General features: G+C 35.8%; 2 protein-coding genes and 1 pseudogene across 2 annotated transcripts; 1 reads left to right on the plus strand and 2 right to left on the minus strand.

The window, feature by feature from the left end:
* Positions 1-26,069: 26,069 nt before the first annotated feature.
* On the minus strand, positions 26,070-28,583 carry LOC142635347 (putative LRR receptor-like serine/threonine-protein kinase At1g53440; annotated as a pseudogene).
* A 269-nt stretch (positions 28,584-28,852) lies between these two features.
* LOC142635348 (uncharacterized) lies at positions 28,853-29,449 on the minus strand. The gene is made up of 2 exons (XM_075809524.1): positions 29,031-29,449; positions 28,853-28,940 (listed from the first exon to the last, which is right to left on the minus strand). The coding sequence occupies exons 1-2, from the start codon at positions 29,447-29,449 to the stop codon at positions 28,853-28,855; spliced, it is 507 nt and encodes a 168-aa protein (XP_075665639.1).
* A 35,954-nt stretch (positions 29,450-65,403) lies between these two features.
* LOC142637296 (uncharacterized) lies at positions 65,404-71,689 on the plus strand. Its single transcript, XM_075811571.1, has 9 exons — positions 65,404-67,646; positions 67,735-67,790; positions 68,058-68,123; positions 68,230-68,301; positions 68,387-68,458; positions 69,522-69,584; positions 70,102-70,510; positions 70,577-70,771; positions 70,938-71,689. Exons 3-7 carry the CDS (start codon positions 68,062-68,064, stop codon positions 70,328-70,330), a joined length of 498 nt encoding a protein of 165 aa, XP_075667686.1. The 5' UTR covers positions 65,404-67,646; positions 67,735-67,790; positions 68,058-68,061; the 3' UTR covers positions 70,331-70,510; positions 70,577-70,771; positions 70,938-71,689.
* Positions 71,690-72,089: the final 400 nt, after the last annotated feature.

Raw genomic sequence — 72,089 nt, forward strand, 5'->3', positions numbered from 1 at the left:
AATATCATCCACAGAAGTTGCCAAGGAAGCATGGACCATTCTTGAAACCACCTATGAAGGTACCATAGTAGTAAAGACTGTAGAGCTTCAAAGACTTACTAGTAGTTTTGAAGAAATAAGGATGGAGGAGGATGAGACATTTGATGAGTTCTATGCTAAACTCATGGATATTGTGAATTCTACCTTCAATCTTGGAGAATCTATTATGGAATCCAAAATTGTTAGGAAAATCCTTAGGTCCTTACCTGAAAGATTCCATGCCAAGATCACTGCCATTGAAGAAGCAAAGGACATTGATCAAATTCCTTTAATTGAGCTTGTAGGGAACCTTCAAACCTATGAGATAGGATTAGGCTCAATGGGAAAAAGTGTAAAGAGTAAAAACTTGGCTTTTAATGGTATAAAGGAAGAGATTGAAGACTCTGAAGATGAAGATGAAGATAAGGATGAGGATGAGGATCTAACCTTCATAACTGATGAGATTATCAAGCTTCTTCAGTTTAGGAAAAAGGATAAGGGCAAACCTCCTAAGAAATCTAAATCCTCTAGGAATGGTAAGAATGAGAAACCCCTCATCAAATGCCATGAGTGCGAGGGTTTTGATCATATGAGGATAGAGTGCCCAAACTACCTTATGAGGGAAAAGGCCAAAAAGTCAAAAGATAAATGGTTGATTGCTACTTGGAGTGACACTGAGAATGACTCTTCTGATGAGTATGTGGATGGATGTAGTCATGTTATAGCCTTTGCTGCCTCAACCGATATGGTGGTTGTGGAGAGTGCTAGTGACATTGATGATTCTTCTGATGATGAAGTGTTCAAGAAGTTGACCTTTCAGAAAGCCTATGATAAGCTATGCACTGAATTCATAAAATCTGAAAAGACTTCTCATCTTTGTAGAAAAGAGCTTAATGAGGTAAAAACTGAAAAAACTGAATTGTTAGTCAAATTAGATGAGACTACAAGGTTAGTTGAGACTCTCATTGTGGAGAACACCTCATTAGAAGAGAAGGTCAAGAATCTCGAGGTTGAGCTTAGTCATGCTAGAACACAAATGGAGAGAATGTCTAGTGCAAAACTTGATGAGGTTTTGAGTGCTCAAAAGCCTAGTTTTGATAAAACTGGCTTAGGATATGCTGTCTCCTCCGGCCCCTCCTCTTCCACGGCTTCTGGATCAAGGATTGTCATTGTGCCTTAGTTTGAGAAAGGTAATAAAGGTATGAAATCCAAAAAAAATTTGGCTAATTCTAAATCCTTTGCTAGATCTCACGTTTGTCACCATTGTGGTGTTTCTAGACACATTCGTCCTAATTGTTTTAAGTTGTATCCTAAAAAACAAGTGTCCAAAAGGTCACAGGTTTCCTCTCAAGGACCTACACCTTTGTTTGGTGAGTTATTAAAAGCTTTGAGCTTTTTGACTCAATTTCAAGAGAATCTTAATTCTTCTATGTCCTTTAGTAGACATACTAGGACACGTGTCTTTTTATCTTCACGGCCAAAGACTCGTGCTTTGTGGGTGAGAAAAGAGCCTAAGACTTAATTGTCTTTTCTATTTTTCCTCTGCTTTAATTCTTTCTATATATAGTAGGACTCTCTTTACTTGATTTCTTATCTGCTTTTGAAATCATGCTTTCATGCATTTGCACCATTCTATCATGCTTTCATGCATCTGCATTCTTCTATCATGCCTTCATGCATTTGCATTTTTTTTTTTCATGCTTTCATGATTGTTTTTCTGTTTTTGTGTGGTTGTTTAGTTTTTAATTTATTTCGTTTTCAAAATAAAATTGAAAAATACAAAAACAGTGTGTGTTTGTGTACATCGGTTCTTGTGAACTTTAAAATAGTCATTGAAACAGAGTTTTCTAAACTTTGTATCTCTTGCAACTTAGATGAGCACCTCTATGCACAACTAAGCAAGTGAGCTTTGTGGCTCTTTGTTTGTGATGAGTAAGGTTAAGTGATCTCTTGTACTTAACACTCGTATCACTCTTTTTGACGGGTAACCCTAGAAAATCCTAAGAGAAAGGCATAAATAACCATCTCACCACTGTTACTCGCCAATCATGCAATGACATCTGTATGCTTCAGCATAGCAAAAGTGCAATGTCAAAAAGCTTAACATAATTTGGTATTTCTTCTCTCTCCTTTGTACCCATGCATGATTTTCTTATTAAAAAGAAAATATGCAAAGAAAATAAAAGCAAAAAGATCAAAAATGCTTTAAATATGATTGCAAGCATGTTTTTTAGGAGATGTGGGAGTTATAGGATGTACCTCAAAAGTGATAGTCTCTATCAAGCAGTTATGATTGTATGTGAGTTATAGTGATTTTCTCATATCTCAAATCGTCATAACATAGAGACACTTATACAATCTTACGATGTTTTCACACACAACACGCAATATCCTTTGCTACTTTTGATACATGTGCAGGTACAATGTGATTTGGCCATCACAAGGTTTACATGTGTTGATGTATACTCACTAAACTGTCTTGACTTGTTTTTGAAATGTAAAATTGGTTAGACTTGTTTAGTGTGTGTGTGTGTGTGTGTTTTTGGGAGCTAAATGCTTAACTCTTTGTTGGTTAAGAGATGTTTTGAGAGGTTAAAATATTGGTTGGATCGTTGGCTGAGTTGCATGTTTGATTGCATTCATATTTATATTTTTCTCCTCTTTGAAAAACTGGTTTTTAGCCATCTCGACACCTCTCGATACCTGGCTTATTTGTCGAGATCTTCTGTTGTATCTTATCGCAATCTCGATACCTCTTGATAGTTAGATGGATCGATCAAGAAACTTCATATCCCCTCGATAGCTTCTTGATAGCTGTTCGATCCATCGAGGTATGCTCGATAGCTCCTCGATACCTCTCGATCCATCGAAATTATCTGCATGCATTGTTTCTCACATATTTTGCATGTTTCGTTTATCTTGTCATCCATAGCATCTTGTTTCATTACATTCATGCATTTTTATGGATTCTTTGTACCCCCTTGATCATCCTTGATCATCTTTATGTTTCTCAAGTAAAGCTTTCTAGCTTCTTGTACCCATTGTCAATCGTGACAAAAAGGAGGAGAAATTGGAGAATTTGTGATTTCTTTCTTTAAGATTTTACAAGTTAAGGGGAGAAATACATGCCTTTGTAAGGGGGAGATGTGTTTCATTTTGTTAGGGGGGAGTGTTTACCTCCTTGTTGTTTTAGGAGCTACTTTTAGCTTCTTGCTCTTGTACCTTAGGTCTTGTGACCATTTTTACATACATTGTGCTTATCTGTGGTATATGTGATGATGTATGTTTTCTTCACCTATCTCTACATGTGTTGTTTCTTTTCTTTCTTTATACACATGTTTCTTTATTTTGTATGCAATCTATTATTTTTGTCTCACACTAAGATGCCTTGATGAGTTTTGTTTAAAGTGTTTCAGAAATACAGGTTGTTAAAGTCTTCCATGCCATGAACTCTCTTCTTGCAAAGTTTTTTAAGAGTTTGTGTTAGGGTTGATTTTATTGTATTTAACAAGTGAATATGAGTTGAGTGGTTTATGACTTCTCTCATATGTTCATTTGTTAGTTGTGGTTTTATCATGAATTGCCAAAGGAGGAGATTGTTAGGACATATGTGTTTCACTTGTTAAGAACATATGTTATTCATTTATGCAATTGGCTAATCATTTGACAAAACGCACTTTACTTGTATTTGGGTAGATCTAGGATATGTTTAATACTTCAAAGAACATATTGTTCAAGTCTAGTATTAAAGCCATGAAGATTGGACCAAGAAACAAGTGAAGAAAATGTATTTACTAAAGCTGGACACCTACTAGACACTTGCGGACAGCTGCTTGACAGCTGCTCGACAAATAGCTATCTATCGAGATTTAATGAGGCTCGACAGATACTATCTATCGAGGTTACGGAAATCAAAATTTTCAGATCTGATTTTTGGGCCAGACTTTTGTATTTGTGTAGGGTTTCTTTTCTCACAACCCTAGGCATATATAAGGCTTATTTTAGAGGCTGCCACATAAGAGAATACAAGAAGAACATATGCAAAAGGTGACCGAACCCTTATTCTCTCTAGAAGAAGCTACTGCGTCTTTGCGCCTTAGGGTTTTGTAACCAAATGTTTCTTGATCTTCATTGTTGATGAAGTGAAGAACTTTGCAGCCAACATTCTTCTTTCTTAAGTTGGTGAGTGAGTCACGTATTGGGATTCCTACAAAGGAGTTAGTCACGAACTAGGATCCGTGCATTAAAGGTTGGTGTTCATATATTGAAGAGTTCAGAGGTTCTGAAGCGATAGAAGGTTTCTGCTGTGAGTTCATCTACGGGAATTGTAGAGTCTAGGGATAAAGGTTTTGTACTAGATCTGAAACTTCTCTTTACTATAGTGGATTGCTTTTTGAGAAGGTTTCCCTCCAGGTTTTTTACTGTGAAACTGGTTGGTTTCATTGGTTTTCTTGGGTCATCATATCTTGTCTTATTTATTTTTCCATTGCACTTAGTTTTGACATGATATTGACGTTTGTTTGTTTTAACAAGTTTTATGCATAATAAATCTTATTAACAACTTGGGTTTAAAACTTGTTAATTCTATCAACCGGGGTCTAAATTTCCCAACAGTATTATCTTGTTAATTCAAGGTACCCTATGAAGAAAGGGTTCCTAGCACCATATAAGGGGGAGAGGTACCACATCTCCGATTTTCAATAAGGTCAAGAGCTGCATCGTCCAGAGGAGAAATTTAATTATCTCTATTCATCACTTCATTTGGTCATAGAACAAACTTTTAGAGTTTGGAAGAATAGATGGAAAATTTTGAGAAGTATGCCACCCTTTCATATATGCACTCAAAATCGTATCATTGTTGCTACAATGGTTCTTCATAATTTTATTAGAGTACATGAAAACAATAACTTTGAACGTGGACATTCTACACGAGGCACATATGGAAGTAGTGAGGGAGGTCATTACGATGGAATGACACATGTGATCTCTTCCTTGGATTAACCTGAGATGAAAGAGGTTTGGAACAATATCACAACATTGATATGTAGGATGCGTCCATCGTAGGACTTAAGTTGTTACGGAAGTTATATTCCCCTTAATTGATTATGGTGACTATTATTTTTGTCACAATAGAAATTAGTGTGGTTGAAAATACCATTAACATTATGGTAATTTTTTTTGTGGGGACCATAACTAATGGTTCACAAACTTTTTTGTAATACCATTTTGTTTTATGGTGATTTTTTGTTGGAAAGAAGAACTGATGGCATACAAAACTTGATTGTAATACCATTGATTTATGAATTTGTATATATCGTTATTTGTCAAACTCATCAGTATTGCAACAATAGATTTCAAGCTTACAGGAAACTTCTGAATAGAATCCAATCTTATCTGAACAAGAGATAAACTCAATGGATTTTAAGATTGCAATAGTAATTTGCCAAGAATTTAAAAAAAAAAAATAAAGAAAACAAAATCTCCCCTGAATTTGTTTTAAAGACACCAAGAGATTTCATATTGTGATCAAGACAATAATATTGTATAAATCGTTTTAGAATGCTGATAACTTTTGATTAAAATAAGTGGCAACCACAAGTATGGTGGAAATAGGGATATTCAAAAAAGTCTTTAGTCCAATCCAAGTTGAGTTTCAAGCCCAAAAAATAAGGCCCATTATTTTGAACAAATTTCCCTCCAATTCAAATGAAATTTGAAGATCGATGAGTCATTTTCTACACAAAGTCAAAATATATTTATTTTGGGTTTCCTAAGAAATATTCAGCCTTTATGTTTTATCCTAAGCATATAGGTTTTTTATTTTGATTCTAGTTTCTTTGAGTCTATTATGACTTTAATCTTAAAAAAGTAAGAAACTAAATCGTAATTTCGTTCTCCTGTGCTTATAAGGCTATTCTAAGCACTATATAAGCTAGTTGACTAGAATGAATAAAGCAGAAAGTGTATTTCAAAAAAATAGTCTTTGTGCTTTCTAGAAGATGAATTTCTTTAGGGCAAAAATACCTTTTTGATCCCCACATTTTGACCATAGTCCCATTTTGGCCTCTACATTTTAATTTTTTTGCATTTAGACCCTAAAATAAAATATATAAAAAAGATCTCGCTTTGGTCCCTACCGTTATCTCACTAACGAAAACAGTCTATGTGGCAAACGAAGTGCACCATTGGCACACTAAATGCTGATGTGACCATTAAAACAATAATAAAATTTTTTATTTAGCAACTTAAAAATGCCACATCATCTTTTAAATATAAGAAATTAATTTATCAATTTTAATTAAATAAAAAATATAGGAAAAAAAGAACTAAGAACCAAAAATCATATAAATTGAGATCTAGTTTTATCTTGAAGAAGAACAGACAAGAATACAAACCAAGAAAATTCAAAACCCAAAAACATCTAGCTTTATCAATTTTATCATGACGTTAATTTTTTTTAAAAAAAGAAACTGACTAGATGTTTTTTATTTTTTATTTTTTTTAGGTTTGTGTTCAAATAAAGCTAGATCTCAATGTATATGATTTTTGGTTTTTATTTCAATTTTTTCCTTTTTTTATTTAGTTAAAATTGATAAATTTAATTTTTTATATTTAAAAGATGATGTGGCATCTTTAAAATGATAAATAAATAAAAATTATTAGTATTTTAATACTCATGTCAACATTTAGTGTGCCAACAGTGTACTCCAGTTGTCACGTAGACTATTTCTATTTGTGAAATAACAGTAGGGACCAAAATGAGTTCGCATTTTTATTTTAGGAACTAAATATGGTCAAATTAAAAAGTAGGAATTAAAATGAGAATAGGGTAAAAATGTAGGGACCAAAAAAGTATTTCCGCCTTTCTTTTATTAAACGCTAATGCCTTGGGTGGATTCCTTTCATTGGTAATATTTGTATCCCTTTGAATTTTTCTTTGGTAATGAACTTATTTATCCCTTTTAATACTTGCGTGTTGTTCCATATATATATATATATATATATATATATATATAAAAGAAAAAAAATAAAAATATATGTGAAGTCACCCCTTTTGTCATATCAGATTAGTTTAGTGTCTCCCTCTTTTTTGGTATTAGTATTAGAGGAACTTACGAGAATAAGCTTGCACACAGGTCCAAACTACATGTACCAATAGGCAAAACCTAACAGTGCAACACATTAGCCTTTTTTAGGCAATACACAAACATTTTTTTAATGTACAACTTATTTGAGTACATAAGCCACAAGAGAGAGTATGTCTATTTTCTATCTTATCTATACTACTGTACAAGAGGCTTCCACTGTTTGGGATCCTCATTTTCATAGTTCAAAAATATCCCTATACCTTACATTTAAGTAAAGACAAAATTTAGGAACAACCTTGTAAAATTACATCTCTAACTCAACCCAAAACACTACCTGCAAATAAAACAACTATTAAGTTGTTAACCTGCTCAAACTTATCAACTAATAAACAGTTACAACAATTTACTATCCTTTGCATAAATAAAAAATAAACTAGCCTTATCACAAGTGCTTCGTGCATGCAATGAGACTTTTTATTTTTTATTTTTTGGGTTACACGTTTTACTCATGATAGTTTTATTTTATTTTTTTATTTTAAGAAGTTGTATTAGTTCTTGACTACTAATGTGAGAGAGAAATGTGAAGGTGGAAAACAAACAGTTTAGTAATAATAAAAAATTGCACATTTGTGGAAAAAAAAAAGTTTTATTTTTTATATTTTTCTAAAAAGAAGAAATTGTATTAGTACTTAACAACTAACGTGAAAGAGAAATGTAGAGGTATGAGCAAAAACTGTTTTTTTTATTTTATTTTAAATTTAGCTAAAGATTAGGAGTTTTTAAATTACTGATTTTACGTGTCTAATAACCCTATGATTTTACATCATCATAATGTGCATCACATCAAGGATACATCACAGTGAACCAAACACATCCTTAATGTAATACCACGATATTTATATTTATACATACATAGTAAAATTTCCTCTTGTTTTAACGTATAAATCATTCAATAATAATTGTTACAATATAACAAAATAATAAGATTAGTAACACACACAAAAATCATCTTAATTTGGTTACATGTTGTGATTGATGTTTAATAAAATTGGTATTAGTGATAGAGTTATATATATGTAAGATATATTGTACAAATTACAATTCGTCACATCAACAATTTCTTCTTCTTTCCACTTACTACAAGTTGGTAGTGGAATTCAAATCCAAGTTCTCTTCCAGAACTAAACAACATATATTGAATCACAAATTTCTTTCCTTATCATGTCAACAAGTTGTGAAAGTTTTTTTAACTTGAACAAGTTTGTAACCAAATGGGTAGCAACAAAATTACGCTACTTTATTTGAAAAAAAAAAAAAAAGAAGACTAAATTTAATTGAAAAAATCATTAAATTTTATTCTCACCCACCTTGAAATTCGTAATCTGCATATTGGGACCATTTTTAACCCCTTGGTTATTATGATCTCTCTCTCTCTCTCTCTCTCTCTCTCTCTCTCTCTCTCTTTCATAGTGTGCTAATTTTAGTAGAAAATGAAGACAGTATTATTAGTTTTATTAAACATTATTTTTAAATCTCTATTAGATGTTAGGAGTTCGAATTTTATTATTCACTCAATTTTATGTAATGAAATCATTGCCATATACACCGACATGGTTGCTTCAACAATTAATAATCTTATTCGTATTAAATTTTAATTTCATCATTTATATAAACTTGGTCGATTAACAAACTAAAAAAGACTCAATTGCTTTGGTATTGCTTTTGAAAAAAAGACTTAATTTAATAAAATTCTTTACATTTTCACTTTTATGTGTATAGCATGGTACCAAAAAAAATTGAACATGGATGAACATAATATTTTTTTCAATAGCTTGCATGTGTTACAAGTTTATGTTTAGATAAATGTTTGTTGTAAAAATTTGGTCAATTTCTATAAGTTGAACATTATCATTATTTATACTAGTTTTGGCGGCTATAGCCAACATAAGTGGCTTGTCTATACTCGTCATAACCTCTGAAATCTAGTTGAAGGGGAAGTCTGGAAATGAACAGCACAAGGATGCTATTACCTTCATGAATTTATAACTCCTCTCCACATTTGCAAGCACCCTTTTAATGGGTGTGCTTTTTGAAAAGATGGGACGCACATGCTCAACCCTTTTAATAGATCTCATATTCATAGTTGGGTACATAGGCGAACTACAAATTCCAGTTAGCTTTGGAATCGGCATGGGGAGCACATTGATCCCCCTCTTTGTTGCTACTAGCTGCCCCCCAAAGATTAAGGGAATAATCATCAAAAAGTAATCAAAAGTCTTTACATTTGGTCGATTAACAAAGTAAAAAGAGACTCAATTGCATTGGTATTGGTTTTGAAAAAAATGAAAAGTTTTTACATTTTCTCTTTTATGTGTATAGGTTGGTACCAAAAAAAAGAATATGAATAAACATAATTTCTTTTTTCAATAGCTTGCATGTGTTTCAAGTTTATGTTTAGATAAATGTTTGTTGCAATATTTGTGTCAATTTCTATAAGGTGAACATTATTTTTTTTACTCAATTTTAAGTGTGATTTGTTCCCCATAAACAATCAACATAAAAATATTTTCAAAATTTTTAATATAGGATCAAAATTAATCCGATCAAATAGTCAGGTTTTAGTTAAAACTCACCCAAATTTGAGAAATCCAATAAAAAAAAATTATCAAAATCAACACACACAAAAGTTTGGCCGTTCAAACCAAACAAATGCTTAATTTAAGACTCGAATCTCCATCAAAATCAAAGGGCAAACAAAAATTCAGTATCTAAACCCCTTAATCCCTAATTGGTACTAAATACAAGACTTTATTTGAAAAAAAAAAAAAATCAATGTTTGTTGTAATATTTTTGTCAATTTTTATAAGTTGAACATTATCATTATTTATAGTAGTTCTAGGGGCTCTAGTTAGAGTGAGTGGCTTAGCCAAGCCATCATTACTGCTGAAATCCTAACGAAGAGGAATTTAGAAAAATTAGTCCAGAAATGCTACTTAAACTCCTCTCCACATTTGCAAGCACCATTCTGACAGGAATGCTTTTTCAAAAAACGGAACGCACGTGCTCAACCCTTATAATGGATATCATATTCATAGTTTATGTTTATATGAATGCTTGTTGTAATATTTGCGTCAATTTTTATAAGTTTAACATTATTTGTTTTACTCAATTTTAAATCTATATATGGATTTGCAAATTAATATATATATATATATATATATATATATATATAGTTTTGCAAAAAAGTCTAATAAATTCAAATATTAATAAAATAATTTTTATTTTAATTTTTTCTACAACTTAGATTTATACAAAGAAAAAAAAAGGCTTATGATTAGGAAATCATTATCTTGTATGTATATATGTTTATGGTTATGGTTATGTTACTACATTAAAATATTATCTTAACAAAATAATTCAAAAGTCGATATAGCTATAACATTTTAATTTTTTTATATTATTATATATGAAAAGAACACTAGTTATGATATAGCATGAGCAAGATTAATTTTGCCAATTACAATTAATACACTTTTTAGTAGCTAGAAAGTAAATAAATATAAATTATTTTAGACCTACTTATATGTAGCTAAATTGCTAACTAATATTTAATTAAGTCAACTATGTAACATAAGTCTAAGTTTTTTAAATGCCAAATTATAAAAAATCAAGACCATCAAGCCAACAATTTGTGACAAGGCGGATTCAGTCATCTTAATCTCGGAATTTCACAACTTATTGTAATGGAATTCCTAAGAAACCTATACTATACCCAAAAAAAAAAAAAATTCTTAATACAAATATAATCCCCATTGATCAATATAATCTCAGGGAGAGCACAATAATTATCTCCCACAATTATTATTATCACTATTATTATTATTATTATTATTATTATTATTATTATTATTATTATTATTATTATTATGAAAATGAAATTATTAATACCAATGTTAATAACATAAAAAAAAGATTTTAAAAATAAAAACTATGCTTATTATATTTCTTTGTCAACAAACTTATTTTAATTGATTTTTATGAGAATAAAAGTATTAATTGCTATGTGGAAACTGTAAGTGCACAATTGCACCTGGCCCCAAGAACAGTTACGGGCTCAGGCCCAACGAGCCTTAAACAATGTAATTTGTAGAGTGTGGGCTTGAAACCCAGGTTAGAAGTGTTTGAGGATTAAATGGCAAGCCCAAAGATTATAAACACTTAAAAACAACAAAGAATACTATAAGTCAATCTGCTCGGACATAAGCCGAGAACTGTTCTTATATTATTTCTCTCTCTCTTTTTCTCTTTCCTTTAGGTTACAAAGAGGGGGATCCCCTTTACTGTCTTAGATTGCTCCTTAAATACTACTCTTTTGAATAATTTGTACACGTGTTGCCTCACCTCCCCTTTAGCCTAGATATTTCTTTTCTCAGTGCCTTTGAATAGTAACCAGAAGTTTCCCTTCCACTGTTCAGGTGTCACTTCCCCATCAATGCGGCCAGGGTGGTAGGTGCAAGGTCTTTAATGTGGAGGTGACAGCCTTAATCTTCGGTGTTTCTATCACATCGGTGCTTCTAGGACATTCAAGGGTCTACCCCTTTTATCCACTGGTTTTAACCATGTCATTGTCTAACGTTTATCATGAAGTCCCGGTTCTGCCCGTGTCCGTCCGAAGAGAAATTCACCCTCGGCTGGATCCTCGGATCCTAGGCGTATGGGCCGACCCGTGATACTAACAAGTTCTAAACTCAAGAGCAGGTCAGCCTTCTTTGGCACGGCCCAAAGGCCCATATCTCCATCAGGGTGCTTTTACTCCCCACAATAGCCCCTCAAAACTCTAATTTTCAACGTCCGAGGAGAAAAATAGGGTTTTGATCCGACAAGAACCTATTCCACACACTTTGTGAGTGACGGCACGTGTGGAAGTCGTTTCGCGTCCCAGAAGATGCCACTTGGCGGTTTTATTTTTCAACAACGCGCGTATTTATTACCGTAAGTTACATTTTGTCTCCCACGTTCAACGGTGAGATAGGCATCCAACGGTCCTCGTTACTCCGCAAAATTTTAGGCGGGACAAATATAATTTCGAGGCCGCCTTTTCGCACGTCGTGACGCTTCGGGAACTTTGCGCCTTCATTTAATTCATCGGGGACTAATCCCATCAAAACACCAACAATCATACTTTACTGAAAACCGTGGAAACCTTTGTACCTTCAATTTTGTAAGTTCTTGCTCTCTCTACTCTTAACCTTTTCTCCTCGGATACGGTCCTCGTTTTGTCTTCGTGAATATTTTCCCTTTTATAGTTTAGCCTTTCGTTCCTTTCTAATGGGTAGGTTTAAGTGTTTAGTTGATACCGCTGGAATGGAAGGCTTTAGAGCCAAGTATCACATTCCCGGCGATGTAGGTTTGAAATACTGTCCGGCAGAAGCCGTGGCCGATTCTAGAAAGGAGGGAGAGGTTATCATCCCAATGATAGCCTTCATAGAGAGTGGGATGACCCTCCCAATGAGGCTGTAACTAGGGAGTACCTTCGCAACCACCGTTTGTGCCACGATCAATGCCTCCCAAACGTTTTTAGAGTTTTGGGTAGTGTCGATGCTCTAAACGAGCAGATGGGTTTAAACCTCACGGCACGATGTGGTCTTTACGTACGAGTCCCAATAAACTTTCCAAAGTAGGTTATTACATTAAGTCTTGCTCCGAGTGTCGTTAGGCTAATCTCTGTCTGCCCAAATCCAACAAAGGCATGAAGGATGACTACTGATCGTTTCGGGAGCTGGCACCGACGCCTCGCACGCCCGGTTGAGTGGGGGAGATCGAGTGCGACACCTTAGGAATAGCCTCCCTTCCCCGCACAAACTCCTCTAATATTGACAAAAACTCGCACTTACATGCATTCACGTTTATTTAGGTTCATCATGTATTGTATGAATCGACCATATTAGTCGATTTGGTATTTTCCTTTGCGAGATAAAGCGACACGTGCGCCCACGCCTAAGTCAGCGCAACGTTGCGGATCTTAACCAGTCTGCGCTCCGAGGTGTTCGTCAGCGAGGACCTACAACTCAGAGCGGCTCATCTGATCAATTGAAACACTCCCATCTCCTCGGACTTCCAGGAGATAGAAAACGCATAGTAGCCGTGACCGAAGGCGAAGGAAGATAAACGTAGCCCGGCCCCATTTTTTGGACGACCACAATCTCCCCGACGCCCCCGACACCGTTCGCATGCGGACGACCCATTGCGGCAACCCCCTCGCCGTGCATTCTCGGGCGGCCGTTGTTCCGGAGGAGCAGGTGTCTTCTTCACACACGCTAGACGAAGAGATAGATCAATTCCAACTCGAAGACACGGGAGACCTCGAGGACTCGGTTCGTCGTACTCGACGAGGAGGAAGAAGCCACGAGGCCTCGGGAATTGCGGGGGTTAATAGTTGCCCGAGCCAGAGACGCATCCGAGGAAGATATGGATAGGATGCAGGATCTCCTAACCAAGAGAGGTGCGAAGGTCGCCGGGAAGAAGACGGGGGCGTCCCAAGTTCCTCCATCTTTGCCACCTCCCCCTTCTCCAGCTGAGCCAAAACTTCTAGCCGAGGATCCTAAGAAGAAGAGAAAGGGGGATATTGAGGGGACGATCAGCAAGGACCCCAAAAAACCACGACAACAACCCCCACCGGTTCAGCAGCAGAAGCTGGACAAAGGCAAGGGTAGGGCCCGCTCAGTTGAGAGTGGGGAGATCAGGGATGAGGCCGAAGTGCGCCGAGCACGGTTACACTGTCTCCGACTTAAGGTGGACGGTGCTCCCATCTCACCGCCAATCTAGTATAAGGGCGGTTCAACAAGGCCATGCCCACCACTGCCGGCCGAAGTGTTGGAGCGCCCTTTTCCGCGCCCAAGGATATGGAGACCTTGGAAAAAATGAGCCAGCCACAACTATTCCTTTCTCTAAAAAGGGACCTAGCGCGGGTAAGTTTCCTCCTTTTTAGGGATATTCCACTTCTAACAATACTCATAAGTTTTTTATTATTTCTAACTCCCTCACATTTTGTTATAGGTCATTCAGGAGGTCTTCGTAGCCGAAAAGGTCATAGAAGATACTCGGGAAAAAGGCCGGGCGGCGGAGATCGGGATGGAGCGAGAAGTCCTTGGGCACGACCCTCGGCGAGAACGAGAAGCTCGTCGCGGAGGTGGCTGATGCGAAGAGAGAAAAGAATGGGGTGGAGTCTAATTTGAAAACCATGAAGACCCGAGATAGAAGGGTAGCGCAGGCTCAGCTTCGCGAAAAGATGACGAGCTTTCCCGAGGCCAAAGGGAACGCTCGGATTTGGAAAAGGAGCTTGCGCTAATGAAAGAAGAAGCCCGCTCATTCCAACACTCTCTGAGGCCAAGCGAGACGAGCTACGAGGAAGGGGTAGCAAATACCGAGGAGCAGCTGACAGAGGCTTTCGCGGCTTTGTGCCGGGAGTACTGTCAGAAAGTCTAGGGGGAAGCCCTAAACGTGGCTGGAGTTCCTCTGTCCTCGGATCTGAGGAAGTCCGAGAACGTTTGGCTTCCTCTGGAGATACAGGAGATTGAAGAGCCTCCTGCTGCTACTCCTACCCCTGAGTCAGCTCTCCCTGCTCTGCCTTCGATAGTCCCACAGCTGACTCCAGAACCTTCAGGTTCCAACAAAGAGAAGGAAAGAGGAGGGGATGCAGAGAAGGATTTGAGCCAGACAGTGGAACTCGGCGTCCTTCCAACGAAGACAGTAGACAAAGGAAAGCAAGTCCTGACTTCCTTTGAGCTGGAGTTGAAAGAGACGGAGGGAACCAGCACTTCTCAGCAAGATCCTCCTCCAACAACTTAGGACCTAGTTTAGGGCTTCTCTTTTTCCTTGTTCAATCTTTATATGTAATGCATGTCCAAATGATTAATGAAGAACGACTTTACTTGATTTTTACTTGTGTTGCATCTGTTTTTACTTTATTCTTTTTATATTTATCGCAAAAGTTTCCCATTAATACATAACAAAAGTTTCTCAAAGTAAACAAATCTAACTCCAAGAACTGCATAACCATAATTTCCACATAATCATGCGCACATTATTAAAGATCTGCCAGAAGGTGATATGGTTGAAATACTTAAACAATGCATTGATTAAAAAGAAAAAAAAAAAAAAAAGATCTCAAATAACGATCAAACCCTCATAATGTATAGCACCATTCTTAGTGAGATACAAGGTCCGAGGACCATTCCTTACACAAATTTACTTAACACTTAAAGATACAAGACTTAAGATCCGAATTAATGACCAGTAAGGCATTAATTTCCAGGCGCAATAAACAATCAATTTTAATTAAATTTGTGATCTGAGGACAAGACTTAAACAATTTCACATTAGTTCTTAAGATTAATAAGCTTAAATGTCAACTTTGTCCAAAGTAGGTGGTCCAAGGACCCGGCATAACTAAGGTTCTGTTTAACAAGTGACAAGACATCAATTTCCACAAGGTTTGTGGTCCGAAGACCGCACTTAACCAAGTTTCTGTTTGATTCTTAAAATCAGTAACTTCAAATGTTAATTTCCCCAAAGTAGGAGGTCCGAAGGCAGGCATAGAACTAAGGTTGTTTAACAAGTGACAAGACATCAATTTCCACAAGGTTTGTGGTCCGAAGATCGCACTTAACCAAGTTTCTGTTTGATTCTTAAAATCGGTAACTTCAAATGTTAATTTCCCCAAAGTAGGAGGTCGAAGACCCGGCATAACTAAGGTTCTGTTTTAACAAGTGACAAGACATCAATTTCCACAAGGTTTGTGGTCCGAAGCTACTTAACCAAGTTTGTTTGATTCTTAAGAACGGTAACTTCAAATGTTAATTTCCCCAAAGTAGGAGGTCCGAAGACCCGGCATAACTAAGGTTGTTTAACAAGTGACAAGACATCAATTTCCACAAGGTTTGTGGTCCGAAGGCTGCGCACTTAACCAAGTTTACGTTTGATTCTTAAGAACGGTAACTTCAAATGTTAATTTCCCCAAAGTAGGAGGTCCGAAGACCCGGCATAACTAAGGTTACGTTTAACAAGTGACAAGACATCAATTTCCACAAGGTTTGTGGTCCGAAGGCACTTAACAGCAAGTTTCTGTTTGATTCTTAAAATCAGTAACTTCAAATGTTAATTTCCCCAAAGTAGGAGGTCCGAAGACCCGGCATAACTAAGGTTCTGTTTAACAAGTGACAAGACATCAATTTCCACAAGGTTTGTGGTCCGAAGACTGCACTTAACCAAGTTTCTGTTTGATTCTTAAGAACGGTAACTTCATGCATCAGAGGTAGTCATAACTTTAAAATATTCACCGATAAAAGCACACTTTATTAATAATAATATCTTCTAAGATTGTTTACATTCCATGGGCGTGGTACAATTCTTTCATCTAGGTCAGCTAGCCGATATTACCCTATGCACACTGCCTTGATACAATGCGGTAGGGGCCTTCCCGATTGGGTCCTAACTTACCCCAAGCTGGGTTCTTAGAGGTACCTGACTTTTCTTAGCACGAGATCACCAGTGCAAGTGGCCTTAGCCTCACGTGGGCGTCGTAACCCCGTTTTAGCTTCGTTGATAATAAGCTATTTGGACCATCGCTGCCCTCGCGCCGTTCCTCAAAGCAAATCTAGGCCTTTTTCCAGAGTCCATTGTTACTCTCGGGGCTAAAGGAGCTGGTCTTTAAGGTGGGAAAACCGGATTCCGGAGGTATCACCGCCTCGGCTCCATAAGTCATAGAGAATGGAGTTTCTCCGGTGGACCTGCGCGGTGTGGTCGATACGTCCACGAACATGGGGGAGCTCTTCGACCCATCCGCCTTTCGCATCATCCAACCTTTTCTTTAGCCCACAATGACTTTGTTAACGGCCTCGGCCTGCCCGTTTACTCGAGGATAAGCTGGGGTGGAATACCTATTTATAATACCCATGTCACCACAATACTTCCTAAAAGCCTTACTGTCGAACTAGACACCATTGTCCGAGATGAGTGTGTGTGGTATACCGAATGCGCGGTAACGATGTTTTTCCGGACAAACTTCTTGGAGTCAATATCTCTTATATTTTCTAAGGGCTCGGCCTCAACCCATTTAGTGAAATAGTCTGTTCCCACGAAAGCCATCTTTTATTGCCGGCGGCTCTCGGAAATGGCCCTACAATATCCAAGCCCCATTGTGCGAAAGCCAAATTTGGAGAGAGGGTTAAGAACCCCTCGGGTTGGTGAATATTAGGAGCAAACCTCGACGCGATCACATTCTGGCATAGTCTTGGGCCTCTCTTTGCATATTGGGCCACCAATAACCCTGAGTCAGAGCTCTGTGGGCCAAGGATCTTCCCCCAGTGTGGCTGCCACAAATCCCTTCATGCAGTTCTTCTAGAAGCCCCTCCGTTAAATCAGGGTGTACACACAACAAGTACGGTCCTGAAAATGATTGTTTGTACAGTTTTTGATCCTCGGACAGCCAGAAACGTGGCGCCTTTCGGCGTATCTTATCTGCTTCGGATTTGTCCTTAGGAAGGACATCATCCCTAAGAAAAGATACGACCAGGTCGATCCAACTAGGTCCAGGCCTTATTAGATGGATACGAGGCGCGTTGGTAATGACAAGAGAGGGCTCTAGCAAATCTTCAACGAGGATAACCCTAGGTAAACCTTGAGCCGAGGACGTTGCCAGCGTGGCTAAGGAGTCTGCATGGGTGTTTCCGCTCCGAGAGATATGAGTTAAGGCGAATGAGCCAAATTGAGTTTGCTGACGCTTAACCTGGGCCAAATATTCCTGCATCCTTGGATCTCTAGCCTCCATGGTCCCCGTGACCTGGCCGACCACCAGTTGAGAATCCGAGAAGATGTGGATTTCTCTTCCCCCCATCCTATGCACCATTTTCATGCCTACCAAGACCGCTTCGTATTCGGCCTCATTGTTAGTAGCCGAGAACGCCAATCTCAAAGATTTTTCAAAGACAATTCCCTCTGGGGACATAAGGACAAGTCCAACACCAGATCCTCTCTGATTAGCCGCCCCATCCACATACACTTTCCAAATCGGAGGCATGGCAGCTGTAATTACACCAACTAATTTTTCATCCATGTGTGCTTCTTTTAGAGTTTCTTCTAGTAATGGCTCGGCAAATTCCGCCACCAAGTCAGCGAGGACCTGGTCCTTCATCGAGGTGAGAGGCTTATACCTTACATCAAAAGCCCCCAGGATGGTCCCCCACTTTGCTATCCTTCCTGAGTAGTCGGCGCTGCGCAGAACTGCCTTGAGGGGCAATTGGGTCAGAACAACCACTGTGTGGGACTGAAAATAATGGGGAAGCTTTCGCGTGGCATGAACCACGGCTAGAAGCGCTTTCTCTAAGGGTTGATAACGCACCTCGGCATCACCCAAAGACTTGCTAACATAATATACCGGTCTTTGCACCCCGCTATCATCTCTTATCAGGACCAGGCTGACCGCGTGGACGGCCACTGCCAGATAAGCAAACAAAATCTCATGTGCGTCTGGACGAGAAAGAATGGGTGGCCGAGATAGATATTGCTTAAGCTGTTGAAAGGCTAACTCGCAGTCCTCGGTCCATTGAAACCCTTTCCACTTATTCAGCAGTTGAAAGAAAGGACGACACCGGTCATCTGACCGAGATATGAACCTGTTCAAAGCGGCAATCATTCCCGTCAACTTTTGAATTTCTTTTGGGTTCCGAGGAGGCTGCAAGTCCTGAATAGCCTTGACCTGCACCGGGTTTACTTCTATGCCTCTATGAGTAATCATGTATCCCAAGAACTTCCCAGACCCCACGCCGAAAGAACATTTTGAGGCGTTGAGGCGCAACTTGTACCTTCTCAGTATCTGAAAAGTGTCGGCCAAATCTTTCACATGTGAGGGGATTGTTTTGCTTTTCACCACCATATCGTCAACGTATACCTCAATGGTTTTCCCCATTTGCTGTTCGAACATTCTGGTCATCATCCTTTGATAAGTAGCCCCAGCATTCTTCAGACCGAACGGCATGACCTTATAATGGTAATTCCCCGTCGGTGTAATGAATGCAGTCTTCTCCTGATCCTCTAGTGCCAAGGGAATCTGGAGATAACCCTGGAAGGCGTCTAAGAAACTCATCCGAGGATGTCCGACAGTGGCATCCACCAGTTGATCAATACGTGGCATTGGGAACGAATCTTTGGGACAGGCCTTGTTCAGATCAGTAAAGTCCACACATACCTTCCACGTTCCATTTTTCTTTTTAACGACGACTGTATGGGCTAACCACTCAGGGTAGAAAACTTCTTTGATAGCCCCAGCTCTTTTGAGTTGAAGCACCTCTTCCTTCACAGCCTCGGAATGTTCCCTGGAAGATCGCCGAGGTGGCTGCCTTCTCGGAATGATAGCCCGGTTGACATTTAGGTGATGATAGATGAAACCCGGATCCAGGCCTGGAGCTTCATAAGGATCCCACGCAAAAACATCAACGTTATCCTTCAAGAACTCTAACAACTCCATTTTCTCTGGGTGTGGTAAAAGTATACCGACTTGGAAGAATCTCTCCGGGTCATCGGCCACCGGAAACTTCTCTAATCCCTCGCACTTGTGTCTTATCTCTGTCACCACTCGGATGAATCGGGAGCCGTTAAGCTGCTATAAATCCTTGTTGATCAAAGCCGAAGATTCGGCTTCGTATGCGGCCTGCCCAGTGATATACCCACTCAGCTCGGCGATTGGTACCCGAGGATTTCCTCAACACATTCCCCCGAGGGGAATTTAACTTTAACATGTAAGGTAGAGGAGACGGCTCCAAGCGCATGCAGCCAAGGCCTGGCAAGGATGGTCGTGTATGGAGAGTACGCATCAACCACGATGAAGTCCACCTCAACCGTTTCTGAGCCGGATTGAACGGGCAAACGGATCTGTCCCTTCGGTACAACGGCTCTCCCTTCGAAGCTTATAAGTGGTGAGTCATAAGGAGTAAGGTCTTCCAACTTCAATCTTAACCCCTTAAATAGATCAGGGTACATGATATCTGCACCGCTGCCCTGATCTATCATCACCCTTCTCACGTCATAGTTCCCAATTCTGAGGGTAACCACAAGAGCATCGTCATAGGGTTGGATAGTCCCTACCTTATCCTCCTCCGAGAAATCTAGGACGGGCAAAGTGCCCTTCAACCTCTTCGGCCTGTGACCCATGTTCTCGGTCTGTTGATGGGAAACCGCCATCACCCTAGTGGGACCTGAGCCGGTCCTGCCAGGGGCGGCGAAGATAACATTAATTGTTCCCAAGGCTGGCCGAGATGTATTGTTCCTCTGGTTGTTTGAGCCTACTTGGCTGGCCTGCCCAGTGGGCTGACACAAGTGCTGCTTTAACTTTCCCTCACTGACGAGCTGCTCCAGATGGTTCCACAGGGTCCGACAGTTCTCGGTAGTGTGACCCACATCCCGATGGTACTGGCAAAAGAGGTTGTGATTCCTCTTCGCAGGGTCTCCTGCCATCTTATCGAGCCATTTAAGAAGGGTTCCTTGCGAACTTTCTCCAACAGTGATGTATTGGTTCCCGAGGAATACGGTGTTTACGGCCGAGGTACCGCCAGGCGGGCGTCCAATCCAACGTAATCTCTCCTCGGCTTGTTATTGTGATATCGTCGACACGAAATCCCTTCTCTCTGCGGGATAACCTTCTCCTTTCCCTTTCCCTTGCTTTGTTGGTCTTCCTCCACTCTCTTATACTCGTCAATACGGTCCATGAGGCGACGTACACTTTGCGACAGGCTTTTTAGTCAAAGACTTTCTCGGGTCGTGATCGGTAGGGAGGCCCACCTTAAAGGTATTAAGTGCCACCTCATCAAAGTCACCATCTATTTCATTAAACATCTCCCAGTAACGATCGGAGTATGCTTTCAACGTCTCCCCCTCCCTCATAGTCATGGATAACAACGAGTCCAATGGCCGAGGTACTTTGCTACACGTGATGAACCGTGAAGCGAATGCCCTAGTAAGCTCCCCAAACGAACTTATAGACCCCGACTTAAGGCCGTTGAACCACCTCATAGCAACAGGTCCCAGGCTGGAGGGGAAAACTTTGCACATCAGGGTCTCGTTGTGAAAGTGCACCGCCATCCTGCGGTTGAAGTGACTCACGTGCTCCTTGGGATCAGTCCGGCCATTATAGATGGTGAAAGTGGGCTGGGTAAACCTTACGGGAAGCCTTCCTTTCTCAATCCTCCGTGCAAATGGAGATTTGGAGAGCGGGTGCAACGCCCTACTCATAGCATCGTTGCCTAAGCCCCTAGAACGAGGCTTCTTACGTCTGCCGAGTTGGTTGGCTGCCCTCGGCTTGGAGGATGTTGCAGTGGGAGAGCGCGACCTTGAGCTATGGCCGGCTCCTATCCTCCGCGAGGAAGAGTTAGATGAGGATGATGAAAACCTACGCTTAGCCGCGGCGTAGCTTTCTCTTTAGACGGTTGATTTCCTTCTGCATGGATTTAGAACCCTCATCGTGGGTGGTGCTACCCCTTCATGAATATGGCCGGCACCTGGATATTCTGTATGGACACTCCCCTCACGATCTCTTTGATGTTCAAGACGTTCAAAATGATATTCCAAATTTGTGATCACGGTGACTCGGCATGGTGAGCACCTAAGCACTGCCATAGTACCCACTGTCGCTTCTAGACTAGATTTCCCACGAGACGGCGCCAATTGTAAGTGCACAATTGCACTGGCCCCAAGAACGATTACGGGCTCGGGCCAACGAGCCTTAAACAATGTAATTTGTAGAGTGTGGGCTTGAAACCCGGGTTAGAAGTGTTTGACGATTAAATGGCAATCCAAAAGAAAATAAACACATAAAAAAAACAAACAATACTATAAGTCAATGTTGCTCGGACATAAGCCGAAGCTGTTCTTATATTATTTCTCTCTCTTTCTTTTCTCTTTCCTTTAGGTTACAAAAGAGGGGGATCCCCTTCGTCTTGAGTTGCTCCTTAAATACTACTCTTTTGAATAATTTGTACACGTGTTGCCTCACCTCCCCTTTAGCCTAGATATTTCTTTTCTCGGTGCCTTTGAATAGTAACCGAAGTTTCCCACTTCCCTTTGTTCGAGTGTCGCTTCTTCCCATCAATGCGGCCAGGGTGGTAGGTGCAAGGTCTTTAATGTGGAGGTGACAGCCTTAATCTTCGGTGTTTCTATCACATTGGTGCTTCCAGGACATTCAAGGGTCTACCCCTTTTATCCACTGGTTTTAACCATGTCATTGCCTAACGTTTATCATGAAGTCCCGAGGTTCTGCGTGTCCGTCCAGAAGAAATTCACCCTCGGCTGGATCCTCGGATCCTAGGCGTATGGGCCGACCCGTGATACTAACAAGTTCTAAACTCAAGAGCAGGTCGGCCTTCTTTGGCACGGCCCAAAGGCCCATATCTCCATCAGGGTGCTTTTACTCGCCACAGAAACATATACATAAACCTAAACCTGTGTATTTTGAAAAACAAATCATAACGATTACTTAAAAAATAAATAATAAACATATATGTATATAAACTTGCATATTTTCAAGAGATTTTATATTCTGATTTAAGAAATAATATTTCTCTAAAAAAAGAAATAATATTGTATAAATATTTTTTTAGAATGCCAATAACCTTTGATTAAAATAAGTGGCAACCACTTAAAATAAGTGGCAACCACAAGTGCGGTGGAAAGAGGATATTCAAAAAAGTCTGTAACCCAATCCAAGTTGAGTTTCAAGCCCAAAAAATAAGGCCCATTATTTTGAACAAATTTCCCGCCAATTCAGATGAAATTTGAAGATTGGTAAGTCATTTTCTAAGCGAAGTCAAAAAATATTTATTTTGGGTTTCCTAAGCGATATTCAGCCTTTATGTTTTAGCTATCCTAAGTAGACAAGTTTTTTATTTATTTATTTATTTATTATTATTATAGTTTCTATGAGTCTATTATGACTTTAGTCTTGAAAATGTTTGGAATTAAATTGTAATGTTATTCTCTTGTGCTTATAAGGGTATTCTAAGCACTATATAAGCTAGTTGACTAGAATGAATAAAACAGAAAGTGTATTTCAAAAACTAGCCTTTGTGCTTTTTAGAAGATGAATTTCTTTTAATAAACTCTTATGCCTTGGGTAGATTCCTTTCTATAGTGGTATTTGTATCCCTTTGGATTTTTCTTTGGTAATGAACTTATTTTTATACTTGCTTGTTGTTCCATATAACCAAATATATATATATATATATATATATATATATATATATATAAGGAAAGAAAAAATACATGTCAAGTCACCCCCTTTTGTCATATCAGCTTGGTTTGGTGTCACCCCCTTTTTCGGAATTAGTATTTGAGGGAATTACGGGAATAAGGTTACACGCAGGTCCAAACTACACGTACCAATAGGCAAAATCTAACAATACAATACATTAGCCTTTTTTAGGCAATACATTAACATTGTTTTTAATGTACAACTTATTTGAGTACATAAGCTTATTTAGGGTCTGTTTGGATAACTTATTTTGCTGAAACTGAAACTGAAAACACTGTACCAAAATAAATTTTAAATGTGTATATAGTGTTACGGGACTCATTTTTAATGAAAAAGTACATAAATAGTGTCGTGAACAGTGTTGTAAACAGTGCTCGTCTATGGTGAACAGTGTTTTTTGTCCCTTAAAAGCTGAAAAGCTGCCCCAAAAAAAAAAAAAAAGTTGAAACATGAACAGCCAAAATGTAGACGCAAATAATCTGGATCCAAACACATTCTTATACTACTATATAAGAGGCTATCACTATTTGGGGTCCTCATTCTCATAATTCAAAAATATCCCTACACCTTACGTTTAAGTAAAAACAAAATTTAGGAACAACCTTGTAATAATACATCTCTAACTCAACCCAAAACACTACCTGCAAAATAGAACCACTATTAAATTGTTAACTAACTCAAACTTCCCCCTCCAAAAACAAAAAAAAACAAAAAAAACCAACTCAAACTTATCCACTAATAAACTGTTACAACAATTTACTAATCTTTGTATACATAAATAAATAAATAAATAACAATTTATTACTCTTAAGAATACCAAGAGAGTAAGCACGCAACCTAAAAATATTTGGTTCTCTCTCCCAGACTCCCTACAAGGAACAAGAAGATGAGGCGGTTGGTCCCTTATGTGTTTTAGTAGGTCATTTTATTGGGCTATTTTTTATTTTATTCCCGCTTTTTAATTCTTTTATCAGTTTCATATTGAATTAGTATTTATATCTCTAATAAAAAAATATATTGAATTTGTATTTATTGGATTTTTTTAATGCTTTTTCAATCTATGCCGGAAAAATAACTACTAAAATGACATTGCATTTCAGATTGGAAAGATACAAGAGAATATTTTTGGGCAATGAAATTTGGAAATGGGAAATGTGGCAGATGAACAATTCAAGTAAGAGTGTAAAAATTCTCAAGGTTTAGTATTATGTAATTTTTTTTTTTTAATGAACTGAAAAACGTAATTATTTGTTATCTAGGAATAGCAACCACTAGATATCCATAAGCAAGAAAAGTTGCCTATGGGACTACTGTTGGTTTCCATGGCTATCTCAAGCGTTGCACCGATCCACTGAATGGCACCATCTGCAATGAAATTGTAATCAATCCCACCATAAGCTTCTTTTGTATGAGACTGTGCGAGACCCTTTGCTAATGACCCATAATTTAATCAACCATTAAGTTATAAACTCAAGAGGTTGACAAATACTTATGCACAGGTCACAAATGAGATATATTCAATCATTGAACCATTGCAATACATAAGGATCTACGATTTCTACGCCTCGCACTTGTTTTGTTTCAAATCCAAAAAGACCCACACATCTTCCAAGTATCAAGTATAGGTAGTTCTTCAAGTCCCAAGCTGAAGTAGGGAGCTATGCAATATCATCACTAGGTGAGCTTAAATATATCATTCTAAAAGTATATGCTTGATTTGTGTTGAAGTAGGCCATTTCACATACATAAGGCTAGGCCATTTCACATACATAGAGTTATGCAATATCATCACTAGGTAAGTTTAAATATATCATTCTAAAAGTATATGCTTGATTTGTATTGTAATTATCATTATTGTGCACATTTTAAAATGTCTATTAATGACACAAAAGTGACACATTTTGTATAAAGCACTTAGAATGGGGAACAAAAAAGCATTGCTCCACCAGCTTCTCTACCATAGGTTGCATGTTTATAATAAGATGACCTATTCCATGTTTCTAATGTAGTGAATTATTTTACAATTTTACCTGATGTAAATATTTCAAGTTTCTACATTAAAACAGATGATGATTACTATATACTAGCCTCTCTAAACACGGGCTCAGTGGCTCTTCTATTTTTGGGGTAAAGATTAATAATTTGTATTTATTATAATTTAGGATTACTATATTTTCCAATCACAAAAAAAAACCTAGGGGGTGATGAAAAATGTAGTAATCATAAATTATAATGGATGCAAATTATTAATCTTTATCCAAAAAAATAGAAAAATCTCTGAGTACGCACATGAACATATGCTCAAAGGTTAGTTTTCTATTAGGTATATATGCATGGATGATGTGACTAGTGAAGCTAGATTAAGATTAATGTAATTACAGTTTTGTTGAATGATTGGCAAGGGTAAAACAATTGATGGGAAGATCTAAGAGATTACCTAATAGAGATAACTAACATTAAATCTTCGCTTGCCTCAAAACTTGGTTGAAGCACTCTTAGACTCTGGATGATCAGATTAAAGGGCAGCTCAATTAATGCAAAATATCTTTCAGCTTCATCTTAGAGCAAAATTTAGTCCACAAGTTGACAATGGGTTACTAAATAATTGAGTGCGCCCGCGCCCTTGGCATAGCCATATCACTTGAACTTGCTCCTATGGTATGACATTAGCATAAATACTTGCTCCTAGGGTCTGTTTGTCCTTCAGGCATGCTCACTATGGCAGTCATGGTGAGCCTAAGCGCTGGTGATGGACTAGTGCATAATAAAGCAACTTTAAACTTCGAAGTACCTCTTCTTTACGGAACTCAGACCCCAGTTCTGGATCCACCAACTCCATCAAATTCCCTTGATGTCGTGAAACAAAAAAGAAGAAAGTTTTGGTCCTTTCGGAAGTGAATAAGAACCAAAAAGAAGAAAAACAAAAAATTCTGCTATCTTTTTCCTTTAATGTTGTTTCTCAACTCCCAAGTGAGCACTAGCAAACAGTAGTAGGCTACCAATTTAAATGATGAAAAAAAAAATCAATTTAAGAGTAAGTAAATTAATAAAAGAATAGTTTTTTTTTCAATTGAAATATTGATAAAGCAATTAGTTAACAACAATTTCTGTAATTTCATTTTTTTCATATACTTACCAAAAGAAATTCTTTTCCAGTGTCAAAAAATCATCTTAACAAGATATCATCCACATGTAACTTTGATTTCAATGAAGACATATTAGTTATGCAACTTGAACGTTGAACATGCCAGCAAAAATATACTACTTATTTGGCCAAACTCTTGCCTCCCATGACTAGGTCAAACAATCTTCAACTGAAATATGTTTCCAAGAGGCTTGAGCCTAGTAGATTGACCTAATCAAACGAAGAAGTTCCAAAAGGAGCAATCTAGGTTCCAAAATGTGCTTTAACCACAAGTTTCAAAAGAACATGAGAAGGATGTAACTTCACAATCTAGAAGACACCCAATTCTTGTTTGGTCTATATTTCATATTGTTCTTCACTGTAATAATTTCCAATGCAACAACTCCAAAACTGTAAACATATGCTTTATAGGTTAAAAACCCCCCATAATGCGTATTCTGGATCCAAATAACCTCTGCAAGACATACTTTTAAGTTAAGCTATGGTAATTGGTTCACTAGTACAAATCGTACAATCCTATGAACTTCTTAATCAACAAGTGCAATATTTGTCAAGTTTCCAAGCACCAGATTATCCAATTTATGGTTATGCATGCAATCATGCAATTAAGAAAGCCACCATAACTGAGTTTAACTTCATTGTACTACAAATTATGACAAGACAACAAAAGCAACAATAACTAGTAAATTAAAATAAAGAAATTATGTTTCTAAACTTGGTAAAGTAAATCAGAGTGCTTGAGTTACATGGACTAGGAGCCATGCAATTGAGCAAATAGCAAAGAAAGGTTGTATCTGGTGAAGCAGCTCCCACTTTTGTGAGGTTTGGGAGAGATGGTTGATAGGCAGCCTTACTCCCCATTTTGGAAAATGATTTCCCGAGAAGCATATACAATACATAGTATGGGTGTTTTTTTTTTTTTTTAAAGTACTTCGTTAAGATTTTAGCTTACTCAAGGAATGTTGTAACTAGGTCAGCATGTTAAAAAAAAAGAAGGAATGTTGTAAAATAGTTTTTCCTTCTTGCATACAGAGGGGAGTAGGGAAACAATTTAGGGGGTAACTTTATATATTTTCTTCACGCTTCATTGCAACCTGGAAATTTTATCTTCTACAAGAAACTTCACATGAATTTATATTGCATGAGTAATGTGGTATAGAAAATCTTCAACACTATAATTAAAGGGTGTCACTTTGTCTTATAGATAAAAAATAACTAAAAAAAAAAAAGCATGAACCCTATTTGATCAATGTGAAACCATGCTGCAAAGAATTTCTATGTGCATGGTTATGTATCACATGTAGATACCAAACACATACAAATTAAAGTGTCACTGTACTTTGGCCAATACATATCTCAAAGTACTTTGCATACTTTTCTTTGTGCAAAGACTTCATTTAAGGAATTACTACCTTATTCTTTGCAGCAACACAACACTAGAGACCATAACCGATATATATTCACATGAACTCAATCAAGATCTACAGGGGTGACGAAACAGAAAAGAATAGCAAAAAAAAAAACTCAAAAGATAGTAAATAGGGAGCAAAAGAAAGGAAGGTAGCTCACATGGTTCCAGCAATTTTGGTGCTCATGTTGGTGTTCTCCTCTTCATAAAGCTTGGTCAAACCAAAGTTAGAGATCTTAGGGTTAAGGTCTACCATCACGTAATATAATAGTAGATTTGATGTCTCTATGAACAATTTTCAGTGTTGATTCCTCATGCAAGAAAGCTAGACCTCTTGCTATGCCAACACATATTTTCTGCCTTGCAGGCCAGTCCAATTTTAATTGGCCACCTACAAGACCTGAAAGATGTTTAGAACCCAATCAATAAAATTCATCAAAAGCATTTTCTCCTCATTCTTCTATTATGAACATAAAATGCATTGTAGGTATAAAATATTAGCTAACCAAACAAGACACAAGCAAGGCTATTGTTTTCCATAAACTCATACACCAACGATAATTGTTCTCTTTTAGTACAACATCCAGACAATCTAACAAGATTCAGATGTTGTAAACCAGATACCATGCCTATTTTGAACCACATATTGTTGAACCATGTAAAATTCTGTGTCTATTTTTCTTCACTCTTCTTTAATCTTGCATAAATGGATAATTTCCACAACATGATTCTTTCCATGTTAAGAGCTTGGATAAGAATTGGGTGTTTTAGTAGGTCACTTCAAGGGGACCTGACCTCCATAATAGAGAAGAAGAGAAAATAGAGAGGAATAGAGAGAAGTAGAGAGAGATAGAGTTCAATCACAAGATTATTCACATATTTTCAATTACAACTACCTAATCCCTATTATATCTATCTCTATAACTAACAACTTCAGGATTATCAGCTAATTTATGCTGACTAAACCAACTGCCACTTATCTGCCTGTTATACATGTCAAGTATAATGAAAATATTACCCCAAGTCAACCATAAGCCAATAGCAAAGGTGCCTAACATTACCCTCCCCAATTACAACACCTTGCCTACAAGGTGAGGGAAAATGAGTTGAAGCTGCTGCAACGATTCCCAAGTAGCATCTTCTGGAGGAGAACCCAGCCACTGTACCAGAACTTCACTGATAACCCGAGTCCTTAACTGTAAAACAACAATAGCGTTTGTAGTCTCCTGGTCATCCTCATCCACAGGTGGTAAAGTTGAAAAAGGGATTACATGCTGACCAAGCTTCAGCTTCAAGCAAGAAACGTGAAAAATAGGATGCACCTTGGACTTGGGAGGTAAATCCAATCTGTAAGCCACAGCCCCAATCTTCTGCAGTACATGAAATGGATCAAAATACCTTGGGGACAACTTCCACTTCCGCTTATTAGCCAAAGTCTTCTGCCTATAGGGCTTCAACCTCAAGTGTTGCCTGTGTTTATTAGCTTGAGACATGAGCCGCAGTCAAATGACCCTTCAGAGTAGACAACACTTCCTCTCTCTATCTTAAAAGAGAATCTAAGGCATCCACTATAGCAGTACCAGGAATATAAGTGTGCAGCTTGGGAGGAGAAAATCCATACAAGGCTTCAAAGGGAGTCAGCTTCAAACCAGTATGGAAATTAGAGTTGAACCAAAACTCGGCTAATGGGAGCCAGTCTGCCCATTTGTGTGGTCTATCACTAGTGAAAGCCCTTAAGTACTACTCCAAGCTAAAAAATCTCAGTTTGGTCATCTGACTGAGGGTGATAGGCTGTAAGCATAGCCAACTCATACCTTGCAGCCTAAACAACTCAAACCAAAGTAGTGAAGCAAATGTTGCATCCCTATCACTGACTATAGAAGCAAGCATTCCATAGAGCTTGAAAATGTAATGCATGTACATATTTTATCAACCTATCTACCACTACCAAAACCACTTCAAACCCTTAAGACTTGGGAAGACCCTCAACAAAATCAAGACTTACATCAGTCTAAGGAGCAGTTAGAATGGACAATGGTTAAGTAACCCATCTGGAACAGATGTATCAGACTTGATTCTTTGACACACGTCACATTCTCCATCAAAGCTCTTGAGATCAGCTTTCGTGCCTTGCCAATAAAAATCTCTTTTAGCCCTGTGATAAGATTTCAGAAAACAAGAATGGGCAGCCAAAGGGCTGCTATGAATAAAATGTAATATTTTTGATTTCAAGGACAATGAAGCTCCAACTAGCTATGATGCACCGACACAGACATGGACACCGCAATACGGCAATTTTTGAAAAATATGGATACGACACGGCGTGGACACGACAATTAAACAATTAATTAAAAATTTTATTTAGGCATATTTTTTAATATCTTCAGACATAAAATACGTTTATGTCTAAAATTTGAATTATGTAAGAACTACAAATAAATAAACTAACACCCAAAGTAGTACAATAATACACATAAAATGTTTAGAGTACAAACCAAAAGTTTAAATAGGCTACATTCAACATCAAACTAAAAACATAAAAGGAAACCAAGCTGAGTAAATAGGCTACATTCACTAAATTCATAATAAACATTATAATTTATAAGGCAAAACACAAAAGGTTGAGTAAAGAAACAAAAAAAATATAAGTTATAACTTATAACTTATGTGGCAGTAACAACATTATAATTTTTAATCTCACTCTCACACAGTGACAGTAAGAGTGGGATTATAAAAAAAACAAAAAAAGAACAAAACGCGTTATAACCCCTTCACCCAAATGGCCAAAACAAAACAAAACAAACAAACAAACAAAGAGAGAAGCTTAGAGAAGATCGGACCTGTTGTCCACGCCAAGAGAGAGAGAGAGATCAGAAGGGACAGGGCACAGCGTCAACGTCTATGGAGCTCGCCGATCGGCCCGATCTAGCTCCGGCGAGGGACAGAGGGCAGCGATAGCTGCAACAGGCGGAGGTCAGAGGGAGGGTGGGTTAAGAACTTGAGATGTGGTTTCAATCTAATGACTTCTAAGATTCTAAGCTTGCTTTGTTGTTTTAGGGTATATCACAAAATCAATGGTATTGGTAAGTCAATCTATCAAAATCTATGATTTTTTTTTCACTGCTGGCATGTCGGACGTGTCGGAGCCGCATCGAGGCCATGTCGGCGCTGCGTCGGCACCGTGTCGGAGAAGCGAAAAAAGAAAAAAAGAGACTGCTCGGACACCAGAGTCCGGCAAATCGTACCGGTTCTGGTGTTTGACACGTTGCCAAAAATGGCGTGTCGGTGCAACCCAGCCAAATAGAACCTGCCCATGTAGAAGAACAAACCATTCTGAAAAATAAACCTTTGGGAGGAACACCAGCTTGAATGGAGTGGAGAATTTGTTGGATAAACTGATCCAGAGCAAAGCTGTCCTTAAGAATAATAGCTAACCAAGTGGGACCAAGAACTAAGAGAAGAAACAAGCAATTAATTCCTCCATTTGATGTAGTGCAGGATCAAGATCAACAAGAGTAGGCCTTCTAGAAAGTGCATCAACTGCTCTGTTGTCAACACCCTTCTTGTACTCAACTATAAAGTCATATCCCAAAAGCTTGGCAAGCCATTTCTGCCGTGCAGGTGTAGCAATCCTTTACTCCAGCAAAACTTTCAAGCTTTAGAGGTCAGTCCTAACAATGAAGCCCCTACCCAGTAAATAGGGTCTCCACTTTTTTACAGCAGTGGCTAAGGCTAATAGCTCAATCTCATAAGTAGACAAATGCAGATGTTTATCTTTCAAGACTTGGCTGTGGAAAGCAACGGGCATATTGTCATGCATCAAAACAGCCCCCATGCCAACCCCAGAGGCATCACACTCAATAACAAAGGGTTTTCAGAAAATTGGGAAAGCCAACACTGGAGATTAAGCAACCGCAGCTTTAAGATTATTGACAGCTACTACAGCCTTGTCAAACCACTAGAAGCTATCTTTCTTAAGAAGATCAATTGAAGGTTGTGCAATGGCACCATAACCCTGAATGAAGTTCCTATGATACCTTGTAAGACCCAAAAAACCCCTCAAAAGCAGTCTCTTTAGGGTCTGATTTAAGTCCTTCACCAAAGATGATATGACCAAGGTACTCAACTTCAGCACAACCAAACACACACTTGGACCTTTTGGCATAAAGCTGATGAGATAGTAGCACATCCAAGACAATTCTCAAGTGTTCCAAATGATCAACCAAACATTGACTGAAAACCAGAATGTCATCAAAGGCTACCAAAACAAATTTTCACAAATAGGATCTAAAAATTGAATTCATAGGAGCTTGAAATGTAGAGGGGGCATTAGTTAAACCAAAGGGCATCACAAAAAACTCATAATGACTCTCCTGAGTTTTGAAGGCTGTCTTAGGAATGTCTTCACCTTCATACGGAGTTGAAGCTAGCCTGATCTTAAATCAAGCTTTAAAGAAATAGTAGCCCCTGAAATTTCATTCAACAACTCATCTACTATAGGAATTGGAAATTTATCCTTAACAATAGACCTATTCACAGCACTATAGTCTATGCAAGCCCTATAATCTATGCACATCCTCCAACTCCCATCACCCTTTCTAACAAGCAAAACAAGTGAAGGAAAAGGGCTTTGACTAGGCTAAATAGAACTGACTTCAAGCAATTCATGAATAATTTTCATTCTCAAGACTTTTGGAAACAGGTGGCCGTGTTTTTCATGGTGGTGGTTGAACTAGTGGTCGTGGTTTCATGAAGTGTGACCATTGTGGTGCTCTTAATCATACTGAACCTTATTGTTGGGTGAAGTATGGGAAGCCAAATTATGTGAATCAGGTCGTTGATGGTGATGCTCAGCCACAACCTAGTTCTACTCCACTTAGGCATATAACTTCTAGGTCTGATTCTCATGATGCACTTACTAAGCTTAGTGAGCTTGTTCAACAATTGCGCGCTACTTCTTTTGTTCTACAGTAGCTAATTTAGGTAATGTTGCATGTGTGGCTAGTTCCTCTCCATCTTGGGCCATTGACTCTGGTGCTAATAAACATATATATATATATATATGGTATATCATCTCTCTTCTCTGATTTACTTCCCGTCAAACATCATATTGTTTTAGCTGATGGTTCTTCTCAACCTGTGCATGGGAAATGTGTTCTTCATCCTACTAAGTCATTATCTTTACCATCTAGTATTTTTGTCCCTTTAATTTACTTTTGGTCAGTCAATTGACTAAAGCATTACAATGTTCCATCACCTTTGATCCTACTTCGTGTGTTTTACAGGACCTCAAGACCAAGATGATGATTGGTTTAGGGCATGAGAAAGACGGTTTATATTTTCTGGTTCCTGATGATTCTGTCTCCCACACCCTCTCAGCTTTGAGTGCTACTGTGTCGCCTCTCCAGTGGCATTTTCGCTTGGGTCACCCCTTTTTGTCCAAGCTTAAGTCTGCCACTCCAGCATTAAGTAATGGGCTCGGTCTAGAATGTGAAGCTTGTCAATTAGGGAAGCATTATCGTAGTTCTTTTTCGAGTAATAGTCATAGTCGTCAATTTGAGTCTTTTGATGTAGCCCATGCGGACATATGGGGTCCTCTTCCCATGTTTCTACTTTGAATGGATATCATTATTTTGTTATTTTTGTGGATGATTATTCTCAAATGACATGGTTTTTTTTTTATGAAAGAAGTTCTAAATTGCCTCAAATTATTTCTACATTCTATAATGAAATCTTTGTTCATTTTAATTAACGTATTAAGATTCTTCGATGTGATAATGCATTAGAGCATACATAGTCTATTATGCATTCCTTTTGTACTAACCATGGTATCATTCATCAGACCAGTTGTCCTTACACCTCCCAAAAAAATGGTGTGGCTGAGAGAAAACATCTTCATTTACTTGATGTTGCTCGTACATTGTTATTCCACATGCAGGTATCAAAACATTTTTAGGGTGATTCTGTTCTTACTGCTTGTCATCTTATTAATTGTATGCCTTTTGATATCTTGGATAATAAGTCCCCTTTTTCTATTTTATATCCTACTAGTTCTCCTTTCCCACTTACTCCTTGTGTGTTTGGTTGTGTTGCCTTTGTTCAAGTTCTTGATACTAGTCAAGATAAACTATCTCCTCGGGACTTATTAGTCGTAAGTGTATTTTCCTTGGATACTCTCGTACTCAGAAGGGCTACCGTTGTTATATTCCTAAGTTTCATCGCTCCTTTGTGAGTGCTGATATTACATTTTTTGAGTCCACTCCATTTTTTTTCCTTGCCTGGTCAAGGTATGTCATCTGATCTCATCTCTAGTCATAAGGAGATTTCCTTCCCATCTCTTACACTTCCACTACCCTTGTCTTCTCCTACTCCTCCAGGATCTTTGAATTCCCACTCTAATCCTCCCTTGCAGGTTTATCAGTGAGCTTGAGATAGGCGTGTTATATCTTATGGCCCCAATGCTACATCTTCTTCATTTGAGGTTCCTGCTCCATTTGTTCCCATTCCAAAGACTGATAATTTACCTATTGCCTTAAAATGAGGTAAACACACTTGTACTTAACACCCAAATGCAAATTTTGTGTCTTATCATCATATTTCACCTTCTCTGCATTCATTTGCCTGTACTATGTCCTCTATTTCCATTCCTTCATCTTATAAGCAAGTCTTGTCTTCACCTAGGAGCTCACTACTCTTCCCCCCCGCCCCCCCCCCCCTAAAAAAAAAAAAAAAAATCTATAGGTTGTCATTGGGTGTACACCATCAATTACCTCCTTGATGGCTCTGTTGAGCACCATAAGGCATGGTTGGTTGCCAAAGGATACACACAGACATATGGTATACACCATCAAGTACCTCCTTGTAGCTCGTCTCAACTTTGTTAAATCCTCCTCTCTATTTTAGTTAGTCATTCTTGGCCTTTGTATCAACTTGATATCAAGAACAATTTCCTTCATGGAGACCATAAGGAGGAGGTATACATGGATCAACCTCGTGGGTATGTTGATTTTGATAGTAAACACCTTTTTTGTCAATTAAGAAAGGCATCATATGGTTTGAAGCAATCTCCTTGTGCATGGTTTGATTGATTAAGTGTTGTTGTACTTGGGTATGATTTCCAGCATTCTTATTATGATCATTCTGTCTTTGTTCGTCACTCTGCTAGCATTGTTGTTTTGATTGTTTGTGGATGATATTATTATATCTGGTAGTGATTCCATTGGTATCGCAGACTTGATAAGATATTTGGGTTCGCAATTTTATACTAAGGACTTGGGTTCTCTTCGCTATTTTTTGGGTATTGAAGTTGCTCATGCCTCTCAAGGTATTTTTCTGTCTCAACAGAAGTATGTTCTTGATCTTTTGTCTGAAACTAGTCACTTGGGTGCTCGTCCTGCTAATACTCCTATGGATTCTACTATCAAACTTGATGGCAAGAAAGGTGAACTATTTAGTGATGTTGGTCGATACCACCGCTTGGCTGGGAAGTTAATTTATCTTACTGTGACTCTTCCTGACAATACTAATGCGGTTGGTGTGGTTAGTCGGCATATGCATGCTCCTTGACAGCCTCACTTTAATGTTGTTTGTCATATCTTATATTATCTGAAAAGGGCACCTAGACGAGGACTTTTGTATAAGCCCTCTTCTTCTTTGTCTGTGACAGGTTTTAGTGATGTGACTGGGCTGGTAGTCGTTCTGATCGACGGTCCACATCTGGCTATTGCACCTTTGTTGGTGACAATCTAGTTACTTGGCACAGTAAAAAATAGAATGTTGTTGCTCGTTCTAATGCTGAAGCCAAGTATCGAGCTATGGCTCATACTACTTTTGAGAGGTTATGGGTTCAATTTCTTCTTCACGACTTGGGTGTTGGTGTTTTTACTCCTATGCAGATGTATTGTGACAATCAGGCTGCTATTGCTAGCAATCCAATGTTCCATTAACGTACCAAACATATTGAGGTTAATTGTCACTTCATCCAGGATTAATTGATGAAGAAACAAATTGTCACCCCCTTTGTTCGTTCGGATGATTAGTTGGGTGATATTTTCACCAAGTCTTTAGCTTATGCCTCCTCTCAATGACTATCTTTCAAACTGGGCATGTTTAATCTGTATGCTCCAGCTTAAGGGGGAGTGTTGGAGTTATTTACTAGTTACTTGTTCTATTAGCATATTAATAAGGGTTGTTATGAGTAAGAGGGGTAAAACAGTAATATCATGTACCTTATATATAAATAATATTTTATGTTTTAAGGTTGACTTATCAAACCTTAAAACACTTTCATAGTAAACAACATGGTATCAGAGCCACCAACCTATCGCTGCCGTTAACCCTCCGACCACCACTCACCGATATTGTTGTCGACGGCAACCATAACCTTACTCGCTAACTCCGACGACCCTAATAGAGACCTCCGATGATCTCGATTTAGTGGCTGAAGGAGTTGTCCAGCGCTGGTAACCCTCTCTCCGATCTCGCGACACTAGATTGACGTCGCCTGACCAAGAGAGAGGCAGGGTTTTACTCGCCCTCCTCTAGCTACCCATCCTAACTTACTCGCCGGTCCTCGTGCTGCTGCTCCTGCACCCTAGCGCCGCCGCCAGAGTTTTCAATTGAGGGTTTCAACCATGGTCTGATTTTTTTCTTCTCTTCTTCAATATGTTCTCTGATTATTTGTTCAGGCAGCCTTAGGTTGATGTTTAGTGGTGGATTGGGCATTTCTTTTTGGTGTTGGTATGGATTTGTTGCTGCCTTGTTTTTGGAATAGTTTGGTGTTGATTCTTTGATAGATGAGTTGCTGTTGGCGTGGCTGATTGGTTGAAGTACATTGGTTGCTGGTTGGAGTTTGTTCTAATTTAGTTCAACATATTTCTTTTGTGTTAGTTTGTTCTTCAGATTGCTATTATGGAGTCTAAAGACAGTGCTCAGCCCCAAAACTGAAAAACATAATATATCACAACAAATACTCCAAAAGTGGTAATTTAATCAGTGAAGATGTCTCTTATAATAGGTCCTATTAACAACTTTAGGATATCCATTATTTTTCTTACCAGGTCTAGATAATTAGTGACCAAAGTGAGCATCATTCACCAAGTGCCTTGTAGCTCAACTTTAGAATTCTCATAATTTTTTGAAAAGTGGGCATCATTCATAGGCATCTGATGCAAAGCATACGGAAGAGGACTTGTTACAAACACTTGATCATCCAAAGAGGAATACTAAAAGGAAGCCTAGACATCCATAAGTTCAATTATGTGATCAATCTTGGTTGATTTTAATCGCTTTTTTGTGTCTTAAACTTAAGTACTTTCTTATGTCACTCATAATTTTATGTATTATTTCATCTGACTTGTTATTTAGTCTTGTCGCATCGTAAGCCAGATATAAACCTTCAGATTAGATGAATTAGTGCTTTTGATCGCATCTAAGCTAAGGTGGCAACTTATTGTCTTATTTAAGAGTTTTATGAAGCTGTAACAGTGGCTTTTTCTAGATAATTGGGAAAAAAAAAATCAGCCAATGTTTGTGTCTTTTCCTCTCCCTTTCACTTAGGGATTGATTTTGGGTGTTCTTGCTAATTTGATAGCTTGAACTAGCTCTTGGATTTTCCTTTAAACTCTCTTTTTCTCTCATTAATATTCGGAAATACATCAGTTGGTAAGAGTAAGTTCTGATCCAGGAATTGAGTAGGGATTTGTGGTATTTCCTTAAAGGATTTGCAAGATGCCACCAAGGAAAAAGAATCAGTTTGTGGACTAGTTCCTCCACCAAATCAGAATGCTGTATTTGATCAACAACTAGCGATCGGTATGATTGAAGATTTAACATGGAAAATTGAAGCTGATACCAATTGTCCCAAAGCTTAAACTGATCAGAAATTGTGAATTTAATCACTCAACCAAAATTCTTTAGTCCAGCTCATTTTTTCAAAGAGAGAATCTCTCTCAAGATGGCAAAGAATCTGAGGGGGGATCACTATCAATATGAGAAGGGATATGAAAATCCTTTTCATGCAGACGCTCCAAGGAGACCAGCACCTATTCCCTTTGATGATGGCATTAGAATGGTGTACTTAATTAAGGTGGGGATTCCTAATTTCAGAGGCGACCTGAACAGTGAAGGGTTTATTGACTGTTTGTGCACTGTTGAAAGAGTGTTTGATCTAAAAAACGTAACAGAAATAAGAAATCTCACATGTTGGACCCCCACTTATTAAGGGGAAGTTTAGGCCCACACATGATGGGGAGTGTTAGAATTATGGTAAAGTGATTAGATTCACCATTTCCTAATAGCTTAAACTTTTGGGAGAATCAGTAGCTTGACAGTGAAATTAGTTGCAGTGAAACTATGAGGGACTGACTTTGGGATCAGCATAATATGACACATCAAAGGCAAGGCAAACAAAAATATCTGATTGGGAAAAGATGCCTAAGAAGCTTAGGGAGACGTTTCTGCCATATAATTACACAAAGTTAACGTATTGAAGATTGTAAAATTGTCAACAAAGGGGCAGAACTGTTGATGAGTAGTGACAACTGAAGAATTTTATGAGATTGTTCTTAGAAATGAGTTGAATGAAAGTGACAAGGAAAAAATGGCAGGTATATTTGTGGCTTGTGGACTAGCTTGCAAGACTTGTTAATCCAGCAAGATGTTGGAATGTTTCATAAGCATACCAACGTGCTAAGTAGCTCAGTTGACATTTAAGGTGCCCAATGGTCCAAGTTCAGAGAATGGAAAAACTTACCTGTAATGTTCTTCGGCAGAACTATAATTTTTTTTTTTGGTTGCAAGTAAGCCCAGGCCAAGTTCCCATGTATTCTGCATTAATAAGGGTATCAAAATCATGTAAGCGTCTTGGAATATATAAAAAGTATGAAAGCAGAAAAAGAAAAGATGCAACATCCACCTTGAAATTTCCCCATTCGGCAGTTATTTGAACCTTCTTCCCTTGAGATCTAGCTGTCTTGCCCTCCTTCCACTGTAAGCTATACCTTCATCAATATGCTTCAGCTTGAGCTGAAGCATTTCAATCTCTTCTTCAACCCTTCTAGATCTCTATAAAATATAAGAAATGCTTACACGCAAATACATCCATGTAATATCCATAAATGTTCAGCAGAATAACAATACATGAGTTAAACAGCCTCATAGCAACTAGTTGATACCAAGATATGTAACCAAAATCCTTCAACGTAAATAGGAGTTTAGAAGCAAATACATTATTATGCATGACATGCTTTTTAGTCCCATAAAACTCCTAGCATCTTGTTGTGCATATACAAAACTAATTTGATGCATGCTAAATTAAATTCTTACCATTATCCCAGATATAAAAGGCAATAAAATGCTTACAAATAAAATAGTATCTCTTCCAGACACTACATGGAACATGGTAATATGCATACAACGATATAGGCCGACCTTGCCTTTGTCACTCCTAACATTTTACTAGGTACTAAAACTTACGCATGTTATTAGGAGTAGAACATTTTTCTGGACTATATATTTCAGCAAGGTCTTATTATGGGTAAACTTAAATGAAATAAGACCTTTATATCGAAGTTCCCATCACTTCTGTAACAAGATCTAGTAACTTATCCCTACACCTTTATAGTTGATACAAGCATTTCACCCAACTAACCTTTTCTAACGTGATGAAATGTATGTAACTAGCTAAACAGCAAATGACAAAGAATGGCAAGTAAAATATAAGAAACTATTTATTGGATAAAACTGGTTTTAGTTTTACCTTGTAGAGTTCAACTAACACATTGCCAAGAGATTCCTGAGAATCATAAGGGCAGAGATGACAAAAAGATTTGATATCCTCAATTGCCTCATCAGATTGATCCAATTGTTTCATCACAATTGCCATGTCTTTCAAGGCACTATCAATCCGTATACATTTGAAAGGATATTCCAAGAATAAAAAACCAACGGGGTACACCTAAGACTATGAAGAAAGGCATTAAAATTATACAAAATTTAAAGGTCTAATTAATAAAAATCAATAACATTCAAGAACCAGGAAATTCCAAAAAGCAAGAGACCAAAGAAAATCCAAAAAGAAGTTTTTCATTACAAACAAGAACCAAATCAACAGGAACTTGCAATTCAATTTACACAAATCAGAATCCAGAAAAAAACCCATTAGTTTAAACCATATGAAAGCACAAAAAAATCTCTGACCTGAACATGTTTAGCCCTGACATAGGGAAAATCACCAGCCGGCACCAGAAGGAGTATGGCATGGGTGGTAGGCATCAACTCAAGGGGGTGTATATATGGAATCCTTGTGTTGGAAATGTTCACCGGAAGGAGGCCCACTGCTGATATGTTTAAAGATGATCTCAATCTTTATAACTTTGTTAAGATGGCATTACCAAAAAGACTCATTCAGGTTGTTAACCCAATGCTTTTGCCTAGAGAACCTGAAAAAATGAGAGCAATAACTACAGCAATAGTGGAAACAGAAGAAGATGACGATGGCAGTGAAGTTGAACCAACAGAAGAAGCTAATAACACTGAGTACTTAAGGCAGATGGATGTTGACATGCAAACATGACTACTCTCAATTCTTAACATTTGGACTCATTTCAATGAAATCTCCAAAAGATAGAATGAGTATGAAGGAAGTCATTGAGGAACTACAATTGATAAAAAAAATATTTTGTTGATTCAAGGATCCACAGAGTTAGATTAAATCGAGCCCAACTAAGAGGTAAATATATTTTATATTATAGGACTATCATAGTCATGAACTTCCCTTTTTTTTTTTTCAATTCCTAAATTCTTTTAAATTATATAGCCCAGAAAGATATCGCATTCATCTTTTATCAGTTCCAGTATATCCTAACTAATTTCACAATTAGATTTTTAGTTCTCATTCACGATTAAAATGTTGTACTAAAATTTTCAACTTATTTAAATGCACAGCCTTCCTATAATAATACTTGTCCATTTTCTTTTTCCATTTATCGCATGCAATAGCTATTACTGTTGACACTATCAAGGTATACAATGGTGAGCTAATGAACTTTTTTGTTAAATGCAGGAGCGTGAAACAACTGAAAGAAACTAAATCTCTTTAACAATTCCTTGATGAAGTATGCAAAATTTGGGATTTCTAAGTGTGTTATAAATCTCGTGCAAGTTTAGTCTCACCTGTTGAAATGTTTAATGGGAGATTTTCTTTCTCTTTTGCTTTAGGAATCACCTTCATGTACTGTACTTGATTCTACTACTGTAATTTGTGTTTATGTGCTTGTACTAATAATCAATGCAATTTCTGAAAGCCATTATGTGAAGACAGCATATGGTGTCAAAGATGTCAACTTAGTTTAGAATTTGAATATTTTTATGCAGCACTATTATAGGGTCCAAATAAAAGTAGACATCCAAACATTCAGTATTACCCAACCCACATCAGGAGGCCTCCACCTTGGAGCTGTCCCCACAGATTGCAAGGGGTCAAACTGATCTGCATCCAAGAATCCCAACACATACTTGGAAGCTCAATTGAAGATGATTTCAGGAGTTTTCTTGTGCTCTTTGAGCTTATAAATTGATATTACAGCTCCTCAACAACCTTAAATTTATACAAAACTCATGTACGGAAAACTTATCTGAGCAGTGTATTATTCTAATTTATAGCATCTTACAACAAAATAATGACTTACAATTTGCTCATGTTTGTCACGCCACACAAGGACACAATTTTTTAACCTTCTTCAAATAAATCATTAATTCGTCTGAATAGAATTGCATCGTCAATTACTGTTAGGCTCTTCAGAAATAAATACAGTAAATTTAAAATCACATGAATGTATATTAGAGGTTAAGAAACTATAGAACTGTTATATTAGAAGGCAGAACTCACAGCTCAGTTAAATACCTCAAGGCAGAAATGCATGGGCCCCTAAAGACCACTAGCTCAAATCTCTCTGTTAACAACGCAGCTCAAAAGGATTGAGATCAGACCTGAATCCTTTACTTAAAAAAGATACTTGGAAAACAATGTAGAAGAAAAGCCCATACAATTTCTTTAGTTGTTTCCAAGTTTGAAAAAAGTCAGGCATCCTTCCAGTGAAGTCGTTACTACTAATTCTACTACACATGGCCCAAAATGGAAAGAAGACTGAACCAAATACAAACCCCAAAGATTACCCTTGAACGAAAATACTAAAATTACTGTTAGAACACCTATGGCATCAATACCACCAACTTACACTAGTTTTGATTTGGTTAGATTGCAAGAGTGCCTGGCAACTCTCCTGTGAGATTGTTAGCACTAAGAATGCTTCCATCACCAAAAGAAAAGTTCAGACCATTTCAATTGTTAAGTGATTAAGAAGATCAGTGAGAGTTTAAAAATTACCAATCAAATGAAAAAAAATGACATACTTTTACTGTCTAAATGATTGGTGAGAACGAAAGATACAAGAAGAGCATACCTTATACTAAGAGAGTTAATATTTCCCAAGTAGGTTGGAATTCATTTAAATCAGTAAGAATGAGCAATTATTGACTAACTTGGCCTTAACTCAAGAGTCACTTACAGATATTCCAACTGCATAGAACCCCATTCATGTGGTATGCTACCACTAAGGTAGTTAGCATTGAGATCACTACAATCAAGAGGAAATTGATCAAAGAAACATAAATTGATTTTCAGTTGCTAATAATTAAAAAAATAATAATAATGGCAACTCTTCGTACATGGTGTTCAGTTTGGGTAGCTTTGCTTGAGCTGGTGGAAGTATACCAGCAAGACCTTGCCCTCTAAGAAATCTTTATGACAAGGATTTTTACTGGAGAAAAAAATTTAATGCAAAATAAGTAGGATTTTCCTCTACTAATTTACAAGTTAAACAAGACATTCGGCCAAAAATTATCCTGTTTTTAGTTTTCATTTTAAACAAAAAAGTTCAAATGTCGGTCTCAAAAGCACTAAAATTATACTTACTAAATGCATATTTTTTTATGACTTAAAGCTACATTAGTCATATAATTATCAAATTATATGAGCAATTATATAATTATGAAGTCATTTTCACACTTTCAATTCCTTAGCCAAGCTGAGATTAAAGGTATAGTTCTTAAAGACTACTTTATTTCTGTGCTTAACTACATAAGTTGGGGTTATGCCTAGATTCTTATCAAAGAAGCCCAATGAGCCAAGTTCTAAGAATGGATAAACTTACCTGTAATGTACATTGGCAGAACTATAATTGTTTTGCTGCAAGTAAGCCCAGGCCAAGTTCCCAAGTATTCTGCATTGATAAGAGTATCAAAATCATATAAGCGCTTTGGAATATATAACAAGTATGAAAGCAGAAAAAGAAAAGATGCAACATCCACCTTGAAATTTCCCGTTCGACAGTTATTTGAACCTTCTTCCCTTGAGATCTAGCTGTCTTTGCCCTCCTTCCACTGAAAGCTATACCTTCTTCAATATGCTTCAGCTTGAGCTAAAGCATTTCAATCTCTTCTTCAACCCTTCCAGATCTCTGTTAAATATAAGAAATGCTTACACACAAATACATGCATGTAATATCCATAAATGCTCAGCAGAAAAACAATACATGACTTAAACAACCTCATAGCAACTAGTTGATACCAAGATATGTAACCAAAATCCTTCAACATAAATAGGAGTTTAGAAGCAAATACATTATTATGCATGACATATTTTTTAGTCCTATAAAGTTCCTAGCAACTTGCTGTGCATATACAAAACTAATGATACATACTAAATTAAATTCTTGCCATTATCCCAGATATCAAAGGCAATGAAAAGCTTACAAATAAAATAAAATTATTCCAAATGCTACATAGAACATAATAATGTGCATACACCAATATAGGCTAGCCTTGCCTCTATCACTCCTAACATTTTACTAGATACTAAAACTTATGCATATTATTAGGAGTAGAACATTTTTCCAGACTAATATTTCAGCAAGGTCTTATTAGGGGTAAACTAAATGAAATAAGACCTTTGTATCAAAGTTCCCATCTCTACTGCAACAACATCTAGTAACTTAACCCTAAACCTTTATAGTTGATACAAGCATTTTACCCTTCTAACCTTTTCTAAGGTGATGAAATATATGTAACTAGCTAAACAGCATCACAATACAAGAGATATAAGAAACTATTTTCTAGTCGAAGGCAAGGCATCACAAGTGCCTTGCCATGCCTTGCCTTTTCTGCCAGAAAGCAAAGGTAGAAAGAAAATATGGAGCAGGCCATGAAGAAGGTCCATATATCATATAGAATACAAGAGATGTATCAAAAATGATCAAATTACTTCAAAAGTGAACAGTTCAAAAGGAAAAGTCACAAGCAGAAAGAGCATTGGAGCACTCAGTGATGCAGGAAGCACAAGCAAAGATTTATTTTAATTTATTCTTATTCAATTTTATTAGTCAACCGTATTTTTATTGGTCAATTGTATTTTATTCTAGGCCCTAGTGGTTAATTGGGTTTATTAGTATTTTATTGAAAGTCGAGGGTATTTTTGAAATTCAATAATGGAGATTTCCCAAGTTATTTAGTATTAAAATTTCCTACTTCAATTAAAATTAGGGTTCAGTAGTCTTATAAGCAAAGTTTTTACTCCTTTGGTGGAGTGGATTATTTTGATTAATAAAATTTCTATTGAAAATGTCCCAATGGTCTGGAGCCCACTCAAACAAATCCTAAATGCTGACTCATAAAGGTTTTCTCTTGCTCTGTGTGGACTCAAGGCAAACCTAAGTGTTGACTCCAAGGTTATCTATCCTTTATTTTACTATTATTCTATTTTTGTGTCGCAATGTTATGGTCTGTCCTATGTCGCTCGAATATTATGATAAAGTGGAAACACAAGGATGTACATTAGTTAGTAGCATCATAAAATTACTGGAATTTTCCAGATATAAAAAATTAGCTATTTCCAAATGAGAAAAAGGATATCTTTCAAATTCTTATAAGAATAACAGGATGGCCAAAAATGAGCTAATTACTATTAGCCAGAAGAATAGCATATGATTCCCTAAATAAAGATATGAAAAACAAATCCATATTCATAACCAAAAGGAAAGTTCAGACCAAATCAATTGTTAACTGATTAAGAAGATCAGTGAGAATTTAAAAATTACCAATCAAATGTGATTTGAAAAATTAAATAAAATAAAAGAAAGAAACACTGACAAATACTCCAAGCTAAGCAAATTTCCAAGCTCAGGGGAAACAATTCCAGAAAATTGATTGCTCTCTATGCTCCTGAATATAATCTTTAAGATTATATAGTTAAAGCCAATGGAAAAATGACATAATGTTACTTTCTAAATGATTGGTATGAAAGAAAGATACAAAGAGAATCCAAAAAGAAGTTTTCATTACAAACAAGAACCAAATCAACAAGAACTTGCAATTCAATTCAAACAAATCAGAATCCAAAAAAAAAACCCATTAGTCTTAACCATATGAAGGCACAAAAAAATCTCTGACCTGAACATGTTTAGCCCTGACATAGGGAGAACCACCAGCAGGCACTTTATGTATAAAGTGATTTTTGTGTCGCAAAGTTATGGCTTGTCCTACGGCGCTCAAATATTATGATAAAGTGGAAACACAAGGATTTACATTAGTTAGTAGTAGCATCATAAAATTACTTGATTTTCCGGATATATAAAATTAGCTATTTCAAAATGAGAAAAAGGATATCTTTCAAATTCTTTTAAGAAATATAGGAAGGCGCATATGATTCCCTAAATAAAGATATGAAAAACAAATCCAGATTCATAACCACAAGAAAGTGTCAGTGTTCATTGGCTTTGTAAGTCCACACTTTCTAAATGACAGTTAAAATATTAACACCAACTTCAAAAGTGTAAATGTGAGTGGTCTGACACAAGCAGCCATCTCAAAAATATAAACCTACATGGGTAAAAGGTGGTAATGGCCCCAAAGGGGGGATGACCAATAAAATAGACATCTCAAAGCAAGTATATTTAGACCCCCATTGCAAAATTAAGTGTTTCACTACTTTCCCTCTACTAATTAATCTGTTAACGTGCTTGTCAAACATGTGACAGCAGGCATGTCTTGACACAATGACAAAAGTCCAATATGCACTCCATATAGGCATGTCTTAATACTAGTCCATGTTATCAGATAAATGCAGTAATAAATTCATAAATGAAAACAACAGAATCAATTCCAAAAACTTTTCTCTTTTGTGGAGGAACAAAAGTAAATCATAAAAGGCTCAGACTCGGAATTGATACAAACCGTGGTTTTTTGGAATAACAAAACATTGAGGTCCATCATATTGCTTCAGTTCAGACACCCCAAAAGGTACCTCAGGCTTGTTTACAGCTACGTGCTCTGGCTTATACCACAGAGGGGGCTGGAGAGCATACTCAAAAGGACGGAAGAAGCACCTTTCAAATGTGAATACTGACAGATTAGGGTACTTATAATAGAACGAGACAATATGATATTCAGATTTCTTTTATAGATATAATTAGAGCTCACACAACAATACAAAATGAACATGCCCTACAGGAAAGGAGATGCCATTTACATACTTGAGTGTGTATCTGAATAGTTTAGCATATAATAATTAATTCATCTCCTACCCTTCCCATAGAAGGGGGCTGGAGAGCATACTCAAGAGAACGGAAGAAGCCCCTTTCATATGTGAATGCTGACAGATTAGGGTACTTATAATAGAACCAGACAATATGATATTCCGCTTTATATATATATATATATATATATATATATATATATATATATAATTAGAACTCACACAACAATACGGAATGAACATGCCCTAAAGGGAAGGAGATGCCATTTACAAACTTGAGTGTGTATCTAAATAGTTTAGCATATGATAATTAATTCATCTCATGCCCTTGACATAGAATTTTTTTTCCCCTTTTTTTCAAACTCAACCGTGAACAATTAAACACTCAGCATCAATACAAATCAGAGCACTCTTAAATAACACCCCCCACCCGCCCCCCCCCAAAACCAAAAAAAAAAAAATTCAATGGCATATGCAAGAAAAATTCAATTTGAAGCACTATCAACCTGGTCCCCGGCATTTATGGCAGACCAGAACAGGGAAATTGCCTTGCTTGGATTCTTGTCTATCAACTGCAGTTGGAGAAACGAACATTCAATAATATATATATTCAATACAGAATGGAAAATAACAAAAATTCAAAAATGAAAACTATCAAATTTTGATGGGAGAAAGGTTTTGATCTCTAAAATCTATATGATCATCACACTTCAGATACATTTTCTTTGGCTATTCTTAAAATTTTTTGATAAGTATTTTTAAGATAAGCTTCCATAACAGAAACATGAAAATTATTCAAGTCTATATACATTTGAAAGGATATTTCACACCAATTAGAATAAAAAACCAAATGGTACAGCTAAGACTACCAAGAAAACATTCAAAATTATACAAAATTTAAGAGTCTAGTAAATAAAAATCAATAACATACAAGAACCAGGAAATTCCAAAGAGCAAGAGACCAAAAAGAAGTTTTTCATTACAAACAAGAACCAAATCAATAACATTCAAGAACCAGGAAATTCCAAAAAGCAATAGAAACTTGCGATTCAATTCAAACAAATCAGAATCCATAAAAAAAATTAAAATAAAATAATTAATAAATAAATAAATAACCCATTAGTTTAAACCATATGGAAAGCACAAAAAAATCTCAGGGGCTGCAACATCTGCCTCAACTTCTGTGCCAGCGGCAGCATGTAAAACTCCATCTTCTTGTTGTTCCACTAGCCTGTTCTTAAAATTCAAATCTGGCAGTCACTGTCCCGAGAAAATCTTCAAACCCTTTTCTTGAATTTCCAAGAAAAGTGTTTTTTTTTTCTAGTTGTTGAAGAACCAGTTTCTATTTTAAGAATAGCTTAGAGCATTCAGGAAGAGAGAGAGAGAGAGAGAGAGAGAGGATCAGATTTTCCGGGGAAAATCATACCCCAGCACAGAAAAATACCAGGTCACAGACTGCATATGAGGAAGAAAAGATTGTGAATTCAATAGATTACAAGACTACATAGGCAATCCCAGAAAGTTCAAGCTCCTACCCTAGATAAGACCCTAATTGAACCACAAACAATCAGCCTCAAATCCCTATCCTATCAATGTCTAAATTCAAACTCCACTCAAAAAATATGCTATAGAGCATACTAAGAACAAAGTTTTCATTTTTCAATTACACTGTCCATATTGGGAAAGTAAAGAACATCCCAACAATTCAGAATTATCAAAATAAGGGCGTAGAAGACTGAAATGTCAAAGGTCAAACATTAAAAAAAAGGCAGTAATAATAATAATCATAAATAGACAATTTAAACTTAATGTAATTACAAGCAGTTGCATACCAAGAAACCTTGCTGATCTGGAAAGGCAGCAACACATCTTGTCTGGTACTTTAGAGGTAAAGTGATTCTCTTGAACTCAGTCTGTTGGCATTTGGACTGTGATTAGACTTGAAAATTGAAAGCAAAATAAAGGGAAGATAAGACAATGAGCACTCTCAATGACTTAAACACAATTTACATTTGAAATTTCACGGTATCTCAACCATTTGCTCATTATTATGTACATATATACTTCCTAATAACAATAACAAGGATATTTGTAAATCCCATGAAGAGGCATTAGAAGGCCATTGTAAAATTCAACTCCTTTTATACTGAAGCTTGGAGTTCTACTTGTGCTTATTGAAACAACAAAGAAGTTGCTCAACTCATATCACCATGATGCAAACCACAAAATACTCGTGTAGTTTAGTTTGTGGTATAAAGAGACAGTAAACTGATAGAAATGAGAAACGGCAAAGAAACCTATTCATTCCTAAAAGGGACACACATAAGGGAAGAAGAAGAAAAAAAAAAACTGGTCATACCCAGTTCACAAAGCTTCCAAATATACACACACACACACACATATATATATATATACATGTATGTATATTTTTTATAAATTACAAAGCTTCCATATATTTATCAAAGATGTAAACCAATACCAGGTATATATGTTTATGTCAACAAAATATACATATTTCCAGAATCACACTTCTGCAGTGATTAGATGATAAAGCCACCCATTTGTTGAACCATACAAGCAAACAAAGAAACATGCCAACCAAAATAATGTATCATACTTTGTCTGTCAGACTCACAAGAGAATCCTTAGCAACAAGAAATGAGGAAGCACTTGTGAGTCATGCTGCTAGCATCCACAAAAATATATGTAAGGAGTCATGGTCATAAGATTAAAACTCCGCATCCAACTTCTGGTGGTTATGAAAAAAAAAATACTCTAACCTTTTAGGGTGTTGATACAAAAAGGTCTCTATACTGCATAGAAACCATTTCTCTTGCTCCAGCACTTGTATCTCTCTTAGTAGCTACAGATCACTTGGGTTTTTCCTGTGTTTTGCAGTAACAGCTAAAGAAAGTACTGAATAATGACTATCATCAGATTCATCACTGCCTTATATTTATTCGGATAAAATAAATAAATGAAGTAGTCAATAGCAAAAAGTTAAAGTCATATACAGTGAATCGATTAGCAGCTGATAAATTTATAATAATAAGAAGTTGAAAATACAAATTTGAAGCCAGGACCCTCCACCCTATCATGTTTTCTATCAAGTCCAAAGACATGCACATGGAATCAATTATTCATTGGGGAACAGGGTGTGGAGAATAATCAATGATTCATTAAAAATTTAAAACACTTAAAAGCAATAGCAAATTGAATTTTAAGGGTCAGAAAGGACCAAATATAAGATTATCCAATAAGCTAAAGCTAGAAGTTGATATCCCCTAATACTGTGCAGATACCCTTACATGATCACATTCTAGAAGCCTAGATCTACATATCAAAAGTAGACAAAAAAAGTTCTCAATCTTGATCAAACTTTAAGTGCAAAACACTACTGCCAGACTTACAAAATGTTGTTTTGTAGTAATGAAGCATCTGATTGTCAAAGAAAGATGCAAGAAAATCATTATTGGTTCATTTCATTAGATGAGAATGTTACTTGAGGGTTCTGCAAGTTGGAAACTATCAGATTGCGATCTGCAGTGCCAACAACCATCAGGGGATGCCGCATTGTAAAAGAATAACAGCGGTTAGGGAGTATGCACTGGATTTGACTGCCTTGGATCCCAGTAACTAATAATTGGAAGGAAACCAACAGAACAATTAGCAGTGAAGGGCACAAAAGCATCAAGTTGCAAACATAATAGATCAAGAGCATGCAAAACGATATACAGTGCAAAAGAAACCATAATTATGTCATAATTAGAGAGTGCCAAAATATGTTCAAGGTATATAGAATTAAAAAAAAACTCACAATTAGCAACAAAATCAGCAAAAACCACACCTATGAAAGCACACCCAAAAAAAAAACAAAAATCCATTAGTCTAAACCGTAGGAAAGCAAAAAACAACCCATTAGTCTAAATCATCAGCCTCGCCCGGAAAAATCTTGTTGTTGTTCATGCCACAAATTTCAGAGGAGAAACATAGAAAATAAATAAAAAATCTTTTAAAACATCAAAAACATGAAAATCAATTCAAGTCCGTATGCATTTGAAAGGATATTCCCCATCAATTAGAATAAAAAACCAAGAAAGGCATTCAAAATTATACAAAATTTAAAAGTCTAGTTAATAAAAATCAATAACATTCAAGAAACAGGAAATTCCAAAAAGCAAGAGACCAAAGAAAATCCAAAAAGAAGTTTTTCATTACAAACAAGAACCAAATCAACAGGAACTTGCAAACAAATCAGAATCCAAAAAAAAAAAAAACCATTAGTCTTAACCATATGAAAGCACAAAAAAACCCATTAGTCTTCGGTCTTCCTCTCTGACATAGGCATCATCCAAGAAAACCCATTACCCTTTCCATTTAAGGAGACCTTAGAGCATTCAGGAAGATTTTAGAAGATTGGAAACTTTCTAGATAACTTTTTTCATCACCGTAGTCTGCAGAAACATAAAAAATAAATTAATTAAGCATTTCAAAATTAAAAACCCGTTTGAAGAGAGAGAGGATCAGATTCTCTGGGGAAAATCTTTGAACCCGTTTCTTGAATTGAATCTGTCTGTCTTTGTGGTAAGGAAAACCATTTTCTTGAGGGAAAATTTTCTGCTTTTGAAGTGTAAGAAAAAAGTGAGAGAATTTTTTCAGAGAGAAAAGCGAAGAAAGTGAGAGAGAGAGAGAGAGAGAAATTGAAAAGACTAGCCGTTTTTATAAATGAGTATATTTACTAGCCGTTGCACGTGCGACTTTCTTTGATACAAACCCAAAATGAAATGCTGATTTTCAAATATTTTTTGGTAAATAAAAAATCTGTGTTCTTTTTTTCACCCCCTTCTTCTTTATGCTTTCAAAATACCAATTGATGGAAGAGCTATTTAAAATTTCTTTTAGAAAGTAATGAAAATAATTCATTAAAGAATCTTTGTTATTATGTTTTAAAAAATTAAAATGGTTTATTTGTTTATATAGTTTTCCTCTCAATCATATATTATCATTTTGCCCCAAAAAAAAATCGTTTTATTTTTGGTTCTCAATATCTCATATTTTAGCAGCATTTGGATGCTGGGTTTCAGCGTCCAACGTCACTTTTTTTTTTCTTCCTGGACAGCGCCTCTTGCACTATTTATTGTCCATGAACAGTGCATTTAAGCTTATTAACAGTAACTTTTTTATTATTTTTAATTTTCAGCAAAATAAGCGATATGCAAACGGACCCTTTATATTAGTATTTTAAATTTTAATACTACTTTTTCTTTTTAAATTAAATCAATATTTATATTTATAATATTCAATCCAAATCATGAAATTAATTCATTTCAAATAAATAATATTCATGATGAACAAACTCACTTAATGCTAAGAAGTAAAAAATTACTATAATTTTTTAAGCATTGATTCATTTATATATTGTAAATAACACACATTCAATTAAAAAATTTCACATGCCAAGTAATTCTTGTAAGTAAAATTGTTATTGCATGGAACTCATGTGCAAGTCAGCAAGTGATTAGGACAAGAAAAAAGTAATAATTTTTCTTTCTAAAAAAATATTGATTTACAAATATATTTTTGGTGAAGAAAAAATTAGTGTTCTTTTCTTCACCCTTATTTCTTTGCGCTTTCAAAATACTAAATGTGGGAGGTTATAAAATGGTTGGAGAATGGAAAAGTTGGAGGATAGAAAATATTTTATTTTCTCTCCTTTTTGTTTGGTTGAGTATGGAATAGTGGAAGGATGGAAAAAATGAGTTTGCATAAATTTACTCATATACCCTTATTAAAGATGATACTTAGTTAAAATAAAAAAGTGACAAATAATCACAAAAAAAAGAGCAATCATCCAATATTATTAAAAAATAAAAATAATATCCCAAAAAAAGAAGAGGCAATGTTACTGCCAGGAAAAAAAAAAGAGGCAACAGCCCAGAAAAAAAAAAAAAAAAAAAAAAAAAAGGCCAACGGTATTGAAAATCAAAAGAAACAAAAAGAATAGAAAGAAAAAAAACAGAAAGGCAATAGCCCAAAAAAAAAAAATCAAAACAGAACAAAACAAAACCAAAAAAAAGGGCAACAGTACTGCCTAGTGAAAAAAAAAAATCTGCCCAGAAGAAGAAGAAAAAAAGGGCAACATACTGCCCAGTGGAAAAGAAGAAGAAAAAAAAAGTAACTTGAAGAATGTGCATATAGATATTTTTGTCAATTAAGAAAAAAAATTATCCTTACTCAGTTTTCTCTCCATTTTGGAGAGAAAACCTTTTGATGGGCCCGGAGAGAAAATACCTAGGCCCCACCATTTATTTTCCTTCCTTCCCTCCCAACCAAACATGCTTAAAAAAATTTTCCTTTCTATCTTCTCTCTAAAGTTTTTCATTTTTCCGAATTGAAGGAAGAACCATTTAAAAGAATTTTTACTTTTATATTTTAAAAACTTAAAAAGGTTGGTTTATTTGTTTGTGTGGTTTTCCTCTCAATAATATTATCATTTAGCCCAAAAAGAGAAAAAAAATCATATTTATATTTTTGTCTCAATATCTCATGTTTTGTATTGGTATTTTAAATTTTAATACTGCTTTTTCTTTTTACACTTCCTTCTATTTTAAGTTGTACTGGAATAACTAGCACCAAAGCCATTTTCTCTTGGGATTATAAATCCATATTATGTTATTAAAATGTGTAACATGGGACTTATGAATTTACAAATATATAATCACTTAATTATAATACTATAGTTACACGCATTGTGTTTAGGTACCTTAAAAATCCTTTTTATCATTTAAGCAAGACTAAAAGTTTCTTAAATTTTTGTAAATTAATGAAGTTATTGCTTATATTTCATGTAATTTAATAGTTTATAGCTATAGTGAACTATGCATATTAATTCAACATTTATTTCATCTTTCCTTAAAAGCAATCATGGCTTTTGAGTGAAGTTTGTGGTGTGTTTTTGTGCTAAAACTTAAAATTTCTTTTCCCCTCCCTTGTGAGTGTGTGTGTGTGTGTGTGTGTTTTACTATGTTTGTTTGTTTCTTAAAAAAAGGGTAATTATCTTGCATTGCTCAAGAGAGAGTGTTGTGTGTAGTATAATTGTCACACTTTCCTTTAAAAGTTACCATGATTTTTTAGTGAAATTTATAGTGTGTCTTTATATTAGAACTCATTTTCCCTCTCCTTTGTGTGTATATTTGTTTCTCAAAAAAAAAAAACTCAATATTTATTAACTAATTTGTAACTTTTATTCCCTTATCAATAAATGTGACAGTGAACTATGCATATTGACTCAATATATTTCAACTATTGCAACTTTTATTACCTTGTCAATAAAACATGAATGGTCAAAAATGAATTATTATTCAAATAAGTTATTAAATATCAATTCTAAAAGTTTTCATAACTTCCCTTAAAAATATTTCTACTTTTGTCAAGGATAGTATGAGTACGCAATCGTTGTATTAGCAAAAGCTTGTTTTCCATGCATATCTAATAATTATCATAAGTTTTGCTATAAAAAAAAATATGATAATTATCAAAAAAAAAATTTTGGGTAAACTACATATTTGGTCTCTATCTTTTACAACATATTTCAATTTGATCATTAATATTTTAATTGTGTCAATTTAGTCCATAACCTTTTAGTATCGTGTCAATTTAGACCCTATTGTTATATTTTGAATGAAAATTGATGACATGTCAAATGACCAAAATAAAATTTTATTGTATTGTCACATCAATGAAAGCTAATTTTTTATTTTGATCATTAAACGCGTCATCAATTTTCATCCAAAAATTAACAGTAAATTGACACAGAAAAGTTATAGACCAAATTGACACAATTAAAAAGTTATGGACCAAATTGAAATATGGTGTATAGGATAGAAACATTTTTAAAAATGTTTCTACTATCATTTTATTCAAATTTTTAATTGAAATATTATTTTATATATTATTAAATTCAAAAAATAAAATTTTAACAGTATATTAGACTCAACCCATTTCAACTAAACTAAAATGGATGGGATTTTATTTCCTCTTAGGAGGCCTTCATTGGGCTATTAGTGAAGCCCAATTAGTCCACTTTAATCAAGTAGGCCTTGGTCTATTCACTTAACACTGGTCCAGGTTGTCCGATAGATTACTTTACTTCATAAACTAGGCTCTAGCATGAATTAGGCTTTATAGCCCATTTTACTTCTCCATTCGGACCAATTTTTACAGTCAATACAATATTATTTACACAAAATGGGTAGATACATAGAGAAGTACTCAGAAGGCCATGATATTAAGGCTGTATTTGGTTAGATAGTAAATAAGTTTCAGAAAATGTTTTACGCATTTGCGTGTGTTTGGCAACAACTGAAAACTTAGTCAAACTAAAAATCACTTGCATTGACCATAAAATACTCCCTTCCCACCCATAAAACAATTTCCATTTCTATTTTACCTTCAATTCGTTTCCGTCTCTCATTTTCGCCTCTCACACACTCTCGGCTTCTCGCATTCTCCCTCACTCCAGTCGAGCTCCACTCTCTGCCTCACGCCAGTCCAAGCTCAACCATCTCCCTCACGCCAGTCCGAGCTCCACCCACAGTGCGACGAGCGCCGCCACTCTCCCACGGTGAGTTTCCTCCACTGTTTCTCTTCCTTTCACAGTTCGACCGAGCCTCTACAACAGCCGATCCACACACCAAACGACCCACACACCTCCGATCCCCACACCTACGACCCTCACACCTCCGACCCACTCTACAAAGCCCAATCCACCCACCTCCGACCCACTCTACAAAACCTCACCCACACACCTCCAACCCACTCTACAAAGCCCGGTCCACCCACCTCTGACCCACTCTACAAAACCTCACCCACACACCTCCGACCCACTCTACAAAGCTCAATCCACCCACCTCCAACCCATTCTACAAAACCCAATCCACACACACCTCCGACCCACCCTCTACAAAACCCGACCCACACCGCTGACCCACCCTCTACAAATGCTACTCTTAGGGTTGAATCGATCTATATATATATATAATTATTTAATTAAATACATATTTAATTATTTATTTACTTTTTTTAATTATCTAGTTATTTATTTAATTATTGATTTCAGAAATTAAATTTTGCTCGTCTTACAATTATACAAAAATAGAAATGTAATGTGATTTGTTGGTGTTAAAGCTCTTGATGTTTTTGTTGATGGGTATTCTACTGTTTAGCCAGAAAATGTTTAGACACTTAAAATAAGGGTATGGTTAATATAGTAGATTATTATTTAAAGGGGAATTAAACATTTTATGGCTTCTCATAATGGTTTTGATCTCACTTGTCCAAAAAATAAAAAATAAATAAAAATACTGCAGATTGCTTGAATGTTTGGGAGTTGGTTGGTTTGTATACAATAAAATATTGATTGTGATGGTATTATGTTGTGTACCTTGTTGATGGCTATGGCGATACAGAAATATATGTGCATAAATTTTGGTACTCGTTATGACTGTGATTTGTGAGCTGGCTGATCAATGAATATGGCACCTTGTGAATACTATGGACAGCCTACCACAGTAGTTGTGTTTTTTTCCTTGATCTTGAACTGGGCTTGTTATAACATTTATCTGAATTTGGATTGTTTAACAAACTTTGAGTATGATTGTATATATTGATTGTGTTAGAGATCATGGGTGTTGTGTTGGTTGACAGGGTGTGCCCTGCTGTTTTACTGTTGTGGCTGTTTTTATCTACTGTGTAATCAATATCATGCTTGTTTGCATACCTCTTAGATGAAGAAAAAAACCAAAGCAGCAGTTCTTGCCTCAGTTGTATCTATCCTCCTTGTGGGGATTGTATTGGTAAGGAAATTGCGACGTAGAGGACTGCTTAGGGCGCCTTATGTTAATCATGCAGTGGAAAGAGAGCATTACATAAATAGTATTCTGCATGGAAGTGAGAGACTTTGTGTTAGTCAAATTAGGATGAAGCCTATAACTTTCCACCACTAATGTCACATCCTCACTGAGGGGGAGCACATACGCCCTACTACGCACATGTCCGTTACGAAGCAAGTGCTAATTTTTTTACACATTATTGGTCATAATGTGAGGTTTCGTGTAATTGGTAGTCAGTTCCATAGATCGATTGAGATTGTCCATAGATACTTCAATGTCGTCCTTAGGGGGTCCCAAAATTATATAGAGCTCTAATAAGATTGTCTAGCGAAGATACACCCCCAGAGATAAGGGATAGCAGAAAGTTCTACCCATATTTTAAGGTAAATATTGCGACTTATGTATATGTGTAAATTGTGAAGATTTGTGTAATTCTAAATCATTATGTTTGTCGAAAATTAGGATTGTGTTGGAGTAATAGATGGTACACATGTTCGTGCATCTGTGCCACCTGAGATACAAGGAAGGTTTCGTGGTCGCAAAGGTGGAACCACGCAAAATGTGTTAGCTGCCATTAGTTTTGACTTGAAGTTCACTTATGTATTGGCTGGATGGAAAGGCAGTGCACATGATTCATGTGTGTTAAATGATGCATTTGCTAGGCCAAGGGGATTTTCAATTCCTTCAGGTATTATAGGATTACTTCACCTTTTAGGTTTATTAGTTTAATAAATTTTGTGCATTTTTCTAAGCATAGTAGTGATTTGGTTTTATTTTTGAACATATGTAGGTAAGTATTATCTTGGTGATGCTGGGTATGGTAATAAAAATGGAATTTTGTCACTCTATCGGAATGTGCGATATCACTTGAAAGAGTTTAGTGATCGTCCTCCTGAGAATGAACAAGAATTGTTCAACCTCCGACACTCTTCCTTGAGAACTACCATTGAGCGAGGGTTTAGAGTGTTAAAGAAACGTTTTCGAGTGTTGGATGCAGAACCATTTTGGTCTTTTGAAACCCAAGTGAAAGTAGTGTTAGCATGTTGTGTGATTCATAATCACATTATGGGGGTTGATCCTGCTGACTATATTATGGAAGCTGCAATGAACCAAGTAGAGGGTAGTGACTCCCAACAAGAAACACAGTCACATCGGGAGTTCGTTGAAGACAGTAGAGTGTGGAATGCTAAGAGAGATGAGATATGCCAAGCTATGTGGTCTGATTATACCAGGAGTAGAGAGTAGAATTTTATTTAGATTTATATGATTGTCATACGTACTGTCTTCTTGTTTTTTATATGCTCAATCTACTTGCTGTAGACTTCTGGTGGTGTAAGGATCATTATTTTTAACAATACATTGTTATTTCCAGTAGTTGTTTCGTTCTGTTGTGCATATCTATAATCGTGGTTGTATGTGTGTTTGATTTGTTGTTCATATGCACAGTAATTCGTGAATGCTACTTGGATTGTTTAAATGCTAGTCTTACTATACAATTATCATATGTAGTAATGTCGAAAGGAAAAGAAAAGGTGGGTAGTAAGCAATTCTGATGGTTGCCGCCAATGCACACGACGATGCTAACTGTACTTGCTGAAGAGGCCACGAAGGGCAACAAGCCTTCAAACACTTTTAAGCCCAGTTCCTTCGCTACTGTCGCTAAGGTGATATCTGAACAGTTTTGGGTCAAGTGCCACCCCTCGTATGTTGAGAATCGGATGCGTACTTTGAGGACAATGTGGACTACCATTCAAACTCTTCAAAAGAAGAGTGGGTTCGGTTGGGATGATAGCTTAAAAATGTTCACGTGCGATGCGAAGACGTACCAAGAGGAAGTTATGTTATGGCTTTCAACTATATTTTCTTAATATAGATAATATATTTTTTTGGCTTTTATAATCTATGAATTGAGAACAAGACAAGGGGACTTAGTACCCTCTTTATATAAAAATTATAGTGTCATTCTTTTTAGGATTCCATTGCTTTTCAAATGTAACTTTCATGTGAGGATCTATTGTAAAATCTAGTGTTAGCATTTGTGCATTGTATTTTCTATTGTTCTTATCCCATAAATCATGGATTATGTCTCTTGTGGTAATAACAGTTTTTTTTTGTTTTTTTTTGTTTTTCATTCACATAAATCATCTAATGACATCTATATTGAATTGAATATTGAATTTATGAGTGAAGTGATCATTGCATTGTTATTGTATGTTCCTTTCTCCCTTACAGGCGCATCGTAAGCATGCTAATTTTTTGAACAACAAGATAGAGATGTATGATGAGTTGGCCATTGTAGTGGGTAAGAATTTGGCCACAGGAAGCTTTGCTAAGTCATATGTTGATATAGACACAAAGTAAGACAATGCAGAGAGCACTGAGATGGTGGCTGATAATGGGGAGGAGAGTGTGGTGGATAAAGGGAAGACTGTGGTAGAATCATCCACCACTAGGTCCACAATTTCGAAGTCCCGCAAAAGAGGCCGTGCACCTCCCTCTGATGATAGTGCTCTGACTGATTTGTCTGATCAGCTTAAGGAAATTGCTGTGGCCTTGAAAGAAATCAATCGGGGGCCTGTTGATTTTAATAGTCTTTACTCTGAGGTGATGGCTATGGCGGCGGATGGATATAGTGAAGATATGCTCGCAACTGCCTCTGACCATCTGTGTGAAAATAAGAAGGCAGCTAGGGGATTTCTGGCCAAGAATGCTAAGTTGAGGAAGCTTTAGATGGATAGTTATTTGTTCACTTGACTCTGACTTGTCTGTTTAGTGCTGATTGTGATGGTAGTAGCTTTAGGGATTATGTGTGATGTAGTACTAGTATGATCCTAACATTGTATTGTATATGTGACAATTGTATTATCGGTAAGCAGCCTATGTATGCATTTGTAACCTGTAGGATGTGAACTCTTTTGTATTATTGGGACGATACAATTGCCCAAGTTATGTATGGTGACTTTAAGCATGTAGGGCACATGTGTACTGTTCAGATACCACGTGTAGGTATCAATTTTGCACCCCATGGACTTGTAATGCTAATGGTGAAAGTACATTATGTGTGTTTTGATATAAATATTATGGGTATATTCGGATGCTCTTTGTTAATGTTGAAGTCGATAATTATTTTTGTGATACTTTTTGCAAATGTTGAAGTGGATGATTATTTTTGTGCTATTATAGGTTCATCTAGGCAATGCAGGTTTTTATTTGTAAAATGCATTTCATATTTTCCGTAAAATGTGTGAACAAACCAAACATGGGAAAATGAATACAGTAAAACGAATTTCGAGGCAGCCAAATAGTGGAATTTGTTTTCTGCCTTATTTTCCATGGTGCAACCAAACAACTTGAGTACATTTTCTTTACGGGAAAATATTTTCCCTTGAAATGATTTTTTGTCCGGAATTGATTTACCGTCCAACCAAACGTAGCCTAACAGTAACAGTTTATTTAGTTGAAATTAAAATTTTTTTTTCTGAAAATGTGTTAAAATATATTTGTATTTTGAAAAAAATTCAAAAATGTGAGAAAATGCAAAAAAAGTGAATTTTTAAAAAGTTGTATATAAAAACTAAAAAATATTAAAAGCTGAACTTATAAGCCCATACCAAACACACTCTAAAAACATCTCCAACCACTTTTTCAAATTTTTGTATTATTTGTAAAGTGAATTGTTGCATTTATCTTTTACTTATGTAGTTTTCAATACGCATTCACCAAAAAAAAAAAAACTTTGACTTTAACATGCATTATGTGGCCATGTCCTTCAAAAAAAAAAAAACAAGTAAAAGAAAGAATATAACCCAAAGAAAGAAAATAAGAAACTAGAGAATATTGCAGTATAAAAAGAGAAAATGTTCGTTTGATTAGAGATTTCTAGTATCGTTGTTTAAGTACTGTGAAAATATGTATGAGTTAAAAAATATTGTGAAAATATGTGTTGGGGCGTTTAAACACTAAAAACTATTATTTAAACACCCTAACCAAACACCCCTAAATTACCTTCAAAATGAACAACAGAGATATGACATTCTCTGTTGACACTAGAAATGGCAATGGGCTGGGTTCATGGCGGGTTTTTCTATACCCAAACCCGACTCGCAGGCCCCGTGACTTGAACCCAACCTGTTTAATAAATGGGGTTTTTTTTTTTTCACCCCAAACCTGCTCCTTCTCGTCATGCCTGGCCCAAAATCAAAAACACAAATTACAAACACACAAATTTTAGATTTATGATTTTCTGGCCCAAAATCACAAACAAAAATCCTAACACAAACACAAACATAAACACAGAAATCATAAACACAAATTTCAGATTTATGATTTTCCCCTTCAAAATCACAAACACAAACACAAACATAAACACAGAAATCATAAACACAAATTTCAGATTTATGATTTTCCCCTTTAAAATCACAAACACAAACACAAACACAGAAATCATAAACATAAACAGAATTTCACATGATTGAGACGAACTGAACCTAGAAAATAGAAAAAAAATGGAGAACGAGGTGGAGTGAGACCATGAGGCTGTAAGGGGGGCAGCTGAGTGAGGCCGTGAGAGGGTGGCTGACTAGCAAGTTATCGATGCAAGATGAATAAGAGATATGACCATATGGGTTGTGCAAGATGGGCGAGGGAGATGAGAGGGTTGTGAGAGATCGGTGAGGGCGAGCCGGAGATGAGAGAGTCAGTGTGCTTGACTGCTTATGGTCATGTGAGTGAGAGAGCTAAGAGATGAAGAGAGTTTAGAAGATATTTATACTTAGGGTTAGGGTTTTTAAATTGTTTTTAATATTATATATGTATATGAGTCGGGTTTGCATAATACCCAAACCCGACTCAAACCCGTTTTGTGTGTGTGTGTGTGTGTATGTATATATATATATATATATATATTTTTTTTTATTAAAACCCAGGCTCACCCCATTTCCTTCACGGATTGGGTAAAATCCACCTCATTAGAGTCTGGTCGGACTAGGTACCTGCGGGTCGGGCATATTTTGCCATCCCTAGTTGACACTACATGTAAAGACGAGGTTCATCTTGGAACCGTCAAACTTTGCCATGGAAGTAACAAAACGGTACATTCACAATTGGACCTTCTTCCATTTCCTCAATTCCAATATGTAAAGAAACAATGCCAATGAGCTTGACAGTTGACATAAATGAAACCTTGGTTTAAAATTTAAACCCCATTGGTATGTGTGTCAATTGTCAAATACAATTTTGAAAAATCTGGATAGTAAAAGAAATAATAGCGCCAAGTCTTGCAAAGCCACGCACAAGAGTGACTGAATTTTGTGACTGTACCGTGGCAATTCCAAGTTTCCAACCAGCTGCACAAGCGGCAAAGAAAAATTTTAGGAACACAAAATTTTTCATAATTTTTTGTTACAGTTATGATGTAACAAACAATAACATTCTTATATATAACCTCAGAATTATGACATATTGTCACAGTATCTCCTAACCAATGTGTCAAATTTTATATGTTGATTTTTCTTTTAAAAAAAAAAACAAAAGTAATTCTTTTACAATGGTATATATATTTTAAGGTCTTTTGCAATCAACTCACCTTTTGATAATTCAAAATGAAATATAAGAGAGAAAGAATAAATATTTATACTTTTAAGTTAATTACAAATAAAAAGTAATCGTACATTATCTTTAAAAAAATCGAGATCTACATCAAACATTTCTAAGTTTTCAAGTACATGATCATACATGTTAATACTTCTAAGTTAATTTATTTTTTAATTTTACTCTTAAGTATTCAGAAATGTTGTTTCAATTTAAATATCTTATATTTATATCATTCTTTTAACTTCATATATTAATGATCATGAATCAATAACTTAAGCATAGCAATAATTATACTGACTCTAATACTAGGCTCGAAAAAATAAATCTAAGACCAACAAAAAAAGGAAAATTTGATTAAGTTTGATTTATCATGTAGTGAAAGCCCTTGGTGAAATAAGATAACTACACAATAGGGAAAGAATTAAAGTCTGGAATGTTAAAGTGGACCCATGCATAAATGAGTCAAGTTGGTTAACGCCTTTATCAAAATCGGATTCAAGGCCACTGTACAAAAAATCTCTCATCTGTAATTGCTCATACCTTGATAGTGTATGTCACGTACGTCGTCGGATTGTACGTAAAACTTTCATTTTGCCACCACAATGATAGATTAATTATTTATTTTGGATGCATTATTATTATTTATTTTGGTTAAAAGAGAAGAAGTTTTATTTATTCAATTAGCAAATTACAAAAGATGTCCAAGTGGCACCCTTAGTGGATGCCTAGTTTCAAAATATTTTAGAGAGCACTGGATATGTGGGAGTGCTTAATTACTTGCAAAAGATCCTACCTATTGAGTCCAAATCTTCTGTCGCACTTTTCCTGCTCCACTCTATACTCCACTAATAAAAACTTGCCACGTGTTCACCTAATTAATTAAATACTATCATTATTGACTTATTAATGCTACGGTTATTAATTAATAGTAGTATTTAATTAATTAGGTGAACACGTGGCAAGTTTTTATTGATGGAGTATAGAGTGGAGCAGAAAAAGTGGGACAGAAGATTTGGACTCCTATTAATAAGGGTTTGTTACAAAAGATGGACGTACGACATTGCATGCATTCTTGAAGTCTACCTCTTTACTTTGCTCCTCTCTTGACTAGACCATATACTCAACACTATTAACTTCACACAAGATGAATTAGATTTGATAATCAACCAAAAGAGCAAATTCATAGTGCATATATATAATTGGCATTCAAAAATTAAACATAATTTATTAATTAATATTTTGCAAGTTATATAATCAAGAAATTTTATTTGACAATCGCAATTGTGATTACGACTGTCTATGAAGACTCTATTTTTTTTTTCCATTTGATAGTTATAACTTTTGATGGATTAGGTGAATTTAAACCCTAAATTTTTTTTTCATTGAGAACACCAAGAGGTAGTAATTAGTTGAGTTATGAGGCCCTTAACATTTACGACGACTCTTGAGACCATATTTTTGTTTAACTACTAAGTGACGCATCATGGACATATAAGGTACTTTCTCTTTCAACAGTTCCATACTCCTTTGTACTCTTCAACGATTCCATGTCTTATCCATCATGACATCTTTGTCATTTCATCTTCAACTAAATTGCTCACCTTCAGCTCAAGATAGCTTCCTCCACCCTCTATAAGTTTCAAGGGAGATGTTAATATATTCCATATGTTATTTAGCACATTTCAAATCTTTGATATTAGTCTTCATTTGTCGGTGTCAAGAGTTTTATAGTTCAATTAGCATTAACAACTCTAGGCATTTCCAATTGAGCCCATTAAGGGTTTCAAACTAGATAGATACATGGAGGTTTTATAATTTTATCTCTCTCTCTCTCTCTCTCTCTCAACAATTCAAATTACATGTAAACTTTCTTCTATAAATATCCTTGTCACATAGGTTCCTTAAAGCATAAGATCTTGCCTAGGGGTGTCAATGTTTGACCCAACTCACGAACACGGCGCGATAAAAAACGTATCATAAGCAGGTTAACTTACGTACAAATAACTTTTTAAAAAATCATATAGAGAAAGATTTTAAAAATTATGACACTAACTTTATCTCACTTTTAAACATTATGACACTAAACCAAAAAAAAAAAAAAAAAAACGTGTGATGAGACTAGTGTGTATGAAATTTGGTTTTTTTTTTTTTTCCCTAATATTGATGCAATCTTTTAAAACCCCAATTTTTTTATTATTTTAATTTTTGTTTAATTTGATATTTAGAGTTACCAATAATGATAAATTTTGTAACTTAAAACTAACTAGAACTCACTTTTTGGATAAATCAACCTAACAATAAACAAAGATTAAATTAGGTATGATCTTTTATAAACAAGTTCAAATCATGTTTTTTCTAATGTTGGCTCATAAAATTTTGAATATTCATATTTTTCTATATCATTATTTTAATATAAAATTTTGAATTTCGTTCCTAGAGTCAAATAAAAAACTCTGTGACCTAACTATTACAAAAACTAAATGTGACTTTTTAAAACAGATCCATATTGATATTGACAATTCAAATGAATGTATGGAAACCTTACTCTTGCTTAAGTGATAAAAAGGATTTTTAAAGGTATCTAAATACAATGTTTGTAACTATAGCATTATAATTAAGTGATTCTATATTTGTAAATTGATAAGTTATATGTTACACATATAATAATATAATATGGATTTATAATCCCAAACGAAAATGGCTTCACTACTAATTATTCTTCGTACAACTTAAAATAGAGGGAAATATACAAATAAAAAGTAATATTAAAATTTAAAATACCAATAAAAAATATAAGATTTTGAGACACAAAAATGAAAAGACCTCTATTTGGTAGTATAACTAGAACAACAATTTTCAATGTTTAAAATTTAAACAACATTACACGTATTTTCATACACTTTTTCACTCACATGTATATTCAAAAAATACAAACAATGTTATTAGAACAATATTACCAAACGGACCATTTTTTTCTTGTTTTGGGCTAAATGATAATATCATTCAGAGGAAAACCATACAAACAAATAAACCAACCCTTTTAATTTTTTAAAACATAAGAACATAGATTCTTTAATGAATTATTTTCATTACTTTTCAAAAGAAATTTTAAATGGTTCTTTCCATCAATTGGTATTTTGAAAGAAAAAAGAAGAAGGGGGTAAAAAATAAAAAAGAACACTGAACTTTTATTCCAAAAAAAAATGAAAATCAGTTTTTTTTTTTTGGAAAATTAGCATTTCATTTTGGGTTTATATAAAGAGCACGTGCAACGGCTAGTTTATATATAAAACGGCTAGTATTTTCAATTTTTCCCTCTCACTTTCCTTTCTTCACTTTTCTTTCTGAAAAAATTCTCACTTTTTTCTCACACTTTCCCAGATAACCCAACCCATCTTCAAAAGCAGAAAATTTTCCCATAAGAAAGTGGTTTTCCTTTCCACAAAAATAGACAGATTCAATTCAAGAAACGGACGGGTTCAAAGATTTTCCCCAGAAAATCAGATCCTCTCTCTCTTCAAACGGGTTTTTAATTTTGAAATGCTAAAAATTCTTAATTTTAATTTTAATTTTGTTTTTTTTTGTTTTTGCAGACTACTGAGAAAAAAATCTGACGGTGATGAAGAAGAAAAGGGTTTGAAGATTTTCTCTGGTGAGGGGGTTTTCCATGCCGCCGCTGGCCGATGATGCCTATGTCAGAGAGGAAGACTAATGGGTTTTTTTTTGTGCTTTCATATGGTTTTAACTAATGGTTTTTATTTTTTGTGCTTTCATATGGTTTAGTCTAATGGGTTTTTTTGTACTTTCATATGGTTTAGACTAATGGTTTTTTTTTGGATTCTGATTTGTTTGCAAGTTCCTGTTGATTTGGTTCTTGTTTGTAATGAAAAAAAATTCTTTTTGGATTTTCTTTGGTCTCTTGCTTTTTGCAATTTCCTGGTTCTTGAATTTTATTGATTTTTATTAACTAGACTTTTAAATTTTGTATAATTTTGAACGCCTTTCTTAGTTTTTTATTCTAATTGGTGTGGAATATCCTTTCAAATGTATATGGGTCTTGGGTTTTTATGGGGTTTACACGGAGAGTGGCTTTTGGGGCTTTGTCTTTGTGTTTCCATCTTGATATTAGGCATGTTTCTTCATTGTGGGGTTTTAGAGTCTTACCATTATTGACAACGTAACCATGATCTTCATTGTGGACTCGAAATAATTTTCATGTTCCTGTTGTTTTAAAATATTTTTCATTTATTTTCTATGTTTCTCCTCTGAAATTTGTGGCACATGAAGTTTATTGATTAATATGATCTTTCGTAAGAAAAATATTGTGAGAAAAGAGAAGTAGTAATCAAGGAAACATTTTTCAAAACCTTTTTAGAATAGCCAAAGAAAATGTATCTGAAGTGTGCTGATCATATAGATTTTAGAGATCAAAACCTTTCTCCCATCAAAATTTGATAGTTTTTATGTTTGAAGATTACCCATCTGGAATTTTTGTTATTTTCCATCCTGTATTGATTATATATATTATTAAATGTTTGTTTCAACACTACCGCCGCCATTGTTATATGTTTCAACTCACCATAATACTATCAGCCATACCACTGTGGCCCCTACTGCCTTTATCATATGTCTGTACACCACCTCTTAACTGACACATCGACTCCCTTTTGCCACCACTGCCTCTGCCTACTTTGTAGTGCCAACTACTCGGGCATCAATTTATAAGTGCTGGATTTAAGGTTTGTTCTCTTTAGAGCACAGCTCCAGTTATGTTAGAAGTTCGTTCTGCTTGTGACTTTTCCCTTTTCAACTGTCCACCTTTGAAGTAATTTTATCATTTTTGATACATCTCCTGTATGGACCTTCTTCATGGCCTGCTCCATATTTTCTTTCTGGCTTTGCTTTCTGGCAGAAGGCAAGGCACTTGTGATGCCTTGCTTTCTGCTAGAAAATAGTTTCTTATATTTTACTTTCCATTCTTTGTCATTTGCTGGTAGCTAGTTACATATATTTCGTCACCTTAGAAAAGGTTTGTTGGGTGAAATGCTTGTATCAACTATAAAGGTTTAGGGATAAGTTACTAGATCTTGTTGCAATAGTGATGGGAACTTTGATATAAAGGTCTTATTTCATTTAGTTTACCCCTAATAAGACCTTGCTGAAATATATAGTCCAGAAAAATATTCTACTCCTAATAACATGTGTAAATTTTAGTATTAGTATCTAGTAAAATGTTAGGAGTGATAGAGGCAAGGCCAGCCTATATTGTTGTATGCATATTATTATGTTCTATGTAGATCTGGAAGAATTTTATTTTATTTGTATGCTTTTCATTGCCTTTGATATCTGGGATAATGGTAAGAATTTAATTTTAGTATGCATCAAATTAGTTTTGTATATGCACAGATTTCTGCTGAACATGGATATTACATGCATATATTTGCGTGTAAGCATTTCTTATATTTTACAAAGATCTGGAAGGGTTGAAGAAGAGATTGAAATGCTTCAACTCAAGCTGAAGCATATTGATGAAGGTATAGCTTTCAGTGGAAGGGGGGCAAAGACAGCTAGATCTCAAGGGAAGAAGGTTCAAATAGCTGTCAAACAGGAAATTTCAAGGTGGATGTTGCATCTTTTATTTTTCTGCTTTCATACTTTTTATATATTCCAAGGCGCTTACATGATTTTGATACTCTTATCAATGCAGAATACCTGGGAACTTGGCCTGGGCTTACTTGCAGCAAAAACCGAAGAACATTACAGGTAAGGTTTTCCATTCTCTGAACTTGGCTCATTGGGAACCTTGAATGTCAACTGAGCTACTTAGAAATCTGTTTAAATCTCTTAGCATGTTATCATTGATCTACTTTTCATGATAATAGTTGCCAAGACTCAATATTTTATTTCTCATGTGTATAGAGTGCCAAAGGATTATAGTCTTCCTGCATGACTTCCTCAAGTTCTTTGAGTTTTAATGGTAGATGAGTCTAAATTTAGCGTATATTCTTATTCAAATTTAAATTCATGAAGAGAAATGCACGCAAGTGGACTCGAGGGACCTATTCCACCAAATATATCTCTCCTGAAACTTCAGCCGTGAGTAAAAAGCCTTCTCATATCCATCTAGTAGCTTGATATGATGTGAGTTTGTTTTTGTATGTTAATCAATGGTTTTGGCTTATGGTTTGCATCCTTTATTCAGGAGGATTAGTGATATAGATGGGCCAAATCAGGATATTCCTATGTTGAGAAACATGACAGGCATAGTAAGATTGTATGTTTGGCACTTACATTGGCAAATGATATAAATGTTTGACTTGATGATGGTCAATTTGATATAATTCATTTATGTATTTTAGGGTTTTGAGCAACTGTAAGATTTCTGGGGAGATCCCTGCATACATCTGGACAATGAAAAATCTGGATATGTTGTAAGTAAAGCATCTCAAGTATTGGAGCATGGTGTTTCCTTAGGTAGCAATGTTTGAGTTATCTTTATTATAAGTATATATGCCCTTGATTTGGATGGTATTTGAAGATACATAGTAAACATGCTTTTATTTCAGTGAACAAGAAAAATGGAGGCCATTTAAATGAACAGAAAAACATAACTTTTCTTTCACCTATAGGGGTGGATTACTGTTTAGTACTATTTCACTTATACAATGTAGACATTTAATCGATGAATAAAGCTTGGGCAGATATCATTGTAGATAGTTGCCAGTATGGGTTTTCATCCTAAATTCTAGATGTATATATCATAATCTGGTTGTATATATATATATTTTCTAATATTTACCATGATGTTATATATATTACTCTGGAGCCGGGACAGTGATTTATCTCATGATTTCTTTAGGGGTTAGTTGCACATAGCTCTCTCTCGCTCTCTTTGGATGATTAATTGCCATGTGCTATGGAGAAATAACAAATTTTACTGGCAGCTTTTATTTTCATTTTGTTGCTTGTGGCTCTAGTAAAAATTAGTTGCTGGAAAAATTACTTTCCAAGTTATGTTGGTTGTTTGATATTTGGGAAGACCATTCTGAAAGATAAATTTCGAGCTGGCTACAGAATCTCAGTGGAATGAGCTTGAATTGATCTTGCGTTAACATTGACAAGCCAGATTTGTATTTTAAGGAATAGTGCAATATGGAAGATAGCTTAGAATGCTGATTTAGACTACATGTTTCATGTTTTCAATAATACCACTACTTTAAGGACAATATGAATTAGCCAAAATCCTTAATTTTGAAGCTAATTTAGGGAAGAAAGCCTAGAACGAAGGCATTGAATGACAATTAAAGTAGTTACAATATCTAAAAGCCTTATTTCAAGGTTGTTTATGGAATATTGAAATGATTTATTTTAACAATTTTCTGTACATATCAAATTGTTTCTATTGAACTTTTTATATTAAAATACTCTTAAAAGGTACCTTTTTGTTCTTGTTCAGAGTTATGTTGAGTTATGATAACTATGTTTTTTGTGCAGCCAAATAGATCTTTCTTACATTAATTTGTTAGAGAGCTCTGCACCACCTTGCCGAGACTCTTTGTAAGTCTGCCTACTTGAGTTTTACAAACTTTTCTTGTAACTGCTATAAGAGTGTATAGGGCAGGGGAAAAGAAGTAATTCCATCCTAATCACACATTTATATATAAATAATGTTTATGTGTGTTCCATCCTGTTTTCTGAAACTAATTGCTTTTCATCATTGTGTCAGAAATTTGTTCAAAAGCTTCTCTGGAAGGGACATTTTCCCCCCTTTTTCACTTTGGTTTCTGATAACTAAACTGACGCTCTTTATCTACTTCACTAATTGAATGAATCTTCATGTTCAAAAGGTGAATTATATATCTATTCAAATCAAATTATGAGGTATATGCTGTAGTTATGTTGTTGGGCCCTCTTCTTGTACTTTATTTTTAAAAGTGAAGAAAAAAATTGTTAAATAATTCATCTTGTGCACGATTACACATAAATGAATAAACAAGATGATGTCAAACTCATTTTTGTTTTATTGTGTTTTCTTGTATTTGATTGTCATTAATGTATTGCTGCTTCTATGTAGATTGGTATTCATTACACATAAATTGTGGTGGGAAAAAACCACTGTTGCAAATGTAGAGTATGAAGAGGATGAAGACGAAGCTGGTCCAGCGAAATTTTATTACATGGAGAACTGGGGATTCAGTAGCACTGGATGTTTTTGGGATGTTGGCACTACCTCAAATGACTATTTAGCAACTAATGAATCCATACTTACAATGGACAATTCCCAAATATACGCAAGTGCATGACTATCTCCTCTTTCGATCACATATTATGCCCGCTGCTTAGTGAATGGAAATTATACCGTGAAACTTCACTTTGCAGAGGATTTGATTATACAAGTTCACATATTAATGTATATACACAAGTTCACAAGCAATAGATCTTCTTACAGTCTTGGAAAGCGGATATTTGGTGTTTATATCCAGGTACTCTCTCATTTATTTTTCTTTTTAGGTTATAGTAGAGGATTTGATTGATTTAATTTGCTGCAGGAAAACTGGCATTGAAAGATTTCAATATTGAAAATGATGCCCAAGGGCTTGATCAAGCAGACATTAAGAATTTTACATCTGTTGTAATGAATAAAATTCTGATGATTCGGTTTCATTGGGCTGGGAAAGGAACAACAGCTGCCCCAAAGAGAGGGATATATGGTCCTCTTGTGTCAGCTATCTTTGTTGAATCTGGTAATTGTATTGGAGTTTGATAATCTTATTGTTTTCCAGCTTTTTCCATGCTTGGATTAGATTGACATACAATATAATCATAGCAATTTAATGGAAGTAGAACTACATAATTGTCTAGAATCATCGACCACTTATTATCCCGAATGATATCTGTGAGATTTGCAAGGATGAACCTGAAGACCAGATTCATGCTCTATGGTCATGTAAAGAAGTTGAAGCTGTATGGGGCTCTTTCCAATGGGCTCACCATGCTGCCTCCCCACCCCCTGTGAATTTTCCTGAAGTTGGATCACGAGGACTTCAGGAAAGAAATCTTCACTCTTTGTGCGTGGTGTTTATGGAATCGTCAAAACTCCATACCGCTTGGCCTCCCTATGCAACCATTGTCTAGCATTAGTTCCATTGCAGGTAGAATGCTCCAAGAATATCTTGCTGTCCAAGACCCCGCCCCCAGCAGCACCTTCATCCACGCCCCAGCACCAATAGCGTCTCCCTGATCTTCACAGTTACAAGGCCAATTTTGATGCAGTGGTCTTCCAAGCAAACCAACACAGTGGGAATTGGTGTAGTCATAAGAGATAGCAATGGAGATGTAATTGGTGCTCTATTTATGCTAATCCCGCTTTCTCAATCGGTGGCAGAATTGGAGGCTCTTGCTTGTCCACGGGCAGTGCAATTTGCGTTGGAAATTGGCTTATGGAGGGTGACATTTGAAGGTGATTCAGTGACTGTCATTAATGCAATTGTCCGTGGGTCTCCAGAATTTTTGCCATATGGATATGGGAATGAGGTTTTAGATTTTTGTCATGTTCAACGCAATTGCAATATTGTGGCTGATACTCTAGCAAAAAAGGCTAAACATTGTGTGGGGTTATTCAATAATAACTTCTTTGTACATAATATTTTCTTATCCCATCTTGATCATTAGGATAATAAGATAGATATTTTTTCATAAGCTGTAATCCATGACTCAAAAGAAGATTTTTCAAGCCAACACAAGTTCTCTTAAAAGATATATTTTAGGTAATAGATGATTTTTTTTTTTGGGGTGAGAAGAATGAGATAAATCTTGTGGAAACATGTGATTTCCTTAAAAAAAAAAAAAACTATCCAAAGTACTAGTAAGAGAATAAAGAATAAACTAGAAGTTCATTGACACATTATTTCATAGTGTAATGAAAATATTAATTATTGTTGCTAATATTAAATTTTGGAAATCCTTACTATAATAAAGTTATTAATTATTGTTGTTATTATTATTATTTCTTGGAATAGTTTAATTTATTATTTATTAGTTTCTGTCTTTACTCTTTTTAAA

This window comes from Castanea sativa, chromosome 5 (genome assembly GCF_040712315.1).
Source record: "Castanea sativa cultivar Marrone di Chiusa Pesio chromosome 5, ASM4071231v1".
Classification (NCBI taxonomy): domain Eukaryota; kingdom Viridiplantae; phylum Streptophyta; class Magnoliopsida; order Fagales; family Fagaceae; genus Castanea; species Castanea sativa.

What these genes read in the sequence shown, in the direction of transcription:
- LOC142635348 (XM_075809524.1), bottom strand. Translation starts at nt 29,449, where the DNA reads ATGTCTCAAGCTAATAAACACAGGCAACACTTGAGGTTGAAGCCCTAT. An exon ending in CACCTTGTAGGCAAGGTGTT is followed by an intron (nt 28,941 to 29,030) that starts GTAATTGGGGAG and finishes CATGTATAACAG; the next exon opens with GCAGATAAGTGGCAGTTGGT.
- LOC142637296 (XM_075811571.1), top strand. Translation starts at nt 68,062, where the DNA reads ATGCACGCAAGTGGACTCGAGGGACCTATTCCACCAAATATATCTCTC. An exon ending in TCTCTCCTGAAACTTCAGCC is followed by an intron (nt 68,124 to 68,229) that starts GTGAGTAAAAAG and finishes TCCTTTATTCAG; the next exon opens with GAGGATTAGTGATATAGATG. An exon ending in ATGACAGGCATAGTAAGATT is followed by an intron (nt 68,302 to 68,386) that starts GTATGTTTGGCA and finishes TATGTATTTTAG; the next exon opens with GGTTTTGAGCAACTGTAAGA.